The sequence below is a fragment of the Gymnoscopelus microlampas genome (assembly GCF_963454915.1).
Source record: "Gymnoscopelus microlampas genome assembly, chromosome: 10".
Classification (NCBI taxonomy): Eukaryota; Metazoa; Chordata; class Actinopteri; order Myctophiformes; family Myctophidae; genus Gymnoscopelus; species Gymnoscopelus microlampas.
Genome location: NC_139947.1, coordinates 31463706 through 31535794, shown reverse-complemented (window position 1 = coordinate 31535794; position 72089 = coordinate 31463706). Strand labels below are relative to the sequence as shown.

The 72089-nt window shown below is 41.9% G+C and overlaps 1 protein-coding gene across 1 annotated transcript; it reads right to left on the bottom strand.

Annotated features, from left to right (window-relative positions):
* Positions 1-27329: 27329 nt before the first annotated feature.
* On the bottom strand, positions 27330-70565 carry phactr3a (phosphatase and actin regulator 3a; the record flags this gene model as incomplete). Its single annotated transcript, XM_084068518.1, has 12 exons — positions 27330-27395; positions 27879-27955; positions 28382-28522; positions 28796-28857; positions 29631-29686; positions 38355-38508; positions 40088-40335; positions 41444-41672; positions 42030-42245; positions 44457-44624; positions 47484-47648; positions 70454-70565. 12 exons carry the CDS (start codon positions 70563-70565, stop codon positions 27380-27382), a joined length of 1644 nt encoding a protein of 547 aa, XP_083924644.1. The 3' UTR covers positions 27330-27379.
* Positions 70566-72089: the final 1524 nt, after the last annotated feature.

Here is a 72089-nt window from a genome sequence, read left to right as displayed (position 1 = left end):
ATTATATATTATATGGATCATTAGTTGAAGCAAAATGATATAGTCGAGTGCGCATTCCGCTGCCGTTTGCTGTAGGCACGCAGTTTTTATTGTTTTAATTAACATTAAATACAAAATATATACACCAAAATAATATACAGATAACCTTGTGCCCATGCCCTAAGCACCCTGCAGTGCAGTAGTGATGTTTATAATTTCTGAAATGATTTAAGCTGAGCATGTACGTGTTCATGTGTAGCCATAGGCTACCTATGGTGCTAAAAACACCATAGTAGCCGTCTGTCGGTATCGGCTCTCAGGTGCATTCAGAAACTTTTTCTTAACACCTTCCAACTAACACTCCCGACTTCATTCGACTGCCAGTCTGTAGTAGTCTGAAGTAGTCTGTTTGGTGGAGAGCTACCGTAAGACTAATTACCAACATGTTGAAATCAACACACCTGTCTGTGCCAGATTATGACTTGCAGATAGCACTGATAGAGTCACTGTGCAGAATGACTACTCCTGGTCAGAGGAGGGAGCTGGCTGGCCAATGGTTCATCATCGAGTATGTGGCCAGTGCCTTCATCAATATAAAGGATTCAGAGTTTGAGACGGTAAATGGATGCAGTTCAGCCTAGTGGTAGTTTGTATTTTTTAATTCTAAAACAATATCAGGAAAAAAAATCTAGTTAGTTGGTTAGTTTATTTGTTTGTTTGTTTCTTTGTTTTTTCAAATTCAGGACTGCCGCAAGTTTCTGAACCTGGTGAATGGGATGCAGGGAGACAAAGAAAGGTACATACATTGAGGGGATCCCAATGTACTTTGTAGTCATGTGTTAAATATGAATTGTTTTAAGTTGGATTGTCAGAGCACAACATGCTAAAGCAAATTCCTTGCATGTACATACTTTACAACAAAGTCTGTTTCTGATGCATACATATATTTTCCTTTTTTCTTTACATTGTTGTCTTTCGGCCTTCAGAGTCTATTCTTATCCTTGTTTGGAGGCGTTTCTGGGCAAAGATGAGGTAAGTATCAGCTGGGGTTGTCGTGACGATGTTAAAAGTCAGGGTATTTAAAAACTGTTTGTGTTATAGTCTAGGAAATGTGATTTAATTTGACTTGTCAAAGTGTTCAGCAGCCATCTGTATTTAGATGTATTTCATCATGGGTGTAGTTGAAAGGAGTGTGTTTGTTTTGTCAGCTGCTGATACCATCTGATGAGAAGCTGGAGAAGTTCTGGATTGACTTCAACTTGGGCAGTCAGAGCATCTCCTTTTACTACTGTTTAGCTGACATGGAAGCAGAGGTACCTCGTTAGATAAACAGTCAATTGAAGGGATGATAATTTACATCAATTAGAATCAAATACCAGATACTGTTTGTTACTGTATATACTACTGTAGCTGTTATTTTCTGATGAATACTTTTGATTAATTTCTTTGCTTGTGTTCTTCCTTTTCATAAAAGGGTGAATGGGACACAATATGCATCACTGAAAATGAAGTTGAAAGCTACACCATTGCAGGTAAAATAAATAATTAAAATGTTACTTGTACTATATAGTACCTTCCAGACCTCAATGACATTGACCACAATTTAACCACTTAAACCCTATATACATCATTGTACATAAAATAGCGAAAATAGCTCATCTACAAGCTCCCAATACATTGCATTGTGATGCGTTTTGAGCTTGTAGATCTGCTATTTTCACAAAATGTTTGCGAAATGTTCACCTGTGACATGCCCAGAATAGTGACTCTTTGTACATCAGAAAGGCATCAATAAAGAGCCGTTCAATACAGTTCGGTCAGACAACTCTTGAATTTAAATAAATAAATATATTTATTGCGGATACATATTTATTGAGCATAATATCTATAAGCATAAGCACATATATGTTGGCGTCAAGACTGTCTCAATTTATTAATTCTTTGTAAGGATGACCCCCCCTATGGTAATCATAAAGAAACAGAGCCCACAGGTTGCAGGGGTGGTGGTGGGAGCACAACAAAAAAAGTTAAGCACAAGAGTAGCACAGCAGAGTAGCAAGATGATAGAGCGCCATCGCAGAGCAGCAACAAGCAGTATGAGCAGTAAACAGGGAGGTTAAAATAGCCTGAGTCAAGCAGATGAGGTGTGCATGTGACTGATCACCTACTCAGGTGTTGCTGCTTTGAGTTGTCTGCCTGAACTAGCTCTGCAGGCATCGCATCATTAAACTTAGATATAAAGCAATACTTGTATAGACACTAATAACAGTTTTGAGTTGAGATAATCAATGTCTGGGCAACTTATCTCTTATGTCTCAGTCCTCTTACATAGGTATAGATAGGCCTTGAACAGGCAATGCAATTATCTAGTCCATTTCAAGACATTGGGTTGCTCATGGTCAATCACAGGACTACTGCCTGGGCTCCTGATGTGCTCCCTTTGACCCTTTCACCCCTACATATCATCCATCTTGACGGTTGTCTTCACGTCCCCAAAGAGGATTTTGTTCTATTATTCTGTTAACAGGGCACTGGCTCTGATCTTTACTATTCATTCCTTATACTTTTGATGATATAGGAACTGAAGTTTTGAGTCTTTGCTTGCTAAATGCGTAAATTGTAAATTGTCAAGAGGCACAGAATTCTAAGACATTGCTTGGATTTTTATCTCTCACAGAAGCAAGGATGATGAAAACAAAAAATCTGATAGATCATCAACAATATAGCATGCCCTTTTTGGATGTGTGTGAATGTCCTTTGATTAAAAACTATACCAGCCAATCTGAATGTTAGACGTGTGTGTGCAAACATATGAGTGGTTGTGAATGTGTAACTGGACGTGGTAAAATAAAACAACTGACTTGTCAATTCTCAGATCAGGGCAGATCATCTGTCTTGAAGCTTAAGCTTTTGGAGCCGGTGTGCACAGGGGTGTTGGAGGGGACCAGCCTCACCATTCGCTTCAATTCCTTCCTGGACATTTTGAAGGCTGCTTGCAGTGTCTATGGATCCCTCAAGAACAAGGTAGAATTCTGACTTACATGACATGCTATAATTGTCACTATTGCATGCAGTATATTTGTGTTTAGTTTCATTAGTTGTGCAGTTAGTGTTTTTATCTTTATTTGATAGTATGGACAAATAGTTAATGGTAAATGGTAAGTAATGGTAAAGAATGGTTTATTGTCTCACACTGATGCATCATGTGTAAGCTTTGCCGGCTGAAAAATGCAGCATCCTTGCTGCAGTTCCTTGCACTCAAGAGCGTTTTCCTTTGTTTTCATCTAGGTCAGGACATACTGTCTATCTATACTGTGAGATTTTATTGATTTGCATTAACCTAATTCTTTCCTTGTTAGAGCGTTGTTGGCAAAAAAAACAGTGTTGTGAAGACCACAGTCAGAATTATAATGGATGATTCTTGCTCCCAGGTAAACATTTGCCTTGCTCAACCTTTTTGTATTTGCACTCAATACCAAGCCACCAGAAGTGAAAAGGGCCATTGGAGAAACATTTTAAAATAGTTCAAAGAGCCGATCTACAAGCTCACAACGTGTCGATGTAGATCGGCTAGTTGAACTATTTTAAAATGTTTCAAAAATACCGTAGTAAAATGTGGCTAATAAGTTAAGTCATAAGGGGTAAGGCAAGATAGGACCTTTTATGTGTTTAAAATCTTTGCATACCACTCCACCTCCAAGCAACAAACAGTTCCAGAGAGCCAGGCATCTGCTGGAGGTGATAAAGAAACTGAGAGAAACAGCACCGCCTGCTGTTTACCACCTCCACCTCCATCCAAGGTAATAGATCACATAATTAACAAACAAAAAAACTGTACTGTTTACTGTATCGCAACAGCTAATCCTGCCACACTGTCTGCGTGTCAAGGTCAATTGAAATTCTAACAATACTAAGTAGGCTGTACTCTGGACATGCCTAGCCTTATAATAGTGATGCCACATTTATTAACTAGCAAGGGCAGAGCATATTAAACACTCTCTTAATGGTCAAAGACATCCCATTTCTCCTGCCAGAAGACATCTGTCAATAAGAGGGTCTCAGAGTCCAGAACTTTCATCACCAGTAGCAGCAGAGGGAGTGTTTCCAGCGTCAGTCCATTTTCAGCCATTTTGCCAGGAAGTAGGTTCTAAAATACATACATTTAATTTTGTATTTATTTCTCATGTTTGTGTTTTATCACTGCATGCAAATAAAAATAGACCTAATACTTAACTGAACACTTTCCCTCTTTACCCCCACATTTCAGACACTCTAATAAGCAACTTGAAGGTAAAGGGTACTTTGGAAATGAAGCGTTCCAGTGAGAAGCAGGGCCAGTTTAACCCAGGAGTGCTGGGAATGAGGGCTAAGACCTCAGGTCACGGCATGACTCCTAGCAGCACAACCACTGAAAGTGTGAGACAGGAGGTAGGACACAGTACAAGACTGCACATCATACATACTAATGAAGCAAATGACCCAACCGTATTCGGTTCCTGGTGGTGACATTTATAAAAAACATAATACATTAGGTGTCAACCAGATGTTTCCATCACTTGTTTATGTTATATTATTGTGCAGACCAGAATAGACTGCACTTTACTAAATTAAACTAAACTAAACCAAACCCATCAGTAGTACCTCTAACAGTCTCGATTTGACATTCTCTGTCTCAGACTGACACTTCTCTGCATAGCAACGTCTCCAAACCGACACAGAGAAAAAAGGTAGAAAAATGCCAAAGGGTACAGTATAACCAACAAACCATTTTTGTAATTACTTTTAAGTGACCTTGTAAGAGATGATATCACCTACATCCATTGTTGTTATGCTGCAGTATTGTTTAATGCCTCTGTTTATTTTCTTTCTGTGCCTGTCCCACAGCACATTCCAGTTGCGGAAGTAGTGAAGGCCGTGTTGGCTGAGCAGGAGGAAGAACAGGGGCCTCTTGGTACTGACGGGTTTGACTATTGTACCAGTACAATTATGTACTGACACTGCTACGCAATACAATATGCACTGCCAGTTCCTTTTTTTTATTGACTGCCACCTGTGTCTGGGACTCGGGAGTATTGATCAAGTACGTAATGGTTGTATTTGTGAATCAGAGAGCGGCCTGTCTTTTACAAGCATTGTATGTGCAAACCTGCTTACTGTGTCAGGGGCCCCCAGGGGCAACATCGTACAACCCAGCTTACTTCTGCCAGCGGCCCTTGAGGGCCAAATGTTGTTAAGGCTCCAATCCACACCAAACTTGGCACAACCACTGTTCAGGGGTCTGGCATGAGAATAGTCACACCAAATTTGACCATTGCTCTGATCAGTGCAATATAATACCATAGGACTGGATTTACAGGCCGCATAGCAGCCTGGAAATCTGGTCTAATGTGCACCACAGAAAATGGGGTTAGGGAATGTCATCACTTTGTTTCCTTATTAATCTGCCTGTTAATGACCATTTTGTCTTTCCCTATAGATCAGAGCTTTGTGCCCGACTCCCAACCCAACATGAAGCCTGAAAGAAGCATGTAAGTTCTGCAGCAGTATACATAATATATTATATAAATCACCTGCTGCAGTACCATGTTATGATTGGTTCGTTGGTGATTTGTGTGTGTGTGTGTGTGTGTGTGTGTGTGTGTGTGTGTGTGTGTGTACATATGTTAAAGCTTGCCCCACTGGAGCAAACAGTCGGTGTCAGAGATGTTGATGATGCAGACGCAAAGAAACATTTCTCTGCAAGGATTTCGTAAGTAAACGATAATCACTACATCAGAGTTGTTGGTATTACTCTCCAGGTTGCCAGATAACGTTATTAAGTTTATATTTTGTCTCCCCTCCCCCAGAGCCCAGGCCAAGTTTGAAGCAACAGGAGCAGCATCCCTCGTCAGCTCAAAGAACATCTCTTCCAGAGTCTGGTCCGCTCAGCCACAAGCTGCTTCATAAAGAGCTCACCCAGCGCCTGCAGGCCCTCAATGAGATGAGCCAATCAACTGAGCCTCAGGAGTTAGCCAAATCCAAGAGAACAACACCACAGACAAGGGAGAAATCCCTCAGTAAAGATACTGCTGACGAGTGTGGCTACACATGGTGTGCACCTAAAAAGCCACAGCCACAGCAGGGAGAGAAACAGCATTTGACCAAAAGGTCAAATACTAAATGCCAGGAGGCTCTGGTGTCAGATTTTACCCTCACCAAAGCCGTAGTGAAGCCCACCTCAACCAAAGTGCTGCAGGATGTAAAAACACCCAGCACCAAGGTTAAAGATTCTGGGACCATCTCCAGCAAAGAGAAGGTATGAGAAAGTGTTTGCAAGTCCCTTGCAAACACCCAGTGTTTGCAAAGGGAAAAATGACCCAGAAATAGAAGAGAAGGGGCAAAAAATGCCCAATCCCCATTATACATTAACAAATGAAATATGTTTCTGTCTATTCAGGACCAACTCCTGGTACAAAAAGGAATTTAAATACATTTGGAACATGAATTTATACATGAACTAGAACTATAATAAATGGCCTCTAAATATTATATTGACTACATTTTAAACAAGTGACCCGGCAGCATAGTGGGACAGCCCGTAATTGGCTTGTGTGTTGGCTATTGAGAATTGTGATGATGTACTCATTTGGTTGTACTGTATAGGTGTTAAAGAAATAATTGTCTAATGCAGAACGATATGTACACGAAGAGCGACTTCCAGATTTGCTACATTATATAATGAGCTTTCGTGGTGTCTGTGTGAAAGGTTTTGCTCCTGTTATACGAGTATCAGTTGTGCCTCATCTTTTCCCCCACCCAGAGAGCTGCAGAGGTGGCAGACAGCATGGTGAGGGAGATCTCCAGCCATTATGATAAAACCACCTCCTCCACTGTTCCAGCCGCTACAAAAGCCGGCACCCCACACTGGATTCCTAAACCTGTTAAAAAGTAAGTACGGGGATGATGATACATATTGTAATTTGGTAATGACGCTGTATTAAGGGAACAGTGAGAAGCAAGGGTAATGTATATTTTATTCTATAAAAACAGCCAGCACACAATAAATGTCCCTTTCACATAGTTTTCTTTACCTCTCCACAGAACTCAGCGTTTGACAACACATTCTGCTTTGTTGTGCTTTCTCTTCTATAAAAAGTTAACCTAGAGATGTTCATATAGTTGAGCTTTGTACTGCAGCTATGTCTCAAGTTTGTTTTGGCATTTCAGCATCCTCTGGAGAATACAGTTACGGACACAGTGACATACTATAACGTACAGATAGCCTCATTACATTAGTTTTGCACGTTTCTGACACACGATCCGTCGTCCTTGGTTGGAGGGAAGCTCACATCTACTGATGTGCTCGGCTTTCCGCGCGATCCTCTGCATTGCTTTGTAGTTGAGGTCAGTTCAGTTCCCTTACCAAGCAGTGATGCAGTTGTGAGTTGTGCATGGCCATGTGGTCGTGGGTGTACAGGCAGTAGAGCAGGGGGCTCAGGATAATTGGGCGTTTGACGTTTTTCTAAAATAGGGGTTAAAATATTTCATTGGCACTATGTAACTGTCCATTCCAATGTTATGTCCCAATGTAAGCTCTACAAGGCATGGAGCTACACCACTTTATGGGTTATGTTAAATGCATACACTGATGTGACGTCATTGTTGGAAGTATGAATAGCTGGCTAGAATGAGCACCCTGCTACTGTGTAATTCCTCTGCTTATTGTTTTAACAGGTCAATGTTAAATAGCTGGTTGCCAACTGCAAACGTAAGTACTTGTAATTTCACCTAAACCTTAATACACATTACCCATCATCATTCCCTCAGATTTCAGGCAGATCCCAGCGTGTTTTTGTGATGCAGTTCTTTAGACTCTAAACTAAACCATTGCTTCACTGGTGCGTAACTCTAAACTTGAGTGACACCCCTGAACAGCCCTGATAAGGAAAAGTGCCACTTAAGAGTCAAAAGTGCCACTTTAATTGTATTAGCTGCGGCTGTGTTTACCATGTTATGACCACATCTAGAAAAAGGGTCCATAGTCAACACCTGAAATTCCTAGGCATGTGTAGTTGCCTAGTTAGCCGCCCTTAGGGACAGAGATTAGGAAACTGCAGTCCTTAGATTTGACATGCGATCTGACTAAAAGTCATGCTGAGTAATATTAAGCAGGTACATGTATACAACATTGGTTTAATGACAGAATTTGACATTTGAGAAAAATGTATGTGTTTTGTCTTGCTCTGTTGTAGAAAGAAACACCTTGCGCAGTGCTTATGAAATCCTTCAGCAACTCCAGAAAAACCTCTAACACACAAAGGTAATGTAGTTCTACAGATGGATATGAGGTCTATTTTTACTTTCAATGAATTGTTATTACATACCTTTTCTTTGCTCTTGTACAGAGATGATGTTTTTGCATTCCACGGTGATACACCGGTAAGTATTTGGGTAAAATTACAAATGTATTACAGTACTGTTCTGTACCATATAATCCTCCTATAATTCTACAAAGCTCTGTGTGGTGAGCCCAAAATCGTGGTGAGGCCAAAATCTCTTCTGCCCGGTTTTCCTCAGTGGCTGGAGCAATTGCTCTGCATTTGCACACAGACATTGACCATTACCATGTGCACGGAACAGCGAAGCCCATTTTTCGCTTTCCCCAAATGTCAGCTGTTTATTAGCGTTTTTATGTAAAAGAATTTCACCATGGTTACGGCTCCCCAGCTGTGGGATGGCCCCGCGACCTATGGGATGAATGATCAAACTGCGCATGCGTCGAATCCATACCCCCCGACGGGTATGGACTAGTATCTATAACTTTGGCTGTGCCCCCCCCCCCCAAATAATAATTCAATTACACTGGCTGTTATTGGCTGCAGTAGTCATGGCAAAGACCTCATTTCAATAGGAACATATTAATAATAATTTTTACTCTATTGAAACTGCCACAATAATATATGTATTGAATTTTTATTATTTCTTTCTTTCTTTAATTTAAATTATATTTGATGACTATCTATGTATCTATCTATGTATCTATCTATCTGTATCGATTCAGTTAGAATCCCCCCCCCCCACACACACACACACACACACACACACACACACATACGCAGAAAGTCAGAGCCCTAACTGATTGGAATACATTTGTAGTACTAAAGCTCTGTTTTGTGTGCTTTAGGGACCAGGAGCAAAGTTTGCTGAATCCACTGCCAGAGAGTGCAGGTAGGCCTGGAAAGAGCCCATAAGCATTTCACTGAGATGAATGCTAATGTCAGTTTCAGATCTGCATCAACATGCATGTATATATAAAACTGGCACCTCATTTAATAACGATCGTATTGTTCAACAGAGGCTTCCAGAACCCCGTATCACAACCCACAACAACAAAGAAAGAACGTGTGTTAAAGGTATACATTTTCCTTGTTATAGGCTGCTACTATTTGAACCCAGGTATTCAAAGCAACACATGCTATATATATGCACCCAGGTGTACGTACACTGTAGGAACATCACCTGTTTAAACCCCTGTGTACATACTGTAGTAATGTTGACACTAGCCTGCCAGACCCTAACAACCCTTCACAAATACAGACTCCTAGTAGGTGCAAATAACTGCACTTTGCGGGGCAGGCTATTTTATGACTCTTTATTATATTACTGTTCATACTGTCTATATCTACTGTATAACATCTGATTGGAGTCCTGTTGTACTGGTTCTTGAGCTCTCTTTTGTGATCTTTAGGGAACAGGGAAAAAGTCCACTGAGTCCTCTGCCAAAGAGAGCAGGTAGGCCTGAGAGGAGCCCATAAGCTTTCACTGAGATGAATGCTAATGCAAGTTTTACAACTGGGTCTTTATGTGTATGAAAAATCTAACAAAAAACTGTTGATTTCATAATGGTCTCAATGTTCAACAGTGGCTTCCAGGACAGTTACTTCCAGAAGTCCAGCACAACAAAGAAAGGACAGCCTTTAGCAAAGGTATCCATTTATACATTAATCCATTAAGACCAGGAACGCATCTGTGTAATTTTAAGATTTATTTGGCTGTTCAAAAATAGCAGATATACAAGATCATAGCTATGAGCTTGAAGATCTGCTATTTTTGAAAAAGCTTAAAAATTTGAGCAAATCTTTGAATATATATATTTTTGAAGCGAACATTTGTAACTCAAATCTTTGCTTCTGGGGGTCCTTGGAACATAACATTTTGTGATGGGGGTCCGCGGCCAAATCCGTATCTAAAATGTTTTATAAATCCTAACAGTATGTTGCTATATCAGTGGTGCTCCAACTTTTCCATGTCAAAGACCCCCAAAATGATATGTATTTGGCCGCGGACCCCCATCTCAAAACATGTTGTTCCAGGGACTACCAGAAGCACAGATCGGAGTTAAAATTTTTCACTTTAAAACATATATATATATATTCAAAGATTTGCACAAAGTTTCCACGATTAAAAAAAAAATAGCAGATCTACAAGCTCATAGCGCGGCACTCGGTGCTGTGCTATGAGCTTGTATATCTGTTATTTTTGAAAAGCCAAAGCAATCTGAAAATGACACAGATGCTTTCCCGGTCTTAATGGATTAACTAATTATACCCCTCTTTGATATATTTTAACACCATCGACATAAATTGTATTACCGTTTTATTTCATTTCTTTATTTGTTTGTCATATCACATTATCATGTCAATTGAATCAAGTAATTATTTATTCATTCCTCAATATTTTATGCAGAAACGTATCAACCAAAAAAGCCGAAATTGCTCTGAATTGCCCACCATGGGGATTTTTAAGTATAGCCTACCATTGTAACACATACTTGAAAATGTGCCATAAATATCTCTTCCTCCTCCATCATTCTCTCACTCGTGCACCACAGGAGAAGCGGTATGTGAAGAAGCATCTGTTCAGTGACACCGACACTGACGTCATGACGGAGGTCAGCTGGGTAAAGGACTCCCGCAGGAAGCCCAAACCAAAAGTCATCCAATACACCAGGCATCTGCCATCAACAACCACAGCTCCTGCTCCTGACACTACACGTAGGCTTTACACCAGACACTCACTCTGGACAACATTCCCTCACATTGAATCATATGAGGCAAACGGACAGACATAGCTTACACCCATGTCAAAGTATGACTGTCGAATGTATTATCCACTATCTTGATTGTTCTAAATGTGATTATATTGGTGTTTTTGTCACTGTTTGTCATTTGCATGATGTTAAATTTGTCCTCTGCATTTACCCATCGTAATGGCAGCATATGTCATTTTATTTGTTTAACACATTCATGCAGGTGCCACACACTTACAGAAAGAATTTAAAACCCCACTCATCCACATCCATCCAGAGTACAGCATTAATGACGGCTCTCACTGGTCTTTTGCCTCATATCATCGCTGTCAGGTGGAAACCTTGTATGTCCAAAACCGGCCCTTTTTTATTATTATTTTGTAAACAAATTAAAAGAGTAAAAATAGACGATCTACAAGCTCAAAACGCGTCACATCGCAGCACGGTTGTAGATCTGCTATGTTCACTACTTTTTTGCAACACTCTTATAAAAACGACGAAGGGCATTGATTAAAAAAACATTTGAAAAAAGATAGGAGGTTTCTGCCAGACACTGACGATATGATTCAGCATTAATGACTCCTAATGTCACTCCTGTACATACTGTATATCCATGTACTTTTTCAGTGTGATTCACTGATCATTTACTGTAATTCAATTGTAACAGTTATGTATATTTGGCTTGACAAGAAAGGAATTTATGCTCCTTTATTCTGATCTCAGGATGATTACAGTGTATATACGGAAATGAATGTTTCTTCACAAATTTGCTGTCAAACTTTACAGATGAGTCCCCAGATTTTCCTCCTCCATCTCCCAAACCTGTGAGAGAGAAGTTTAAACAGAATGAGGTATTGTGTATTAATTCATATATCTTATGTGTATAAATTGGAATTGGAATCCTGAAAAGTATTTTTTTTATTTAATTTAAAATGCAAAGTAAATTTTATGAACTTAAATACAAATACATTGGACATAAAAAAGACAATATAATTTTAATACTAATCATTAAGCTACTAATGTAGACTGAAGTAATTAAAGCGGGTCATGTTTGCATGTTTGGAATTGTAACAGCTGAAATCAATAATATATCAGCGTTCCGATATTAACCTGCAGGCTGCATTAAGTGAAGGTGGGGGCCGCATGTGGCCCCCGGGCCGCCAGTTGCCCATGTATGCACTAGATAGAATCTAAGCTACACTTAGTCCTCAGTTAACATTTTAATCAGTGAATCAAATGTATTTCGTAATAAACAGCCTCACCCAGTCAGGTTAATCTCAGTGCACTCAAACTTCAGGATCTTGTGTAGAGCCTGTGACAGTTGGAAGCACACAATGGAATCATTCTGATCTCATAATTACAGTGCAAGTCAGTTGTAATAGCAATCAGCCACAAGGTGTCACTGTTATGTTGTTACTAGAAGAGACCTTCGATGAAGGGGACTGCAGACCATCTGATGGAGAAGCAAGCAGTGACATCCCATAGGCCCCAGAGAGCTGTAGCCACCAACCGCAAGAGCTACAGAGAGCTGGACACTGATGAAAGCCAATCAGATTCAGAGCAGGTAAAAGCCTTTCCCTCCATTTAAGTCACCTAAAACTACCTTTTAACTGAAATGTGACTCCATGTTATCATGAAGTGAAATCTTCATACCGCTACATCCCTAGTGTCCCTAACCCTCCCAGCTCAGTGGCCTTGTGGTTCAATCCCAGAGTCATACCAAAGACTATAAACAATATAGTGCCCAATGCATCCCTGTTTGGCACTACCCTCGATGCACTCAGCATCAACAGTTGGATTGGGTCCCTCTGACATTATACCGTCATGTCCAGAGGTGTACTTGTACACTGCCTCATGCTAAGGAAACAGCAGATACTAGGCTCCTGCTATTTGGGCCACAGGGCTCAGGAACCGTTGGCTTTCTCAATCACAAGAGACTAAGAGAGAGTTGAAGTGTTCTAGACTAACTGCAGATTGGTGCATAGTAAATGTGAAGTTGTAACGATTGTTAGAACAATATTAAATACAGATGTTATAAAACTCTTGAAGGATTAATATTGATGTAGTCTGATATAACAACCGAGTCTGATTAATATCACGCTGATATGGGCTAGATCAGTTATGATTAAGATGGGAGGGTAAGTGGATATGGATGAATTAATTTATATACTCACAACGTATCTGTGTGAGTAAGAATGCAATGTGTATATTGCATTGACAGCGAAACATGCTAAGTTATGAAAGTAAAGTCCACTTTTGAGTCGCGGAAGAAAAGTGAATTGAAAACCTAAAATTTGTCATTGAAATGTCATGGACATTTTAATTTAGTTTTGAGTGAGAACTCTTTGTTTAATAATGATTATAGCCAAAAGGTGCAACCTTTTGGCTATAATCATTATTAAACAAAGAGTGAACTCCTATTCCTTCTTCACTTCTCCTCCAATAGAAATGTGTCAGAGAGAAGACTTATGAAGAGGCTGCTGAAGCCAAGATGAGAAATAGCCCAGACATCAACAAACCCAACAAGACTTACTGGGAGCGGGACCAGGGCGGCCAGGCACGATCAGAACAGCCAGCTGCTGAAACGAAGAGTAGAAAGAGCACAGCCGGCAACAAACCCACCAAAACTTACTGTGAGCGGGACCAGGACGGCCAGGCACAATCAGAACAGCCAGCTGCTGAAGCTAAGATGAGAAAGAGCACAGCCAGCAACAAACCCAACAAGAATTACTGTGAGCGGGACCAGGACGGCCAGGCACAATCAGAACAGCCAGCTGCTGAAACGAAGAGGAGAAATAGCACAGCCGTCAACAAACCCACCAAAACTTACTGGGAGCAGGACCAGGACAGCCAGTCCGAATCAGAACAGCCACACAGGCCCAAGGTCCTACTCCTTTCTCAAGACCTCTATATTAACCCAGTTTGAGCCAACTGATTAAATTATGTTACATCATACTGCAGTCTGTATTGTTATGATTATGAACATAATGAATTAATGAGTTCATAGCCTGCTATTGAAAGCCTTGTTCCATTTTTGTTGTTGATGTCGCTTTGGGCCAGCAGGAGAAGAGCGAGAAGACTTGGAGGGAAGCTGCAGAGGTGAAGAAGAGGACTAACTCTGCCCCCAGCAAACAATTCAGCACCACTTACAGGGAGTCAGTCACTGACAGACGATCAGATCAGGCGCACACTACAAACGTAGGAGCCCACCTTCTTCTTATGTCTTCCTGTACTTCATTTTACATTCAAAGGATTAGGTTGTGTTAACCTTCTGTTATACAACTTTATCAGATCATTTCACAACATACTTCTTTTGATAATGTGGGGAGTTTATGCCATATCATGTTCAATGGAATGTGGTCAGGCGTTTGCACTATTTTGTGGGCTGAAAGCATTGTTGTGTAATGAGTGAGCTGTTGTATTTTACTCTATGCTTTCTGCTGTCATGCATATGTCTGGGAAGGCTAGCTTCCACATCATCATTTTAATAATAACAGTAGTTATACTCTGTAAACTCTCATTACTTCTTCACTTGCCCTCCAATAGAAATGTGTCATGGAGAAGAGTAAGAAGATGGGTGAAGAGGCTGAAGCAAAGATGAGAAAGAGTGCAGCCACCAAGAAACCCACCAAAAGTTACGGGAAATCAGACCATGACAGCCAGTCAGAATCTGAACAGTTACCGTGTCCCAAGGTGTCTAATTCTCTCTATATTAAATAGTAATGAAACAGAATGTCTGGGTAGAGCAGGGGTAAAGTAATTGCGAACCACTGTGTGAAGACCGGGGTTTGTTTCTTACGTCTGACAGTGTTTTCGGGTGGGAAATGAGGCAGGGGACGTGGAGATGAGAGCGATAAGAGTTCCTCTGCACATGTTACGCCCTCTCTGTAAAACGCCTCACTGTCAGGTGAAAATAAGCGTCTGGCGACTCTACATCGGAGGAGGCATGTGATTGTCTACACATTCCCCAGGCCGTTAGTGTGGGTTATCTGCAACAGGAAGCGTGCAGTGCACTGTTCATAGGGAATTGGCAGAATTATTTGAAAATAATAGTAATGTAACACTCAATGTCAGCTGCCTACTTCACACATTTGAAGAACAAACATAGTGGAGTGGAGGGAGTGGGAGCTATTTGGGAGTGTAACTTTGTGATAGGTTGGCCAGAGGGAGCTTAGTAGCCCCAGTATAGCCAACACTATGGAGACTGACATAAATAAAAGTCATGTTTTAGGCGGGCTGGAGGGTGCACCAGGTTGCAACTTCCACCCTGTAGATGGCAGCACTGACAACACTTCACCATGCTTGTATTTTCGTTTTTGTCTTTCGGCCTGGCGAGAGAGTATGTTTTCCACCCCGTCCGTCCGTCCGTGTGTCCGTGTGTGTGTGTGTCCGTCCGTCTGTGACCAGCTAATCTCCGGCACCGTTGTCTTGATCGCAGCGAAACTGTGCACACACACTCCCTGGATGCCAATTCAGAACCTTTGCCCCAATTTTTTCTCATGGGCCTTTTATAGCGCCACCAGGAGGCCGATTTGTGCAAAACATATTTTTTGACAGCACTCCTACAGATTTTGTCCAAAAATCACGCAAATCGGTACACAGTATCTCTGTAGTCATTAAACGAAACGGGTCTTTCAGATTTCTCATATTCCATCCTGATTGGCTAAAAATATCTTCCAAAGTTTGCAGGAGTACTCCGTTTTGAACAAAATGCCTCAAATCATGAACACAGCATGCAATTTCCGTGAAATTTTGCACGCTCATTCCCATTAGGCCGAGGAAAAACTACCATTTCAAAATTTTCAAATTCAGCCTCATGGTGGCGCTATAACAGGCCGGTTCGTGTTTTTACCTATAATTGCACCGATTTGTGTAAAACTTTGTATGCACACTCCCTAGAGGTCAAGGAAAAACCTTTGCCCTGCATTTTTCACATCTGCCTTTTATAGCGCCACCAGGAGGCCGACTTATGTAAAACATTATTTTATACTACTCCTTCCAATTTTATCCAAATTTCACGCAAATCGGTACACATGATCTCTATAGTCATGTGATCACGACGGATGTGTTTGATTTTTCATATGCCATACTGATTGGCTAAGATTGACATCTAAAGTTTGCATTATTGGCTTGTTTTGAACAAAATTCCGCAAATCATGAACGCACCGTCCAATTGTTCTCAAACTTTGCACGCACATTCACACTAAGTTGAGGAACAAATGCCACCCTTTTAACATTGGCCTGTTATAGCGCCACCAACAGGTCTAATTTAGCTAAACATGTTTTTAACAAAATGCCTCAAATCATGAATGCAGTCAGTGTCCGATTGTCGTGCAAGGGCTAAGAAGAAATGGCAACCTTTTCACGTTGGCCTATTATAGCGCCACCAGGAGGCCACAATAGCCTACCTGACCTGGCGGAGACCTGTGCTCCGAGGAGCACTTTTTCTAGTTCTGATCTTCTTTCTTCTTGGGAAAATAATACATTTCTAAATAATGACTAGAATTGACAAGTTTTCAAAACATGATTTAGTGTTTAATTTCTCTTTAAGTGTTTGCTTTTTTATTACAATAACATGAAACTCATTGTCTCCCCTATACATAGTAATACAGTCAAGCCCCTAGCAGGGACCCCCCTGAGTCTATGCATTTATGGAAGGATGATTGTTATTGCTTAAACATTTTGTGGGACATAATATGTTTAAGCGATATGTAATGTCCGGGACGAAACAGCTAACTCCATTTTCATCTTTTTTTTTTTGTTTTCATAAATCCACGCTATTGAACACCCTTCACATCTGTGTAAAAAATGCACTGACGCTAATGTTATGAAAACAAGTAATTATATTTCTAAAATCTATCTAAAATCTAATCTATGTGTTTGAAGGACGACTTCACCACTTTTCAACCGATCTTCATATAATAGGTCCTCACTAATGCTCATGATAAAATGGTACAATTTTTTTCTAATCAGTCTGTGTCTCAGAGGAGGGCTGTACACAGTTCAGAAACCCGTCTACCAGTGACATCATCGATGGGGAATCCAAGCTAATAGAAACTGCAGGCTTTGTATTCCTGGAAAGTTGCAATGCAATAATAGATCCCATTGTTCTCGCCTTAATAAAAATCTGAATAAAAAAATGGTAATCTTTTTGGAAAAAAATATCCTGCTTAACGATGATGTCACTGGTCGACGGGTTTCTGGACTGTCCACAGCCCTCCTATGAGACACAGACCAAGTCGATTTTTTTAAAATCATTTTATCATGAGCATTAGTGAGGACCTATTATATGAAGATAGGTTGAAAAGTGGTGAAGTCGTAGGAGAGCATTGTGATAAGAAGAAAGACGTTCATAGCATTTCTGTCGCGCTAGTGTTCTACTACCTCTTAGCAGAAGTTATTGTAATATTTAAAGTCCTGTTTATTGTTGTAGGCCTATATAATAAGTGTCATGAAGCATCAGGGCATTAATTCACACGTTGTTGTGATGCATTGTGAGCTTGGAGATCCATTGTTAGCTTTTGGGAATCTGTACCCTTTTGAAACCTCTCAGCAGCGAGTGGAGCTACTGTTGTTTGGACACCTAACTCCATTTCAGCTTGATTTCTGCTCGTCTGAAACTTCTAACTCCACTCGCGCTGGGTAAAGTGTTGATTTACCCGCGATTTGGGTAAAGTGTTGATAATATAATGACACATGCAAGTATCTCACAATATATACAGTCACTATACCAACTTTGATGAGGTAGTATTGCTTTGTTTTAAAATGATAAGGTTTTCTTCATTTTCTGAAAAACGTATGTTTTGTTTTTTCGTTTCCTGAACAATGAGCGTTTTGGAGTTAGCAGTTTCGCGCTGGACAGCAGAGATATAGTTGTTAAAAAGTTACACCTCATTGTCTTTACCTCTGCACCTACTGTAGAAACACGCCATCATGCAGAAGAAAACTGAGAAGACTTCTGAGTTAAAGAAGAAAAGGATCCCATCCACCAAAGAACTACTGACCTCTTTCACATGTAATGCTTACCAGAAGATGAGAAGTAAGGCCTGCTGTGGAAAAACACACCTTTAGTTAGATAATTGTGACCCCGTTGGCTGTGGCCAATTTGCTGTATCTTATGGATGTTACATGGTTTACATCACAGTGGCCACAGATCAGAGGATTTTAAAGGTCAGAATGCCCGGTCAGAATGCTTACAGCATGATTACAGTTTACCGAACATTTGTAATAGAAAATGGCCATAGTCATTTTCAATGCATGTCATGAACGACACTATAGTGTAACTTGCGTTCTAGTGCTAAATAACTAATTTGAGCTTGAAATTATATCGCCTAAAATTAACACATTAACTATATTATTAGCATAGTATTAGCATTTTAGCTTATTAGAATTCCTTCACTCGACTTTGTACAGAAAAAATACAAATTATGAGAAGAAAAACAGAAAACGGTTATATCAATTATCTGACGTCTCACTGGCCTCTGTACTGTAAATGGATATGAAGAAATGACATGTACAGTACATATTGACCTCTACTCCATCTCTCCACCTCCTGGGGCTCGCTGTGCTGAACATCTGTGTTTTATTTTGGCTGCTCACAGATGCCGAGGGGTCAACCCCAACCCAGGCCCTGCTTCCTCTCCTCAGCCCTCTGGGTTCCCCTCTCCCTGCCATCGCTACCACTCCCTGCAAGTACTCCCCCTCCCCTCCCCTGAGGTGCTCCCCAGTCAGTAGTAAGGAACACTTCCAACCCTCATCCATCTACTGTACAGGGAAGAAGACTAACACTTCCAAGGCTGCAGCCTACCACTCTCTCCCCTATCGTCCTTCCCTCGCCCCTAAAGGTCAAGCCCCTGCAGCCCGTTCCACCACGAGACTGTATCTTACCGAGGTAAAACAGCGTACTTTTAGTTCAAATCCAGCCTTGTTCAGGATACAGGGGAGACGTTAATTAACACTGCTAAGGCTTAAAGATCAGGGGGGGTTGTAACTGAAGAACCATAGAGGATAAATAGCTTACTCTCCCTCTTTATTTCGCCAGACTGTAATATGATTATGTATATGATGCTAGAAAATAATTGACAAATTATTTTAGGAAAGTTTTAGTGGCTTGATTGAAGTGACCTATTTAATAGCTGAGGGAGCAGAAAATAGTATCCAAACTGTCCAACTCTCCCTCTTAATGTCCGACTATCTTCATAATTTAACAATCACTAATTAGCGACAGGCATATATCCTCACTAATCGCTCACCACATTTTCTCTTTGTGCGTCATTCTTCCTCCTCTGTTCTCTTTCTCTGTCCTCAGTTGAGCCCAATTCAGCCGACCCTCTCCCCAGCTCCCATGTCTCCTTTCTCCCAGGACTCCCAGCCCCCCTTGGCCTCCACAGCCCTGGACTTGGAAGTCATCATGCCTTCCCCTCCCCAGGTGGAGCTCTCTCAGAGCCTCCAGGGTGGCCTCTATTACAGCTCCGGTATGGAGTCTGTGTCCCAGGTGTCACTGAGCCAGTCTTCTTTCTCCTCCCACAAAACTTCGGTTCCCATCGGCAGATTGGAAATCAAATCAGTGACTGCTGCCATGACTCTGCCTAAGAAAATGGAGGTAGAGATGACCTACTTGACTGTGCTTTTCACTTTAGTGAGGACTGCAAGCGAGACACCAGGATTAGTAATTTGAATAAAGATTAGTGACCAGGCACTTGACGTGTAGATAAAATAGACTTATTTAGAAGACTTAGATTAGTTGGTGTGAAAATTACTAAGAGACCCATGCGTTGCCCACACAGGCCCACACACACACACACACAACAACGAACAAAGGGGGGACTAATACTAGTTAGGCTGGATTAATCTTTTAACACAATATCCACAACAAATGTGTGGTGCCAATTAAGCCCACAGTGTCAATTTCATGATTGGTCAGCTGCTGTCATTAAGGGCTGGGTAGCGTAGAGTTAATCTGTCACCAGATGTGTTCATGGAACATTTATTTCTGAAAAACTAGTCATTGGTAACTTGAGTAACTCTAAAGCAGTTCAACCCAAATGACTGTCTGATCACTGTGTGTCCTGACAGGAAACACCTTCCTCAGACAAGGAGAACAGAACTGACCAGCAGCAGTATCACATGTCAGGTGAAAGTCAATTTCTGTTCAGATCAATCTACAATCTATAAGGCCAGTTAATAGAAAGGCAGATATGTCCAGACAGGACAGGACAACAAGTGACGTTTTATAATTGGTTATGAAGTGATATTATTGATTCTTGCGGTAGGACCTAGCCGCAAGCGCCAAACAGCGCCACTTGTATCCAGTAGCTCAGAGGAAGAGGAGAAGGAAGAGGGGAGGAAGGTCAAGACTCGAGGACAGCGTTCAGCCAGGATGAAGCCCAAGAAGCTGTTCAAGTCCAGTAATAACTTTTGTTAACAGTATTTATAACTCATGGAATGACATCTGTCAACAACTGTTTAGTACCACCCATTCAGGATGCACCTGTTAACCTGATAAATTCTGTTTTAAACATGGCTGGTAATTTTAATTACTCAGGCCTAATAACTAAACCACTTGTTAGTTGTTTGCTATTATAATCATAAACTGGTGTAACTGTCATAAATACTTTAGCATTTTTTTGTGCAAAACACCATAAATTACCTGGTCACAGTAGGGTTAGTTGAATCAGTGCAAGCAAACAAACAATTCAAATCTCTTTCACCAATTTCAGAACTGACTTCAGACCTGCCATATAAGTCTCCAGTAAATTGTCTTAATACAGTACAAGTAATAATTTAAATCAGCAGTTGTTAGAATGACTTGCTAAGTAGCTATGTAGCATAATGTGCATACTCCCATTATTTTGGCAACCATGCCCTACGCTCAAGCCCAGATGTGGGCCAGTCAAAGTACTTTTAATGAATAGGAGTTTTGGAGGGTGTTCTCCTATCCATTGTAAAGTATACATTATAATTAAAATTGAATTTTTAGCACCACAAATATTACAGTACAAAATGTTTTTTCTACAGTAGTACTTAAATTCTGAACTCTTGATTAAAATGTTGCATTCTATTCAAGTATATTTGACTACATTCATCACCATCCCATGCCTCACATCTACTACCCCATTCCCATTCTTACCCCACCTAGACATCAATGAGTCTCCAGAGGGTGAGGTAAGCCAGGAGGTGTCCCACATGGTGAGCTCCAGGCGCTGGGAGACACAGCTGGAAGATGATGACGATGACATTGACATGGATGCAGAGATGCCAGACATCAACCCCAGTGACATGGGAACAATGTGCAGAGAGTTCAGCTCTAACCTAAAGATGAAGTACCAGGTTAGACATGCCACACACACATACTGTACACTGATGGTCATACACACAGACAGTCTGTCAGTGTGTATAAGTACAACCCGCCCGTAGGCACATTAACCCATTTAGACCTGAGGCCGATTCTAAAAACGCTTTCTAAATCCTGACCTAAGCTTTCTGAAAAACTTCACATTTGCATACATTTTATTATATTGTATTCATGTTTCTATATACTGTATATAGCAACAACTACACACAAAGGGGTTCCCAGATTGAAAGGTATAACAACGTTCCAGGTCTATATGGGTTAAGTGACAAGCACACAGACAATAATTCAGACTCATACTGGCAAACAGTATGTCAGTCACACACAGAAAATGAATAAACAAACACAACTCAAACAACATTAGTAGTACATACAGGAAACATTGCGGCCTAATGTCCGCCGCCGGTGCTAGGCCCTAAAACTGTTATTAGCGCCTTGCGCCAGCGCTATGATATCTTTCCCACGCGCAATTGCTTTGTGCTCTAGGTTGTGTAGATATCACAGCGGCGTGTGCCAAGTTTGTGTGTGGAGGCGTGTTGATCTTAAGGTCAGGCATGGTATGGGTGCATATTTTGCTGTAATCAGCAAAGTGTGGGTGTTAATTCGGTGTATAAAATATGAATTCCTCACCTGCCAAATCAAATGCTATTGCTTGGAATATAAGGGTCGGACCTTTCCACACGCACTGTGCCCATTGCACTGCAGAGAAAGAGAGAGAGATAGAGAGACAGACAGAGAGAGAAGCACTTTCCTTCATTTTATTTATAATTTTTTCAAACAGCTTACCTGCCTCTTGTCATGTACAGTAAGAATCCATCCTCCTGGTATTCCTTATCGTGCACGGCACAGAGCATACTCCCAATACCTCTTGCTTGCATGTGAATATTAAACTGATATCTTTAGGATATCACAGATGTCTGTTGGACATTAGACAATTAGGATACAGTAATGGCCATGCACTTGTGTTTGAATTTCTCCTGTTTCAATGTTTATGTTTCGGTGAGCAGAGACCTTTTATTTCACCCGCATCTCCTGACTTCATTATATCACATCATTAGATTTTAAACTTCCATGCTTCACTTCATCCAGGACATTGGTATTTGTTGCTAGGAAATCATGCCAATACTGAACTTGAATTGTGCTATATGGTATGTGTTTATATTTAGAACCGTTCCAGGCGGATACAGTCATACGCCAAGCAGGCTCTGAAGATGACCCAGCAGCACATGTCTTCCCTCACCATGCAAACCAGTGAATACAGGTCAGTTAACATGCCTTATAAGCAGAGTTGGAAATCTTTCAGTATTTTAGCAGCCAGATAGGGTTTTCTTTTCAAGAATCAAATGAAACCTCTAATTAATGGTTGGTATAGTAGTAGTTGGACATAAAAAAAGACTAAGGGTGCGGTCACACCTAACCTTAATTCTGTCTATGAGGGCGGATTCTGCCAATGCTTTTCAATGGGAACGGAGAGTTTTTTTTGCAGAAATCCACAAATGGCAACAAACCGCTCCGTTCCCATTGAAAAGCCCTTATGCCTAATCGTATTAGGCATTTAAATTTATTTTGGAAAATAATTAAAATCTACATCTATGCGTTGTGAGCTTGTAGATCGGCTATTTTTACTATTTTGTGAGACATCTTGTGCGCAAGTAGACATTTTGGCATAAATGTGGTGCTAGAGGAAAGCCACGGGGCCATGGGGCCACCAAAAACTTGTATTATAACTAGTATTCATCCTCCTGGTAGTATGTGCTCAGCAAATTCCATGTAAATCAGAACAGTAGTTTTTGAGATGTCTTCCTGGGACCAAAGTGTTGGATGGACCGATGGTTGGACAGAGGGACAAACTGGCTTTCATTGCCATTGATATAGCCCCAACGCTAAAACAAATTACAAGCATTTTCCTGGTGGCTGCTAACACATTTTACGGTTTTATAAGATCTTTTATCTTTCCTTATCCCTTTATTTTGACTATCTGTTGATCTATCTATCCACCTGTACAGGACTCGGAGGCTGCAGAATGTGCAGCAGGTTCTCGTTGAGGAGATAAACAACTTGGAGCAGGATGACGTTAAACTGAAGAACATGGAGAAAGAATTCACTGTAGGGCTGTAGTCTAATAATGTACTGTAGGGCCGGTTGATGATTATTAAAAAATGTTGCCTTGATTTTTGATTACGATTAATGAATGATTATTTTAATGAAAATTACAAGTACTACTGTATGCCACTGTTATACAACGAAGTATATTACAGGGTTAAGTGGTTAATCAGAATAATAGATTTAGTCGATTATAAAAAGTCTTAATTTTTAAGAATTATTTTGTGTTGATTCATTGATTTATAAGAATAAGAAATACATATATTTAAAAAACTTCTTCTCGATTAATTGATTAAGCTATATGATTAAGTTGGTTATTGGTATCTAAATATCGATTTCTTATTCTAATCTTATTTTCTCTCCCTCTTCTCTCTCTCTCTCTCACACACACACACACACACGCACACACGCACGCACGCACACACACACAAAACATAATTCAATCGCAGCTCGAGTGAATGTGGACAGCAACATCATTTAAAACACATTAGTTACTTAAAAATAGAATGAATTAGTCACTCACCATTTTGGCCTAGATTGTGGTTTTACTTTAATCAGCATCTTAATCTTTACTTCAACAGACGTTCTGGAAAAAACATTCCACGGCTCTCCATACTTACCATGAAAGCTCAACTCAGAGGTAAGATATAGGACTCAGTGGTCTCTAGTTTACGGATGTTAAACTGGCACACTTGGGCGATAACTATTGCATGTACAGTAGGACTTCCACGCAGGTGCTGACAAAATATCCCATCAGCACAGAGATTCCCAAGTATTGTGAGCTTAACCATTGCTGTGGATTTAGCGTTCCTTATGTGGATGTGTTAGCAATAGTTTGTCTAATGACTAGTTTGACTAACTGGAAAACTAATACGTTCCTCTTCCCCTTTATTTGGAGAACCATGTAGCCTGGATATGGCAGACAGATGGAAAATAAAATGCTAGTGTTTTTGTGGTGGCTATTCATTAGGCCCTGCTTTTTAGTCCATTCGTGCTGGTTGTACCAATTCAAACTGGAGGCCTGTGTTTGTCTGTGCTTGTATACTTGTATGCCGTTTTGCCATGAAACCTTGCTTTTCCCTATCGCTGCTATCGCCTGCAGCCCATACCCAAATACTGTCTTACTAGATTGTTTTTTTTTTAATGTACTGAATCTTGCCTATTTAAATCCACCAGGTCACACAGACTTATATTCTCTTATTGTCCTTTAGCGTTTATTCACTGATTACATTGCTCTTGTATTTCATTCTAACTAGTAGTACCGTTAAACGCACTGACTCATTCATGATGTCATGGGGAATATCCCTGTGATCAGTTTGTGGTTGATTTTAAAGCAAAAATCATGTGCAAACAGCAGCAATGGTACATTTTCTTATTTTCTTTTCCCTTACCTGTTCCCATCTCTGACACCCATTCTTCTAGGCTTACGACCCTGAAGACCACACTCCAGAGCGATGTGTGTCACAGTGTGGAATACGAGAAGACGACATTCACCACCCAGGTCTGAATGCTCTCCACTCTGTCAATTAGGGTTATGTCTGTCCATTAACAGTTCAGATCGGTTTCTGGGTGAAAGATTGCAGGGCTGCACAATATATCTTATATTATTGTAAATCCTGGTATTAGTTTCCACAATAAATTCATATTCAATTTGCCAAATATTTGAAAGTTCAATTTCATTTACAACAGCCTGGTGTGGTTATCAATGCACTTTCAGTGAGGCTAATCACTGCAGTTCTCCCATGGGGACAATATGCATAGAGCAAACTGCTGGTTTATACCAATAATCTATACCAATAATTGAGTTCACAATCTGCAAATAATACATTTTCCTAAAATATGCTTGTGGCCCCAAGCAATCCATCCACTCTTGTTGTGCAGTCCTGAAAGACTGTTAAATGGAGAGTATGCTTGTGTGTGTTTTTTTAATGAGCATCCTTCATTTGACTCACAGGTAACCATAATATTTTATCATGTGCCTGATGTCTTAAGTGAAGTTGTGTAATAGTTTAGGAGGGAGATAAGCACTGAACGTACAGTATTAAGTTTATGATATGATGATGATGTCCACATCAAGCCATGAAAATCACCATGTAAGCACGGCTCAATGCTGAACTCATCTCCTTTTTTAAATAGTGCTGTTCTCCGCTGCCTATCAACCTGTCTGTCCCATCTCTTTGTTTTGAGTGGCCTTCATGACATTATCTATCTACTGTCTCTTGTGTCAACTCTCCCCTCCTGGTTGTCCCGGACTGTCATCTTCTGTATCCCAACCTTCAAAACCTCACCACGTCTCCCTGATATTTTCAGATGTGCCTGATGAGGAAAGACATGAAGTCGGTCCAGGACAAGCTTTTGAAGGATATGGTGAGTTGATGTCACGTCAGTGTCACACACCAAAATAGACGATTTACAAGCTCACGACGTGTGACGCATCGTGAGCTTGTATATCTGATATTGTTGGTGCGCAACACCACTCACAACCAAGTAAAATCAGGCATTAGGCCAGCCTCATTTACTGAGAGCTAAAGAAAAGGCCCTACATAGAGTACAGTATTTAATAGAGTGTATGGTCCTACGAGTTTATTGAATGTTCTCTTATGTGCCATTTTAGCATGAAGAGGAGCTCCAAAGTGTTAAAAGAGGACTGCAAGCCCTGTTCCTGCCTGGTGGAGCCATGTTCTGAGAAGAGCAAAAATAGCACCTTGAAAATCAGTATTTCACTGATGTGTTCATGTTTTCAAGTTCACATGAATATAATGGTTAATTTTTATGTTAAAGCTGTTTTGGCAAAGCTGTTACATACCCTTCTGTTACCTGAATCATATCACTCATAAACTTCCCACTGCGCTCTGTGTAAACATGTCTTAGATCTCTGCTGGAAGACGCGTTTAATGTAGACTGGCAGAGTTTATCCAGCCAGCTCTTGAGACACAGAATGCACTGTCACATTTCCACATGTCCTCCTTACAGTCCAACAATAGGATTCAGGTAAAAAAAAATGGCTGAGATGAACTTTAATTTCCTCCAAATTTGATGGAGTAGATTATATATGTTTTGGTGCTAATCATTTATTTATATTTGTTCCATATATCTTTTCTGTCTTAACTGTCTTTTTTACGTGAATGAATGATTTATTTAGATGGATTTTATTCATGTGAAGTTATAAATAATAAAAGACAAGACATTACGTTGTTTTGTTTGTTTTCTTAAGAAAAAACTTGTATTTTGAAGACAAGTAGTGCTTACAAAGGTATTTTTTCTCTTTTCCGTGACACCATTGACTGTCCCATTCAGACTGACTCACTGTATATACAGTTAATATCAAATTCATCCCCAATTCATTGCCCTGTCCCCAGACTGCAATGGTCCCACAGAGTCCAAGTGACACATTATTCATCAAATAAGAAAAGGTGAAAAGCTGGTCACATGCACAACTTCCTCCCACTATACGGATTCACGCTGCCTCATCAAAGGAGTCCATGAAATAATAATAATAGTAATAAAAAACAACACTGACTGAATGACAAGACTGTCGTTTTCCCCCGCTCTCTCATCCTGAGAGTCAGAGGTTTCCTCTACAGTCCTCTTGGTCCAGGCAGCTCCTATAGGGAGACAGTACTGTACAGCAGCGGTCTCCAGGACAACACTGCCCACAAACACTACGGTCCATCCTCTCGCTCTTCCCCACACACACCGCTGTCCCCATTGTGATGAAGGCCAGGGTTGCTGGAAAAGAATGCCTAATCGACACCCTGAAGACAAAGGAAGGCTCCAGGCTCTCTTTGAAACAATCACCATCCACACAGCTTCTAGCAGCTCGTGGGAAAAGAAAAAGTCTGCGCTCAGCATTTCTTCACAGAAGAAACTCCCTGCTTTCACGGCCGGTGGAACCTGTAGAGAGAGAGAGTCGAGGAGAGGTTGGGATTAGAAGAAGCACAAGTCGTGCGAGCAGAAGGTGCCTTTTTCATCACACCCACAGTTATATGGCTGCAGCTATTAATCAATCCAGTGGAGCTATTTTTAGCATGGCCATTAAACGGGAGTGTACTGTATAGTTCCCTCCCTCCCTCTGGGTCACTGTTACAATGTGCGGCGAGGGGCCCGTTTCTCCAAACAAGCTTAGCCAAGGACGGCACAGCATTTATCATATGTTCTACCTTGCGATACTGGCTCTGGAGGACATGGTCCTCCCTTCCCCCTCTCACCCCATTTAACACACCCATCTATCTTTAGCTTCTTGGTCCTTACTGAGAGAGCTAAAAATAGAATGCCGCAGCCCAGAATAGAAAATCCTACTACATACATTCCCAAGCACACCAGGACACTATTGTGGATGCGCGTGCACTATTGCCTTTGTCACTACAGAATACTGACCTCGTTAGGTGCTTGCTGGAGGCGTGCACTTCCATCTCAGTGCTTTTGAACTCGTTCAGCTCCTTACGGATTGCCGCCTGCAGAGTCAGAATATAAACAGGCATTAAAGCATCACTTAAGTACATTCACACCCAGCAGTCACCTCAACCTTTGGACTGGCAAGAGATAGCTACAGGAGGAGGAAAACAAGTAAACAGGGCAACATCCCAAACATCAAGAGATAATATATAGATTTGAGGAAGTAGCTGATAACGGTGATATCTTGGGCTGATATACTATTGATGGGCAGAAGTTCTGAGAATGTGTAGAATTCCGTACACCGCATAGTCTAAATAAACAGCCTGTATTTGATTAGCCTAGTTATTTGGTAATAATTCCTATTTTGTGGAGAATGACCTGCCCTGAATGATAAGAAATGTTCTGTCAGCAGATGTGTGTTATCTTGAACAATATTGGAAAATACATGATACCACACAGGTCGTCTCACAAAAACAAAAGCACACCTTGTCTGCTGCCGAGAGCCGGGTCCAGGGCTTGTCTGCTCTCCGGTCATAGTCCTGAGCTTTGGCCACTTCCACATAGTCACTGAAGCGGATCAGAATCTTTCTGTCACGCAGTTCGTCTACCGTGGGTCGCTGGTTCAGCTGAATAATAAAGATAAAAACCGAGATATGAGTTGAAATTGCACCATTTCATGGGTCTGGATGACCTAGAATTCTATGCTCACATGCATGTTGTGAGCATGTGTAGATTGTGTGTCAGAAATAAAACAGGGTTCCCTAAGAAACAATAAAGATGATTCTGAAAATATGTTGAATTCACAATCTTTCAAGTTATGAGCAGCATTATATAAAAAGTATCAAACTTGTATCAAAAATATCAATTAAGATAAAACACAACATAACATTAAGTGGTACCTTTCTATTTAGCCGCTGTTTAATCTCCCTCCTCTCCTCTTGTTCCGTCTGGTCATTCCTCTCTGAAACAAGAAGAAATAAATATTAGGTAAGTGAAAAATACAAAGTCAATTCTTGTAGACCATTTGGTTGCCACAGTGGTTGTTAAGTTGAAGGCGTTAAATATGCTTACATTATTAATTAAATATATTTGAAAGTCATTTACCCCACTTTTTATACTATCAGTTAATATGAATAATTAGAAAAGGATTCAATGACAATGCTTTCTTTTTATAATAAGGTAAATGCAGTGTAAATGCAGTCCCACCAAGGTTTACTGAGAAAACAATAAATGTGCAATCATGCATTCTCTTGCTTCAAAATTTAGCATGAATATTTCTGGCAATCTGTGTTGTTGTTGTTGTTGTTGTTGTTGTTGTTGTTTTGGGGGGGGGGGGCGAGGGTTCCGTTTCTTTTTCTATTGGAAATAGTTATCCGTTCAGGTCAGGGCCGTCAGGGGGTGTTATGTAGCCTAAATCATTGGTTCTCAAAGTCCCCCCTTGGGGGGTGCCAGGGGGTCACCAGTAAAATTAGTTAATTAGTCACAATTATTGCAACCATGTTTTATACTTTGGCTATTCAAAAATAGCAGATATACAAGCAGCACTCGGTGCCGCGCTATGAGCTTATAGATCTGCTATTTTGGGGGAAATCCCTGGCACAAAATATTTTTGAGACGGGAGATCCGCAGCCAAATACATTTCATTTTGGGGGTCCTTACTCCTTACCGTCCTTGACATTAAAAAGTTTGAGAACCACTGACCACAAATCAGACAGAAAAGTATCTTCAACTCACGTTTTAAGATATTCCGACTCTCCAACTCCTCCACATTCGGTCTCTGGCTCAGTCTCCTGCGAAAGAACACCAACACCACGTTTTGAACCATGATTGTCTGTCTTCAAAGTCCCCAATCCGCCTCTTGTATTAAACCGGTTGCACTTTTTTCACTACACTCGTTCTTGAGAGAAAGCCACCGCTATGTCTCCATCTGGCATCCAAACCCCGACTTCTGTGATGTTTTGGCAGAGGCGCTGATCCCCACATCTGGATTGCTAGAGAATGATCGCACCTTTAAATGGTCTGTTTGCTTCTCCTCTGACAACTCTCTCCCTGCACACTATAAACACACCACTTCTTCCACGTCGTAGAGATAACGATGATAAAAGGCTGCCTCCCTGCTGCTGATTCCTATGGGCGTCCAGCTCTTCTCTTCTCTGCTCTACACACACTGCACTGCAAACGCTTTAAGAAGAAGCGGGTCGTGATGAATTATACGCTGCCTGGGAAGTGTTGCCAGATCGTGCGAGAGAAACAAGCAAACAGGTCTATGAAAACAAGCCCAAAAGAGGCAACAATAGGCTTAGGCTAGATGAGCATTTTATATATAATTACTTTATTTTATCTTATTATAATACATATAATCGTAATAAAATGTGCATACATCGGCCATAGTCGATCTACAAGCTCACAACGTGTCACGATGCGACACATTGTGAACTTGTAGATTTTCTGCAATTTTCAAAAAGGAAAAAGTGAAAAATTTGAAATATTTTTGAAACATTCTAACACAAATTTGGTATGGGAGTCCCTGGCACAAAACATTTTCAGATGGGGTTTAGGGACAAAATAAATACATTCATTAATTTGGGGGTCCTGGACATGAAAATATTTGAGAACCACTGGTTTAAATACCTTTTTTTCTCCTTTTTTGGAAACAAGCCCAAATAAGCAACTAAACTTTAGAGACAACCCCAAAAAACAGAAACCCACAATTAACCAATATTTACAAGCAACTTCACAGAAAAACAAGACCAAACTCGCTTATAGTAAGCGGACATGGCAACGCTGCTCTCCTCTCCCCGGCTACTGCATGCATAATGTATGAGGAGGCGGCGCATAAGGGGCTCCCACTCACGCACGGTATCCCCATCCAGACCCCCTCCCTGCTCCCTCCCTTATCTGACTGCACTACTAGGCTACTGGCACAGTGAAAAACATTATAAGAATACCCACATTGACATTGCACCAATCCATTTGATTTCCACTGGCATTTAGACATGTTACACACACCCTTCCCAGCAATTAAAGGCAATTTCCATCATGTTTCCATCACCATTATGTGGTTTTGTATCATTTGTGTCATTGCTTGTCAACAGTCACAGTGCACAGAGCAAAGAAGCACACACACAAATGTGCATGTGCTCTGTATGCATGAACACACTATACTCAAATATAGACAAAATATAGACCATGAACACAAAATATTTGTGGTGTATATGTGTGGACAGCTGTGTGCACACACATACATATGACACACACACACACACACACACACACACACACACACACACACACACACACACACACACACACACACACACACACACACACACACACACACACACACACACACACACACACACACACACACACACACACACACACACACACACACACACACACACACAGAATTAGCCTAAATAACATAGCTGAACTCTTGGCATGCCATGTTTTATGATCCATGAAATGTGAATACATTAAGCTCACTCTCAAATGTAATGTGGCCATTATTATGGCCATAACGCTTATATTACATGTATTACACACATTTCCATTTAGATATAATGTGATATAATTATGTCCCCTCACTCAAAATTAAAAAAAGGTCTCCACCTGTGCATGTGAGTTGTTCAAAGCCTTATATTATCAATAAAATATCAGCTGCACAACCAGGTTCACACCCCACTGTACAGTACACCTCCAGATTTGGAAAGGCCAGAGACTGCAGCATGCAGCTTCACAGCATGGCTTCTTTTATCCACTTCACTCTCTTCTACACATCCTAGTACTGGGCACTTTATAGTTGTGAGCTGCAAAGACCAACGTTTAGGTCATACTGTACAGAGCCAGATACCTACCCGTGGACAGTCATGGGGGGCCTAATGTGTGTGTGTGTGTGTGTGTGTGTGTGTGTGTGTGTGTGTGTGTGTGTGTGTGTGTGTGTGTGTGTGTGTGTGTGTGTGTGTGTGTGTGTGTGTGTGTGTGTGCATGTGCGCGTGTGCGCGTGCACATGCGGTGCGTGTGCGCGCATGCCACTGGACTGTTTGCCAGTATTCACCTTATGACAAACTGTACAAATAACACCTCCATTTAGTCAATTCATTCTTGAAATTACTATTTACAAACTCAACAGCAAACATTGTTATCTTAATGGAAGGCATCATGCGTATTATGTAACAAACGAGCACTATAAAAGTTAGGGGGAATGAACCACTGATTACAGAAGTAACAGGGTCCCGTGAAGCTTATCTTTATCTGGATCATATTTGTAAGTGTAATTTCTGGGCTTGCCAGAGACCCTATAGGAGTATAATGTATTGTCTAATGAAGACAGTCAAGTAATCAGTCTTTGTAATTTACCACATCGGTAAATATGAGTTGTGTGTGGAATAGCTGATTACATTAGCATCCCCAGTAGAACTCTCTCATGAGAAATGCAATTCCACACAGAAAAGAAGGGGGGGGGGTTATACATGGTTCCTACTGTATGTGTATTATCAGTGACAGTATTCTCACCTGATGAAACCTTGAAATTCACCTCTTGTCCAATGTGATGTTTAGCTGTATTTTTAAAATGCATTTATATTTTTTCTCTCTGCCTTCATTTATGATTTTACCAATTTGATTAACTCTAGACTAGATTGTCTCCCATAAGCTACTGTGCTAACCTTGCTATCCCTAAATCCCATCAATAATTGACCAACCCAACTCTCTTCTTTTCTCAGCAACTCCCAGGCACAATTGCAAATGAAAGTGCTCAGACGGCAGTGACTATTAAAATTTCAACAGTTGAAATGGAGAGTCACTCCCAAAGCCCCAATGGACACGACATCCAGCACATTATTGACCCGGTCGCAGAGTTGCCTAGCAACAACAGTTTCTCCTGGAAATCTTGTAGACAACAGTCTCTTCCCTCTGAAGCGCCCCACTTCTCCCTAGCAACCGACTAGTGGGGTTTTCATTAGCTGTACCAGAGAGCTATGCTTCAGAAAAGTCAGTGCTATTTTTAGCAACAAATACCTTTTTTCTTTCAGCGAACCAAAGGAATCAGGAATCATTAAATATTGAATTTCTACAATATAGTGTATCTACTATTACGGTATAGAAGACATTGATGTTTTATTTGAAGCGCAGAGAAATGCTGCATAACGTTTTCAGCTAAACTGATTCCCAATAACCTGGTTAATAATGTGCGATTCACTGCAAACATGAGGACTAAAACGATACTTCTCAGTGCACCACAATGACGCAGAAACTCAGTTGGCATAAGAGGTTCCCTTTGCTACTCACGATGCACTTAAATCTGATTTGCTTGAACATAAACTCCAGACAATGTGAGCCAAGGGCGGAATGAGAAAACTTTGAGTGGGTGGAAGGATCGCTATTTAGAGACAATATATTATAAATCTGCCACACTGCAAAGCTCTCGTCCCCCGCCAACTACAGTAATGTATGCACTCCTGGTCCCTCCCCCAATGCCAACAACACAGATGTGTTGGTGGGTGGTGGGAGGAGAGAGCACGTCGTGAGAGGTGGAGCGCACGGAAGATGTATTATTCAACAGTCTCAGAGGCTATTAATAGCAACACTGAAGCACCATTGCAGCACAAAATGCTATAGATAGAAAAAGGTCATCTCACTGTTGATATAATGGATACACAACTTAGGTGTCATCATCTACCATGAGCCTCCATGGCACATTCTGCTTGCACTGCAGCAATGGCAGCAGTACAGTTCCCCTCCTTTGTGATGAGGGGGAGAGGATAAAGAATACAGGAGATTGAATCTAAAGCTGGGAGTCATCCGGGGAGATCCAGAGGCGTGTGATGGACTGTTTTGTCATTCAGCACCAGTACCCAGGGGAAATAGGCTTTACTCCTCCGCTAAGCTCTCCCTCCTCTTCACCGTCTTCAGCGCGTCTATATTTAGCCATGGATTTCCCTTGCCCAAAACAGTGCAGTGTGCCTCCAAAACACAGCGTGGCAAGCTGGAGTACACACTATTATTTCTGGCATTTATGTCACAGAGTGCAAGATAGGATGAAACTGGATGACCGATGAAACTGGATGACCTGACATGCACGGTCTAGAGCGTGGTTCTCAAAGTGGGGTCCGGGGACCCCCAGGGGTCCTTGAGGGAGTTCCAGGGGGTCCTCAGCTAAATGATAGATATCAAGGAACCAAATGGACCCTTATGGGTCTGTAACTCAGAGAGTGTACAAATGGAACCACTGGCTTTTCTGAGTTAAATTAACATTGATTTTGAATGAATGAATTGGGGTCCCAGAGATCCTTAAATAGGCGTCTGTAGCCTAATGGATGTCAAACTTGGGCTCCTTGAAATTAAAATGGTTGAGAATCACTGCTATAGCCGTAAAAATCGTTTCTTATGAGATCCCTGGCAGCATATCTTTTCAAATGGGGGTCCGTGGGCTAATAAGTGTAAATGTGGGGGTCCTTGACATGAAAACGTTTGAGAATCACTGGTCTAGAGCAGTCATTCTCTTTTTGTGACCTTTTGAATTTCTAGCACAGACAGATTGTTCTATCTCTGGGATCCCAATCTACACTGTAAAATCCTTAATTTAACTATGAGAGTGTAAATGCTGACCATTTGTACACTCTCAGAGTTACAAAACCGTAAGGGTCGGTTTGGACCCCTGGTGGTCCCCAGATCTGACGTTGAGAACCAGTGATTTTTGACTGATTGATTGAATACTTTATTATTAGTGAGAAATGTAAAACAGCACGTGGTGCAGTAAGACATTAGAGCTAAAAGGTCCTGGGGACTTGTTTCCATGGTGGTCTTGTGTATTCAATTAATCAACATAGCATACAAAATTCACACAATAATTCATGTCATCAACAAATACAAACACTATTATGTACAATAGAGATGGGAAAATGACATTTACCTCCCTTTTTGGTCTCCTGATAGATGTTTTTTCAGGCCAATTTGGAAAGAAACCAGTGTTACACATCCTTTAAGGGATGGTGTCAGGCTCAGGGCAGTCCACATTCCGGTGGCAGAGCAGCAGAATGAGAACTTTCCCTGGTCTAGAGGTAAATCTAATTAAATCTATGACGAATTCATACTGTATTTGGAGGCTGCAGTGACAGTGCAGGGCCGAAAAAACAATGACAACGTATGGGAAAAGGACACCTTTCACGGTGACTCTGTTTGCTGCTGTGCCCTCACACATACACACCATCAGCACAATCTCCACATACCCTTGGCCACTGTGAAGGTTTTAGTGTTTCACACCATGATCTCCCCAAATGGGAATCATTTGGGACAGAAAGAGTCCTTATGATTTGATTCAATGCCCAGCATTATGGGGTTACTGTGTTTTATTTTATTGTTTTAAATGTATTCAGTACAACTGCAATGAACAGAGTACAACTAACAATTACCTGTATAGTGAAAAATGAAATAATAAAAAAGCATTTTTGGGAGGCAAAACATTTCACGGTTTTCACATTTCCTCTTTTTTGTTTACCTGTGAACTAATGCCCAGCAACTGTACTTAGCCTTCCAGAGTGTGCTTTTGAGGACTTTACAGCACACAGGCTAACCTTTCCACAGCTGTGGGTCTCACCACTGTGCTTGGAGAGGAACCCCTCTGTGTTCTGAGCACAGACACTCTGACCCTGAACACTCTTGACTTATGCAATCCAGAGTTATGGCACACAGTCTCGCTTTTACATAAGCTGTTTGTTTGCATCTTGCCGTGAATGTCCACTTGTTCCGATTCACAATATTGCATCTTGTGACGTGTTCTCTTCGCAGGCCTGACCGATCTAGGAATAGCCCTCAAAGGCAAAGCGTTGTTTCAGAGACAGATGATAGAATCTCTTTCCCGGTACGGTAGGTGCGATCCTCACTTGTCTGTGCTTTATTGCACGGCTAGTTGCATAACACTGGGGTGTGCCCTGGTTTGACACTGGTGTGATGAAGACATCTAGGTCTGGTGATGGTACTGTACATCTGCACGCACTGGGTGATCTAAGTCAGGCTGCAGGCGTGGTTCAAAATGTGTCCCTCGGTTATGTTTGCAAGGCACAAAAATGTTCCCAGAATGTACGGGCAGGGGGGGACATTACATAAATCAATAGAATTCTTGTACAGGCAAGTCTTCCCCAAAGCAAGGTTGATACTGTGTGTACCCAATTGGCCATTGATACAGTAGTTTGCTGTTGTTATAGTATTCAGGAATGCACACAGGTACTGGAAGAAAAACATTTGGGATTCAACTACAATTTCACCAGTGTGATGATCAGTCATCACAAACCTCCACCCTTCGTTGTGGACAAAGTCAGTGAACAACTTGAGCTAAATCAGCTGGTTAAGCCCACAAGGCTGAAATCACATTCCTCCCAAAACACGATACACAGCAGGATCAGGACTGGCCTGGACCCAAATCTTCAAAACAATGTCAGATTATCTAGCATAACTCAAGTTGATGCGAAACAAGGAGATAATCCTTTTAGATCGGATTCTCCTTCTCAATGGCACTCTAAATCCACCGTCTACAGTAGGCTACTAGGCTAGGTGTTGTGTACAGTATGAAGGCCATTAAGCTTAGAGTAGCTTCAACATGCTCATGATCTGATCAGACCCATGTTCTCTGCTGCCCATGCTCATAAATCAACCAAGTATCATTATTAAAATGCACATATGCAAACATAGGTCATTGCAACTGGAGAGATGAATTTGCAGGGACCAGGCAAAGGGTTATTAATAATTATGATACTGACTGTACATATTTCATATTGCCATTATCAACCAACTTGATATGAGGAAACAAAAAACCTGACATTAATTAATGTCTGTTACTTCAGAACAGAAACCAAGAACAGAAGAGGCTTATTTTGATAATCCACCAGTACAAAATGTCAGTTCAGAAATGTTTTCTTAATTTTGAGTGGTCAAGACTAAGGGCACAATTACTGTGATAAGAGAAAAAAAAATAACTTGTTTTCACAGTCCACAAATTGTTTGTCCAATGCAAGGACACACATTTTAAAGTTGAGGAGCGTATAAAAACGCATGAATATCAAATCATCAAATTTAGATTATAATATGTTTTAGAGTAAATACAATGATTGGATCAACCCGTGCCCCAATACAGTGGTTCTCAACCTTTTCAGGCCGTGACCCCCTAAAATAATCATATTTGAACTGGGGACCCCCCACCCTGATAACCACTTGAAATGTAGGAGTTGAGGCATTACATTTAGTTTGACTCGGTTCCACAGATAAAAAAAAATTAAATAGCCGATTGCAACCTTTTTTTCCCCTCTTTCTTATATTATTTGACAATTATTTGACATGTTTGAACAGTTTTTATAGTATAGTTTGTTGATTACTTTGCAGTAATGGTCTTTTACTTTTCTGCATTTCTTCCTTTTCTTAAGGTATTAAAAATGTTAACAAGTGCTTAAATTGTCACTTCACTGTCAGCTGGGGACCCCCTCAAAATGATGTGGGGACCCCCTGGGAACCCCGACCCACAGGTTGAGAATCACTGCCCTAATAGACACTAAAATGGGACATTGCAAGCACACACTACACAGCTGCTCCCAATGATTGATTGTCATAAAGCTGGCTTGGAGGTGGGTCTGCTCAGCAGCAATTCTTATGTTCTTATCTGTAATATATAACATTTTTGGGGGAATTAATTGACGCATGTAAATGCATTTCGAGTTTGTTTAGAAAACAGGTAATTGTGTAAATAGCCTTGTTTGAGTTGATGGATGCCAATTACTAATCATTGGTTCTCACCTGGTATATAATGGAGGCTGGAAGTAATGAGTGGGACAATGTTTGGCTTTGGGGGCTAACAAGTAAACAACACCAGGAGTGAGCTGTCAGGGCCTTGGGGAAAAAAAGCAATTGCCTGCTACAGTTCTTGAGTCCCTGTTTTTTTTTTTTTCTTATTTTGTCTGTCAAGTATTTTTCCTTTTCTATTTTTGAAACTTTATTTTTGTCCAGTCTTATTATTTGCTATTGGAGTATTATTTTTTGCCTTCGTCTACACTGTATAAAGTCTTGCATGGGACTTGCTGTTTTTCGGAGGAAAACAAATTATAACACCTACTTTCTTGGACATTGTCAAGCCTTTGGAGCCTAACCATCAACTGTTAAAATTACTTTTGTGGGCTTGAAATACTATTGGTCCATTGAAATGAAAAAAAGGAATGTTGCTGCATGAGGCCCAATGTCTACCATTGTTTTATAGCACAACGTTTAAATAGATTATGAAGGTATATAGGTATGATTTGAAGGACAGGGGGCATAAATTCAAAGAATGAGTTAAAAACCGTTCACACGTTTACAGAGTGGATACTCAATATATTAATTATAATAAAAGATTGATATCAAATCATATTTTCTCAAAATAGATACAAGCCCTTGGAGTGGAACTATGACACTCTGAGGCTCACTGACATCACTTACTTGGCAAGTTTCATCTCAATCTGCTGGCGTATTTCCTGGCGCTCCTGTTCGCTCCTTGCTGGGAAGATATTCTTGTCCTCCAGGTCCTGCTTACTGGGCCGGTTCCGTAGTTTGACAGCCAAGAGCTCCTTCCTTAGCCTGCGAGGAAGTGTGCCTGCAGCACAACATGGGGACAAAGATAGACACATATGCACAAAAATAAATATGGGTCATGAGGGGTCCCCTTAAGATAACTATATTCAGATGGACTAAGGACCTTAAACTTACAACCACTCTAGTTAAAGGATGTGTGACACAAACATAAGATCCCGTTGTAGGAGGTCTGCACTCGAAATGTGCTTGATGATTCCTTCTTTATTAGATGTTTAGCACAGCAAGTCAGAGAGGCCAGACTGAGATGGTTTGGACATGTACAGAGGAGGAATAGTGAGTATTTATCGTTAGAAGGATGCTGAGGTTGGAACTGCCAGGCAGGAGGCCTAGAGGAAGACCTAAGAGGAGATTTATGTATGTAGTGAAAGAGGACACAAAGTTAGTTGGTGTGAGAGAAGAGGAGGCAGAGGACAGGGTGAGATGGAGGCAGATGATTCGCTGTGGCGACCCCTGAAGGGAACAGCCGAAAGGAAAAGAAGAAGGAAAAATGACTGTGTGTGAGATCATGAAGCAGACTCTTTCCCATAACAGAGGCATATTCGATACCCTACAAATATATTGTAATCATGTGCAGCCTGCCTTCTTTACTTGGGTATGTTATTATAGGCGGGAGACTTTTTATATTATTGTTTCACGAATAAAAGAATAACGAAAATAGCAGATCTATAATCTCACAACGCATCACATTTCTACGTGTTGTAAGCTAGTAGGTCGGTGATTTTTGCTATGAATACAGGTAGGCCATGACATTTGGTCATCACAAGTTTGAAAACCACTGCCCTGTGGATTATACCAGTGACAGTTACCTTACGGTATGTGGACTATGCGGTCAAACCTGACACGTGCCTTGCACTTTAATTCCATGTACAACGCACTGATATTTATTATCCTTGACCCCTTAACTGACGTCCATATCATGTACAGTATATATACAGTAGGTACAGTACTTACCGCACCGGATAGATACTGTGTGTAATATGTAGATACATTGTTTATTGATCTTTCTCCCTCTTCCCTTTGCTCCCTCTTAGGGTGACCACCTTCAAACAGGTCCATTGAGGGACAGATGAACCCGTTTTGCGGTTCTGGGCGGATTGGGTTCGTTTTTTTCCAGTTTTTGTTTTCTTTATTTCGGTTTTAGGGTTAGGTTAGGGTTATGTTATTTAATTCTTATTTTTGCCTGATTTTACCGATTTATTATTAAAAAAAAAGTTTTTTTTTTTTTTTTTTTTTTATATCTTTGATTTTCGGGACATTGCTCTGCTTGTGCAGGACGCGGGACAGAGGGTCCAATTTCGGGACTGTCCCGCGAATTTCGGGACGGGTGGTCACCCTACTCCCTCTGCCCGCCCTCTTCTTCTTCCCTTTCTCTTTTTATGGAAATAAAAAAAACTATGGAGCTTGTCCAAAAAACGACTCATTGTTTTTACACCTGTAAACCTGTGACGTGACAACAAAGGTGATTCTGATTCTGCCATATGTCACATGACTCATAAAGCCAGGTGAGCAGGGCCACCTGGCTTATAGTCATTGGATAGTCGGTGTCATCATGACTCATGTGCCATTTTGTTGGTTCTCACCGGAGATGACGGAGTCGTTCCAGCCGTCCAGGTCAGCGGGAAGGCCCGAGCTGTTGGAGAAGCACAGGTCCAGCCTGACGTTCTCCTTGTTCTCCTCGGCCTCCTTCCTGGGCCAGTCGGCCGGGCCTCCGCAGCCCACCGACAACAGGCCGGACGGCTGCTGGTTCTCGGAGCTGCAGGAGCGAGAGAGCCACCCGTCGGAGCACCACGTCCGCGGGGAGGAGCCCTGCTCACACCCCTCGTGCACGCTGAGGGGAAGAAGAAGAGGAGGGCAGGTGGGCAATTAAACGCATTAATAACCCATTAAGACCTAAGGCCGATTCTACACAATGCCTTCTAAATCAGTAGTTCTCAAACTTTTCGGTGCCAAGGTTCCCCAAATTGCTATATATTTGGCTGCTGCTTTCCTGGTTTTAACGGGTTAAAGAAGTGGTCGATGTACAGTAAGTGTTGAGGGGGTTTATTACAAAGTGAAATATCAACTGTGTGGAGATCTGGAGAACATTACACTTAGTCATTCAAAATGAATCATAACACAAACATTCAAACAGAGGTATGTGCATTTAGGTGAATACAGATGTAGCCATTGTATAAATACTACTTTTTACAGCATGCTAGCTATGCTACAACTGTGCTTTTGTGCCATCCTTAAGAAAAGGAATATTTTGTTATTTTCCTCCTCTGTCAGAAGGTCTCATAACGAGGCCTGTCACAATTAGTCAGTTTACAAAGTCTAAAAGACAAACATTTATATGTTCCAATGTTCAATGCCCGAAACACAATTCAATCGTTAATCGCAATTATTTGTATGACAATTAATCGTCATATAAAATGTCATGATCGTGACAGCCGTACTATAACTGTCTGGTTCTGTACAGTACAGAAGTCCTGACGTCACTCGCTCATCCCCAGGTTCGTAAAGTAATTTCGCTATGGAGAATAACATTGGGTCATCATAGAATCGTCTCATATAAGAATTGTGGTCCAAAAATAAACAAACTGTCTCGGCGATATTGTCAGGGAGGAGGTTCTGTATCGTTTATGATAGTCAGTCATTTATATTTGATACAGTATGTTTCTGGTGAAAATTTAACTAATTCGGCGGAAGTAACATTATCGTTTTCTCACCGTCAGTTGATGCTTCATATCCATAAGAGTAAAACCGCCGGGGTCATTTGTTTATTTTTGGAACACAGTTCTTATTTGACGCGATATTAAATACGTCTATGGGATTCAGAATGGGGGTGGAAAACCGCGAACCAGGTAGACAAACCAAGGATGTGTAAATTACGTCAGACTTCGGTGCTCTATTGTAATTATCACTGTAGATAGATGAGTCAGGATTGCATTGCTCACCTCTCTTGCCTGTTCTTGGAAGCGAAGGCTCGCTGCAGTTCCTCCATGATGCAGCTAGGGGGCATAGGAGGATGTATCATATTGCCTAGGTGGGGGGACCCTGAGGGGTTGGAGTGGGGGCCCCGGAGTGGCAGGACCATTGGGGCCAGGCTTTCTGGCGGCCTTGGAGGAGGCTCCTTGGGGAGGTAGGAGTTGGGCAGGTGCGTGGGGAGTGATGATGGGCCTGAATCTAAGACAGAAATGAGCAGAGAAACACACATTGTAATGAACAAAGAATCTGTGCAGGTGAATAGAATGAGAATCAATTAACATGGCACAAAACAACTGTGGGCACAGTTGCAGTACTTGTTTCATCTTTAACTGCTTTTTATGAGTCTCATCAGGTTTGATTTAATCTCTCAAGACAGACTCTGCTGCACCAATGCCCTAAACATGTAGTGTAGTTGTTAGTAGTAATAAACACAGAAGCACCCGGGAGGAAGTGGACTAAAAAAGGGGAGGAGCCAAACCGAGTTGCTGTTTCCACACAAAAAAAGGTGGTGGTGCCCCCCCAGGGGCCACTGTACAACAGCACACCCGCACTCACCCTCACCAGCGCTCAGCGGGGGTTGCGGTCTTGGAGGTACTTGTGGCGGGGATGTTCCTGGAGGTACGCCGTCCTCCGCTCTCTCTTCTATCAACTCTCCCGCCTCCTGCAGACCCTCGGGGAGCTCCCCTCCAGGGGGAGCCTCCTCCTCTCTCTCGTCCTCTGACTTCTGCATGCTGTCCTCCAGCCGCTCACAGTCCTGGGGAGGGGCAGCGGCTGGGGAAAAGATGTGTGTCAATTGTGAATGTGGGTTAAAAAATGTCTTGTGTACGACACAAACATTTACCTAAGGTTTAGTGTTGACATTGGCCACTTAAACCCTAAATACTCCATTGACCGCCCACATTTAGAACAAACAGCTACTCTGCCACCAAAATGTGGAAGGCCCTGACACATCCATTAAAGGAGTGGTTTTCAACCCTTTTCATATCAAGGTCCATTATTTATTGGGCATTTGAGGCACGGACCATCATTTGATGACATTTTAGACTCTCAGACTCTCAGAATCTCTAATTGTGTAGATTTCTTGTAAATTAAGTTATGCAGATGTTTAACATTTGGTTTTATTTTACGCTCTCAAGAGTTAAAGATCTCTAAGGGTCCATTTGGTTACCAACTCTCCATCATTTAGCTGGGGACCACCTGGAACCCCCTCAAGGACCACTGGTGGTCCCCGGACCACTGGTTGAGAACCACTGCGAAAGGATCTACATCTATCAGGAGACCACAAGCGGAGGTAAATGTACTTTTCGGTGGCACTTGCTATGCATTCCATGTGTGTAACGCATTATAAACATACTTATAAGTCATTATAATCTGCTCATAACCCTGGATAATCGGAGTTATAAGAGCTCATAAATACTCATAATGCTTTTAACCATAATTATAAAGCATTTTATAAAGACTTATAAGCATCAAGTGTTATAATACTTCAAGATTTGTTACCAATTTGTTTTTGTACATATAGTGTTTGTATTTATTGATGACAGGTATTATTGTGTAAATTGTTTATGCTATGTTGATGAACTGAATACATAAGATCACAATTGAAACAAGTCCCCAGGCCTTTTTTGTATTATTCTTTTAGCCTTAATGTCTTACTGTACCATGTGCTGTTTACATTTCTGACTAATAAGCTCACAGTGTTTCACAACGTGACACAAATGTGTAGATTGTTGTAGATCAATTATTTTAACTATCATTGTTTTGTTTTGTTTTTTGGGGAAATCTTTGAATGTTTCGGGGAATTTGTCTACATGTTATACATTAACAATGCACTGGTATTAAAAATGTACTTTGTAATTTGGACCTTTGAATACTTATTTTTAAAAGCCAGGAGTACTTTGTCCAGCACCACTTGTGTGGTGGACTGTGTCATTGAGATGACTCTTGTGCCCTCTAGTGGTACATACTTAGAACATATGATTCTCAACCTTTCTCCATTTCAAGGACTCCATTATGCATTAGTCCAAGGACACCCGTTTGATACAATTCATTTTTTTAAATCTCTGGGACCTCAATCTACACTGTAAAATCCAAACTCTGTTTGCACACTCTCCGAGTTACAGACCCCTGGGGGTCCCCAGACCCCACGTTGAGAACCAGTGGCCTACATAGAACATGTGATTCAAACACTACTAACTTCTCTGTACTGTATAATTGTATCTACCAAAGCAACAGCTTCTTGTGTAGATTGCTTGTATTACTATTGACTGACAAATGGTTACATGGATTCATACCTTTACATTATGCAGTAAATAGACGCTGTATTGCCTATACACTAGTGGTTCTCAAAGTGGGGTCCGGGGAGCCCCAGGGGTCTTTGAGGTGGTTCCAGAGGGTCTGCTATTTTCAAAAAATAGCAGATAAACAAGCTCACAGCTCGTCACAATGTTTGAATGTTTTTATTTGTATATATTTTTTAAGATTTATTTGGGGGATTTTATGCCTTTATTGATAGGACAGTAGGCTGACAGGAAATGGGGAGAAAGAGATGGGGAGTGACATGCAGCACAGACCGTCGGGATCGTGACCCGAACCCGCGACGCCAGGCTACATCGGTCCGGGCCATGTTGAATCATTTTGATAATCTTTTAACACTGGGGGTCCCTGACACAAAACATTTTCAGATGGGGGGGGGGGGGGGTCTGTGGCCAAATATATATACATTTGGGGGTCCTTGATATGAAAAGGTTTGAGAACCACTGGCCTACGCTATATGCGCAACTCTGCATCACACATCAGTATAACTGTATATCGTTTTGTCGCTGTTATAGTTGACCCTGCCATCCACTTGACTTCAGTTTTTCGAAATGATATATCTTTATAGTTATACGGTAGTTATAGTTATATACATACTGTATATTAGGTATAGTGCTAAGTGTGAACGGCCCTTTATAGCTATATGAGAATGTTGGGATGTCCTACCTTGAGGGGGGTGGTCCTCATCAGGGCCCAGGTATTCCACACTGGTGACCTGTCGGACGGGAGTCAGTGGTCCCCCGAACCCCCCCAGTAGGACCGTACCATCTGAACAGCAGCCGTGGGAGGGAGAGCCGTGGTCGTGGCACAGGAGACCACTGGACAATGCTACATCTGTGGGGGTGGAGGGGAGGAATACATAGTGGGTTTAATCGCTGCATACAGTGCAAAAAGAAAAGTCACTCATCATAACTAAGTACATTTACTTGAGTGTTTCAATTTTTTGATGCTTCAAACTTTGAGTCATCTACTATTTTACAATTTAGGCATTTAGTAGACGCTCTTTATGCAGAGCGATTTACAGTAAGCAATCTAAACACATATTGTACATCAAATGCGTAGAGACAGTGTAGTGCCTCAGTAATCTAGGATCACAGGTAAACCAAGAACCTAGCATTAGTCATCATCTAGTTTAGTTACAAGTTACTTGGCAGATTTTGATTATTAATACAAAACATATGCATTAACCGCTTAAGCCCCGTTTTATACTTTGGCTATTTGAAAATACCAGATTTACAAGCAATGCATGCAACACGATTGTAGATCTGCTACAGTATTTTTTTTTTTATATTTGATTTTGAGTTTGACACATTTTATTACTTATTTTGATGCCACTACTTTTAATCAAGGAACATTTTAATATGGGCCTTTTACTTGTAGCAGATCCTTTTTATATTGTGGTATTGCTACTTTTACTCAAGTAAAACCATGTACTTGTTCCACCCCACTGCTCATGAGGCCCAAATCAAAAGTCCGTACTATAGAATGTACAGGCATAAAACACTATACAATTTAATATGCAAATGGAGCAATCCAATTGCGGTATAAGGATAAATGCAACCATTATCTTTTATGCCGTCTAAAGAGACCTCCAGAGGCCATCACCTCAAACTGCAATTCCACCACTATGCTAATATATACCTGCATATGTAATGCAAAAACAGCATTAAATGGCACTCATACAACTCATCTCCACAATCACCTTTACAGTTCGAGTTAGATGGGTCTCCAGCTATTTTCCTGTACAGTGAAGTAGGTGACCAATTCCCTAAGGTGTTATGTCCTCATGCACCGGGTCATTGGACTTTTTTTTAAGTCACCTCGACTGACTCAGTGGCAATTACTGTAAAAAGGTTCTCATTTATCCTACAGCGTTCTTCCCATGGAGATCTAGCTGTCTGTTAAGCCATTAGATCCAGGAATGCATCTCTGTCATTTTAGATTTCTTTGGCTATTCAAAAGTAACAGATATGCAAGCTCGTATAGCTATTAGCTTGCAGATCTGCCATTTTCGTGAAAATCTTTGAATACATATTTTTTTAAAGCGAACATTTGTAAAATATTTTCTTCCAGAGACCTCCAGAAGCAAAGATTTGAGTTACAAAAGTTTGCTTTAAAATATATATATTCAAAGATTTGCACACATTTTCAAGTTTTTTCCAAAAATAGCAGATCTACAAGCTCATAGCGCGGCACTCTGTGCGGTGCTATGAGCTTGTATATCTGCTATTTTTGAATAGCCAAAGAAATCTTAAAATGACAGATGCGTTCCCGGTCTTAATGGGTTAAAGGCTAGGAAATAGCCTGAATGTTGGCAACAGCTCACCAGGGTCATAATAAATTGATGGGAACGAACATAATTCAAAGACTGGGAGCATGAGCAGCCATTTATTTTTGATCATAACCACTGATTATACCTGACCTGAATTGTGAAAGGGAATACATGTACTGTATTTGAGAGTGTGTATGCACATTCTTGCACGTGCACTTTGTACTGTATTTGCATGCTGACGAGTTGAAGGAGTAGTTCACCCAAAAAATTACTTATTTCCTATCAATTACACACCCCATGAAGTATTGAAGTCATGGCGATTTTTTTGTTTTTGTCGCATTCCTGAGCCAATAATTTGATGGTAATAATAAGACCCTAATGTATCCGTTAGGATACACAAAGAGTCTCCTACCAGATACATTAGGGTCTTATTATTCTATTGGCTTAGGAATGCGACAAAAACTAAAAAATCTTCATGAATTCAATACTTCATGGGGTGTGTAATTGATAGGAAATAAGTAATTTTTTGGGTGAACTACTCCTTTAAGTGGACAGCCATCCATACCCGCATGAGGAAGTTTGTAGGGCTGCAACTATCAATTATTTCTTAGTGATTATTCTATCAATAACTTTTCAAATTAATCGAATAATTGACGTTTTTTGATCATTTGTTTTATTTTGTATACATCAACGAATCAACGCAAAGCAATTCAAATCGATCTTTTATAATTGACTATAACTAACTAGGTGTATTTAATGCTTCGTCGTACATTAGTGTTGCTAATCTACAAGCTCACAACATGTCCTGTCGCAAAACGCTGTGAGTTTGTAGATCTGTTAATTTCCCAAATTCCGTTATTTTAAGGAAAAAAACGAAAGTTCAGTTACTTTTGTGAGGACTCTTGAAAACCAGGTAAGGATCCAATATGCAGAATAACAGGACTCAGGAAACGAGGAATAAACTTAGTGGTACTTTACTGAAGAACTTAGGTTCACCTTACAACAAGGGAAGTGTCATTCGGACACATTAAGCAAACTTATAATACAGCAACCAAACAGGCAAACACAGGGTCTATATATAGACTAAGCACTGAATGGGGAATGGGAACAGGTGAGGAGAATACACAGGTGAAACCAAGTAGTCATCAGGGCACTGGGCGAATGGGCGTGTTGGCACAGACTAAGCAGAGGCAGAGGATGTGACAACTTTCACCAGAAATCGATAATTTTTACTACAATCAATTACTGATCATTTTTTTTGTAATTGAAGTCTGCAACTTGCCTCCACATCCACAGGCACTCATGATGACCACACGCACCTAGCAGCTTTCTGAAGGTATGCGCCCCCCCCCCCCCCCCCCCCCCACCACCACCACCACCACCACCATGCCTACCCATCCCAGTACAGTCTCCCACAGTACCTGTGGCACTCTGCTTGAGTTTCTCATTTTTCTTTTTCCTCCATTTCCAGGGCTTGAAGAGACGCCCCAGGGTGGACAGCTTGCTGTTGCGTCGGATGGGTGGAGTGTGGACCCCCGACACCAGGCAACCCGTCCTCAGCACCCTCTGCTGGTCCATCGCCTCCACTGCAACCAGGAGACAGATGGAGGAGAGAGCCAGACACAGGGGTAGGATTGGGTGGAGAGAGAGAGAGAGAGGAGGGTGTTGAGGAAGGGGAAAATGGAGGAAATGAAAGAAAGGAGAGGTGTCAGATTAAGATGGAGCAGGGGGAGGGGGGAGGCAGAGGGGGTCGGGGTAAAAAGAAAAAAAGGAGTACGATGGGAATGAGGGTGGGGGTAGAAAGAGGGTTGGGGGTTACGATAGGTTGAAAGCAGAGAATCAGGGGAAAAGGGGAGAGGATGTGGAGATGAGCGAAAGTATAGGTGAGAGAAAGAGAGAAAAAAGAACATCATTACAAAGTCCACCTCACTGAATAAACCATGATGGAATCTGTGCACACTGATTCAATTACAAAGATGTGATTGAATCATGGCGGACTCCCTTGAGAATGTTATGTCCCTATGCATCCTATTAGCTATGCAACCATGCTGTATGCGACACACCAAAACAAACACTGCTGGTATAACGTCCCGATTTATGCGTCCTGTAAGAATACACAGAGCCTTGTAAAGTACAAAAGCCCACCTTTCCCATGTGGCCAACAGGCAGTGGTGGAAAAAGTACTCAAATGTTTTACTTAAGTAAAAGTAGCAATACCACAATATAAAAATTCTCTGTTACAAGTAAAAGGCCTGTGTTCAAAATGTTACTTAGTACAAAAGTATTGGCATCAAAATACACTTCTAAAGTACCAAAAGTAAAAGTACTAAAATGTTTGAAAATAGCAGATCTACAAGCTCGTAAATCGTCTATTTTCAAATGGCCTATGTATAAAATAGGGCTAACGTGGTTAATGTATATTTTATAATATAATAATGTATATCTGCAAAGTAACTAGTAACTAACTAAAATAATTGTAGTGGCGTGTAACAGAGAGGACCTCTGTTACTAATGTTGCACATGTATTTTAAACCCTGAGTTGATTTAATTGCACAAAGTATTAGCACTTTAGTAATTTGCACAGCATATTTTGCACAGTCATTATTTTATTGTTGAATACATTCGATTTGTTTCCTGTTTGACTGAGATGGCCACTCAGCCAACAAGTTCCACCTGGGGAGACTAAAGTGTGACAATCATGATGGGCAGGTGTAATGTGTGTAATAAGTGCAATAGAGACTAGGTGCAATATGGTTGAGGTGCAATATAAGTTTTATTGTTAAGGTCTGATTGAATGCCTAACAATTGCCTGTGTGTTTTTTTTTTTTTTTTTTTTTTTTGTTCTTTATTTACCCAGGGTAGTAGCTGAGCACAAGTGCTCATTTTCAGCAACGCCCTGCACATAGAAACACACAGACAGACAGACAGACAGACACATTAAAACCTGGGAGCTGACTAGTACAACCACAGTCTTATACTGTTGGCCACTACGCAGCTCCACTGGAGCAGTTGGGGTTCAGTGCCTTGCTCAAGGGCACTTCAGTGGTGTTGGGGAAGTGGTGAACATTCACTTCCCCACCCAGATTTTTCCTGCCGGTCCGGGGATTCGAACCGGAAACCTTCCGGCAACGAGGGCGCTCGTCTAACCTTTAGGCCACCACTGCCCAAAGTCAGCATGATTGGGCTGGACCATATTAGGATAGCTGGGGGGGTTATGATGTGCTGGTGTGAGTGGGAAATGATGTTGTAGTGTGAAGAAGGAATTATTGAATAACCTGTGTAGTTAATGAGACTTGTAATACTTGTGTGTTTTAAGGCTATTTATATTCATGTATTTACTGTATGTTTAGTTAGGTATTTATGTTTTAGAAACACCCCGTCAATGGTGTAGTCAAATGGTTTAAATCCATGCTCATTAGTGCCAGCTGGATATAAAATGCTGCTGCCATTTCACTAGAGGAGAGCTTAGGGTGAGAAGCTAGATCCTACCATGCTTTGGTGTTTGTCCTATGTCTTTGTCATGTTTTTGTGAATAAATACACCTTCGGGTTAAACCCTACTACAAGTGCCTCTGTACTGTTCCAACCGCTAACACGGTCCTCATCACATGGAGTAAAAGTACAATATTTGCCTCTGCGATGTAGTGGAGTAGAAGTAAAAGTATTGAATATTGGAAATACTCCAGTAAAGTAAAAACAATACCTCAAAATTGTACTTAAGTACAGTACTCGAGTAAATGTACTTAGTTACTTGACACCACTGCCAACAGGTGTGCCAATCTCTCTGCGTCCCCCAGTAAGAAGTGTAACAGGCAGCCTGGTGACATGAAGGCCGCTCTGATCATTTCATTGTCGTGTCCACTTCACTTCTCGCCACACCTCAGCGAGGTGCAAGTACGTCCTTTGACCCCAGCACTTAACCACTTATTGTACAATGAATGGCAAAAAATAGCCGGTCCTCACACAACTCACAACACATCACGTTGTGAGCACCTTTTGAACATTTTCGTCTGATAATGAAATGCCCAAAATAGGGATGTCAATCATGTTGAAAGTGGTTAAGTCATTAAACCTGGATGGGAACAGCAAACAAGCCTAGTAAACAAAGGGGTTGGATTTGGGTTTGAAAAGTGACTTGAGACAGAATAGTTCTGCAGTCAGTGGTACTGCAACAAGTATCATAATGCTATAATAAGCAATATAATAATAATAAGTTACACAGTAAAATCCAGAGCGTTAATTTGTCTCTGAGAGTATAAAGATTGACCCGCAAGGAGCCCATTTTAAATCAAGTTAAATTAACACTCTGGATATTGCTGTGTACGGTTGCACGTCAATCATGTTCCTTTGTTCAATCCCCAGTCAACGATGGTGGTGGTTGTTATGATGTGGTTGAGTCTGTCTGACAGGCTTTTTCTCTCGTCTCGTGTTTGTGCACGTGTTTCTCGACGTTCTGGCCCGAGAGAGAGAGCGAGTAAACAAAGGAAAGGCTCTGTACACAATCTATGCAATGCTTAGGAGCACCGTGCATGTTATTTCAACTGGCTGAGATATCTGCAAACCCTTACCACTTAATCACAAGAAGACAACACTCTTCTCCCTGCAAAAGGAACCTGGGGTTTCGGTGGATGATGAAGGCTGTGTGACTCATAATGTAGCAGACAGGCGAGAGTGTGGGCCTATGTACAGCTCAATCAACGTGCATAACTGGCCCCTGTGCGGCCGCGTCTAATCAAGAAGGACACGTACGATAAATAGACAGTGTTTAAGAGCTGCATACGTCAGTGTGAGACGTCAAGTGCCTCCACGGCGCTGGAAATCTTTGTTCACAAATTGAGCTGAGGAGGAGGAGGAGGCGAGCTGGTTTTCTAGAGGAGAGGGAAGGGGCTGGGGAGGGATGTGCAGTCTGGTTCCGGGTGTGTTGCTGAGTGCAGTGAGGGAGGAGAGAGGGTGGGGTTCAGACTACTCCTTTTCATGTAGGGGTGCATCGGACTTAATCGGACTAATCAATTTAATCGATTTCTTTATTCTCCTTTTTTTTCAAAAATAGTGAATATAGCCAAAGCATTGAGGGCTTGTAGATCGGCTATTTTTGCACAACTCCGGTGTACTGTACGACAAATTATAAAATAGGGCTTAAGCTGTTGATCAGAATAATTTTGTCAATTATAAAAAATCTATTAAAATGTCTTGTTGATCTGTTGATAAAAAAAACACGTTTTATTCTGTCAATAATTGACAGTTGCAGGCCTATTTTCATGCACGTGTCTTCCCACTTCTCTTCTTCTTCTTCTTCTTCTTCTTCTTCTTCATCTTCTTCCTCTTCTTCTTCTTCCCCCAAGCACATAGGCAGACAGCAGTAAGAGGCAGATGGAAGGGATGAAAGAGGGAGAGAAATATAGTGTGATGAGACCATGAAAGCATTGGGTAGATAAGGGAGGATGCTCGGCTCTGTTTTGTTTAGTTTTTTGACCCTAAAACTGCCTGGAAACGGGTCAGTTGACCGCATGGCAGTCTACCTGAGTCTCAACCTGCACACACACACACACACACACACACACACACACACACACACACACACACACACACACACACACACAGAGAGAGCATGGTGGACGTACAGTAGAGCACTAGAATCCAGGTCAAGCCTTAAGGAAACCGGCCCAGTCACAGAGAAATACATAGCGGAGGGGAAAGAAGAAAAAAGCTTAAGAGAGACTATGGCATGGAGGATGGGTGGAGGGGAGTGTGTGTGTGTGCGTGTGCGTGCGCGTGCGTGTGTGTGTGTGTGTGTGTGTGTGTGTGTGTGTGTGTGTGTGTGTGTGTGTGTGTGTGTGTGTGTGTGTGTGTGTGTGTGTGTGTGTGGTAGTGTGTGCATATGGAGGGAGAGCAAGAGGGAAGAGAGGAGGGGTCAGGCCCACCACTGTTGCTATGGCGACTACATCCAGATGCTGCGGCAGCAGTGAGAGCCAGCAGGAGCAGAGAGGCAGTGTGTGTGCAGCTAAAGCCTCATTTATGCCTCGTCGCACGGCGGTGTGGCACGCTGAACACGGCCGATCTACAAGCGCACACGTTGTGGGCTTGTACATCGGCTATGTTCACGCGCGCGACACCGTCGTACCACGAAGCATACATCTGGCATGAGAGGAGAGAGGAAGCAGAGAAGCCCCCTTCACGGCCACCACACCAGCCCCGGTGCATTGTGGGTAGGGGTGAGGCAGCAAGGAGGACGTGGACTGTCTGCGATTTGAAAGAGGGGAGAGGGAGGGGAGAGAGGGAAAAAAAGGGGGGATTCCGGGGAGAAGAGGAAGAGGGGGAGGAGGAGGAGGAGAAGAGATGTGGGAGGGGGCTGTTGCTATACGGAAGAGCTTGCCGGAGAACCTGTGCTTGTCCAATCAGGGCGCAGCTATTTATAATGTATATCAAATAACTCTCCATTTTTCAAAGAAGGGGAGGTGGTTCAGAGAAAATGACAGGAGTCTGGGTGAGGGACGCGATTTGGGTGAAGCACATGGTGATGTTTTTTGTAACCACAAAATGAGGGCGTAGTGAAATGTGTGTCAGATAACCATGAATGGAAACCATGCGGCGGTGCTGTGCTATTCTAATTAATATGCTAATACAAATTGGATTTATTAAATCCATGTGTCATGTTGATGCAGAGCACCATTAGTCTGTTTGCTGTAATGCCCTCAGTCCCCACCAACACAAGTTTACGCGCACTGTACTGTAATGCTGTAAGCTTTTTGATGTATTTAAAGGCTTCATGCGAGATTAAAGCTGATATTCCCAGCAGAAAAAGAACTGAGGTATTTAATGTACCTTGTGCATGAATGCATGAACGAACGTATACATGTAAATACGCTCTACAAAGAGCAAACAAGTTAATTGCACTCTGTAGAGTAAAGCATGGCTTGGTGGGGAAAACTGTGTACTGTGGTAATGTTATTCAGTAAGTATGTAGGCTACTGTTGCCTCCAACTGAGCTCTGTAGCATGTCTGTGTGTCACCAGGGACCCCACCCCGTTTAACCACGCTGTCAGCACATTCGACAACAGAATACCGTCGCTCGCATGTACTGTACAGTATACTGTGAACAAAGGTCTGCTATTTTGACACTCTTTCTAGCTACCTGAGCTGCGCTCAGCTGAGCTTATCGATGGGAAATTACTGTCATCATAAGAAACATTGATTTAAGTTAAAATGTATAACTTGCATTTAATTATCTTCCAGGAGACTTCTTGAACTAATGAATGAGACAAAAATGAAATGCAAAAACAACGTGCTTTACAAACGGCAGGGAGTTATATTTTGAGATAATCTTTAGCCATGCACAAGTAGAACTACAGCATAAAGGCCACACTTTGACAACAATGAAAATCACATAGAATTGGTGTATAATCTGACTTATATCATTATGCGACCTATTCAGATCATGCCATGAATGCAGGGTGGCACAAATGCAATAGTTTTGTGAGTTTAACTGGGTAATCATTTTTTTAAATGTCGATCTCAATAGTTCAAACTCAAACTCAAATGTATTGTCACATCATTAGTGGTGTTGACAAAGTCGACAATATTTAACAAACAAACACGCACGCACGCACGCGCGCACACACACACACACACACACACACACACACACACACACACACACAGAACAAAATCAATACAATATATTTAATTCCTCACTGCGAAGTAGAAACATATCTGAGCATAGTCTGCCAAAAAAGCAATTGTCAAAAAAAAAAAAAAATCTTTCACATATTATTTGACCTTCACCATTTAAACTTTAACAATACAGTCTATTGGGTAGCACTTTATTTGACAAGACTTGAATAGACTATATGCAGCCAAGCCTCTGGCATACAGTGGGCACACTCTCTGTAAGTAAGTAGGAACTTTGTATGCTTAAATAAGCCAAATGCTCCTACCCCCTCCAACAGGTACACAATTGTGACAAAAACATGAAAGAAAACTAAAAAAGCAGTAAAAGTAAGCTAAACATAGTTATATGCCATCATGAATGCTTTTACTGCTTTGTACCATTTATACTATGAATAAGCTAAAATTGGATATGAATTTAAAACAAAGTAGGGGTAGTACTTCAATGCCTACCTGTCACTCGGCTGAAATTTCACTTAGCTGCACTTAGAATAACATGTAGCAATTTATGATGGATTCAGCAGGCCCCGTTTAAAAACAATAACTTAATTTTTTTTTTTTTTTTAGCAGCACTTACATGTAATGGTCATTACAGCAGTTTTCATAAGGCTAATATGTTTGCACAATGCCACTTAGAGCCCCAAAATAGCCAGGACCGCCACTGTCTGTCTCTTCACTCTAAGTGCCGCATGTCATCATGCCTTCAAAAAAATCAACCATCGCAGCAAAACAGCATTGCTGTCATTGCTGTTTTAACAAACATATCTCCACTAGCATTATATGTGTGTCCCAATGGCCTCATCATCATCATAGCTATAAATAACACCAGAACAGCCCTCCCTCTTTCTACATCCCACAGAGCCTAAAGTTCAGCGCGCCGCTCGCCCCACTGTCCACCGCATGAGAGAAGAAGAGGGCGTCTGACAACATGCCCTTGAACGAGACACCTTCTCTTACCCGCTGCCTTGCCAGCTAACCTCCTCTCTTTACCCCCCTGGCACTGCAACTGCGCTGCCATCTGTGCAAGAGCCACTGCCTGAGGGGGGCCCTCTCCCTTCCACAGTCAGGACACACGACTAACTAGCAAGAGAGAAGAGAAGAACAAAGTGGAATGAGAAGCAGAAGGGACAGGCCCAGAAGGCGAGAGAAGGGGGAGGCAGAAGAAGATGGCGAGATAAAGTGTGTAAAAGAGTAAGATACTACACCAGCAATGAATGGGAACTAAACTGGCAGAAGAGCGCTAATGAGAAACTTGTTCCTTCAGTGTCCAGTAGTGAAGAGCCACAGAGTGAAACTTGGACTATAAGGATTGAGAGGAAACGGAAGCCTTATTCAGACTTTGTCGTACTACCATGTCACTCGATGAAAAGAACAACAAGTATATATTTGGTTTAAGGGCTATCTGTACCTTCTTCTGGTGAAGAAGAGGCCAGATGATTGGAAGTCTTCACAGTCAACTTGTCTCTGAACAACTTGTCTAGTTTGTCTTATACTGTTGAGATCAGATGCACACATTCACATTTTTCTTGAGTCTGAACATTATTTTGTCCTTAGGCATGGTTTTGATATGATATGATAACTGCTGATCAATATAGCTTGATTATATGATTATAAAGACGTTGTCGTACATTTTCATTCAGTTAATTTCATTGCCATCAGTTCACAATACCATTTTTTAAGTTGCGGAGCTGTACGTTAAATAGTTTGGTACAAAAGTACCCTTTTTAACAAAAGGTTAAAAAGTTAAAGCTTACTAGCTTAGGGCTGTTGGTTAGGGTGCATACCATAATACAGTAGGCTCTGATAGCTGACAGCGAGTCTCCGCTTTGACTCCTGTGCCGGACAGACCATTTTCTGCATGTCACTCCCCTAATCTATCTCCTTGTTTCCGTTCTTTTCACTGTACTATAAATAAAAGCAGTAAAGCCTGAAAAAAAAGAAAGAAAAAAAGTTGAAGCTCTATTTTGCACCAAGAATTTCAATCATATGGAGTCTTGTCATAAAGATTGCTCCACCAACATATAACACCAAAACAACCACTGATAAAACATCTTGCTTATCCTTAGGGCCATTCAATGCTTTTCAGGAAAGTCAAGAGTACTGTGGTGTAAAGCTGCAAGGCAATAAAAAGGTCAAGCCACAAAGTCATCAGAGTGATTACAGACAACTGTTAAGAACTAATGTGGGGGCTACTGGCACCAAGAGAGTGAAATGATGTCAGCGAGGCCAGCAGCCAATCGGAAACACCCGAGGGCCTTGTTTGTTACCATATGTTGGTGTTGAGAATGAGGACTAGTGGGTGGCTTCCCAGATAGACCACCAAAGCCACACTAGTTTAAATAGGGAGACTGTCACGTGTAATCCCTTCCCAGCAATTAAAGGCAATTTCCATCATGTTTCCATCACCATTATGTGGTTTTGTATCTATCCACAATAGTCCATTATCATTGCTTGTCGATAGTCACAGTGCACAGAGCAAAGAAGCACACACACACATGCATGTGCACATACTGTATGCATGAACACACAAACGTAGTGTATACTCAAATATAGACATACCCGTGAACAGAACATTTTTGTGGTGTATATGTGTGGACAGCTGCACACGCACGCACGCACGCACACACGCACGCACCTTCTACACACGCACACACACACACACACACACACACACACACACACACACACACACACACACACACACACACACACACACACACACCCTCTACACATTTCACCCTCAAATCAGTCATTGTCTCCACCAAGCCGAGACTATGTTTTCGCCCCTATCCATCCGCGTGTCCGTCTGTGGAGCTAATCTCAGGCAATGTTGGACCGATCGGTGCGAAACTGTGCACGCACACTCCTTGGAGGCCAAGTAAAAACCTCTGCCCCAAATTTCTCACATCGGCCTGTTATAGCGGCACCAGGAGAGAACAAAAAAAAAATCTGTTGGACCGATCGGTGTAAAACTGTGCATGCATACCCTTTGGAGGCCAAAGTAAAAATCTCTGTCCCAAAATTCTCACATCGGCCTACCACCAGGTTGCCGATTTTTGTGTACAATTTTGTCCAAACATCACATAAATCGATTATCTGTATAGTCATGTGATCAAGACGGATCTGTCCGATTTTTCATATTCCATCCTGATTGGCTAAGATTGGCTTCTTAAGTTTGCAGGAGTGGCCCGTTTTGAACAAAATGCCTCAAATCATCATTGCCGTGAAACTTGGCACGCACATTCCCACTAGACCAAGTTCAAATCGGCCCCATGGTGGCGCTATAATAGGCCGATTCACGTTTCGGCCATAGGTCATCGTACAATCAAAATAATTGTTATCCTTGGATCACTACGCAACTCCTTAAATAGGCCACGCCCATTTCCACCTGACAATTTTAACGCCATTTTGCTACTACTCCTACCAATTTTGTCCAAACCAAATTGGTACACCTTATCTCTGTAGTCATGTGATCAAGATCTGTCACATTTTTCGGAATCTATTCCGGTTGACTACGATTGGCTTTCAAAGTTTGCTGGAAGCACCGCTGCACACACACTCCCAGTAGCCCAAGGAAGAATCTCCACCCAATAGGCTCTATGCACAGCCGCCATATTGGGAATGAATTGGGCCCCTGCCTTACTTCCTTCACAGGTGTTACCAATGATACTAATTAAGGCTCTGTTCCATTTAGTGTGGCATAGTGGTTGTCTTATTTTGAAGGACCCCCATAACTCTGAGAGTGTACAAATGGAACCAAATGGACCCACAATAACCTACCTGGCCTTTCTGTGAACCTGCTGGAGACATCAGATCACAATCACATTATCAATAAAATCTTTGTGTTTTGGCAATTATTTTGGGATCCACTAGCTATATCTTCACGGCCCACTAGTGGGCCCCGGCCCACAGGTTGAGAATCATTGTTTCAGACAAAGTGCTAAGTTCCTGCCGTATAAAGTCAGGCTAGAAAAGCTCTCTAATCAAGTAATGGAAGTCTTGCTTTGCCCTGTCTGTCGCATGTGTTTTTCTTTTTTTGCAATCCATCACATTAGTCTTACAATTGGCAGCTTCAGCTTCTTACTGACAAATGCTGCTATAAAAGCGATTCAATCCTACTAGCTTTAACCTCTTAAGCACTATTTTCAAAGTTTTCAAGATTACATTTTAAAAACCAGATGCTTGCCACCTGAGTAGGACACATACTGGTTGACATTAACAAGTAGCCCTGCTTGAAGATCCTAAACCCAATATCTCCTCTGGTCAAGGGCTCACCTCTTGGATGTACTGTATTTATTTGGTTTCCGATGCGGGAGAACAGGGTTCAAATCCTAGTTGTTACACTTGCACAACTTGTGGATTGTAGCTTAAACAGTCATGCGTTGTGGAACCATTTGAACCATTTACAAATTGAACCATTTTGTCCATTTGTAGCCTACCCTCTCAGAATTATGGAGGTCACTGAAATTAAGACGTTTGAGAACCACCGGTATTGTAATTGTATAGCATATGTGAAGTCCACATCCCTGACAGTGTGATAAAGTGGTTCCAGAAACGGTTCTAAATGTGATGAAAACCGATTCCTCAAAGTTGTATCCGGTTCCTCCGGTTCCGGATCCCAACCCTAGTTTTCAGTTTCTGACTCCATCAGCTACTATAGGATCAGGTGTAGGGTGTGGGGTGTAATTTATTCCTGTTATTTCCACTGATTTAGGTCAATGGCTGACAGCCTTATACGAAACATACTTACTGTGTGCATGGCCGAGAGAGTGTTAGACAGAGAAAGAGAAGGAGAGTATGAGACAGTGCACCCACCATGTGTGCACCTATGATGTGTATTTGTATGTGCATGTGTGTAAGTTTGTGGTGACCATGCATGTGTATGTATGTGCATGTATGTGCGCGCGTGTGCATGCATGCGCGCGTGTGCGTGTGCGTGTGCGTGTGCGTGTGTGTGTGTGTGTGTGCGCGCGTGTGTGTGTGTGTGTGTGTGTACATGTTAGTGAATGTCTACACTGGATTGCAGGCAATTCCCTTTCATTGGGTCCCTCTCCACTCTACTGGGAGGAGAGAGCATGCTGGTCTCTAGGCAGGAACGATAGAGGGAGGTGCACAGGGGGAAAAAGTACTAATCACTGTACTGTTGGCACACTACACGAGTGGTCAAGGACCCCCTGATTAATATGTATTTGGCTGCGGATCATATCCATGTGGGCTGGGAGTGACTGTAGTTGAAGCTTAGTCCCCAGAAACACTGTCTGCAATGAGCTGTGCGTCAACACGCAAGCACCACCTCTGACTGGAGTCCTTCTGTCCACAGACTTCCATGCAGGCAGCAGCTTTGTGCCGCTGGGACTTTGAGGTAATGAAAACGATACTGTCTAATGGTAGAGTTACAGGTCTGAGCAAAGTAGTAGTAGGAGAAGAATAGTAGGATAAGCGCTGCTGAAGAAGAAGATGTTTGCTGCACATCATCATAAACCATGTACCACTGGCTATGGCGGCTGGAGCCTGCGCTGTCCAATCGGGGCACAAAGGGGTCAAACTGCAATAGCATTTTTAATGGAGCTTGTGGATTTCATGAACATGCAGTTTGGGCAGCTGTATCTGAAGGTGCTGCTTTCCTGACAAAACACTGTGCTATCTCTCAGGGTAAAAAAAGGAAAAGAACAAAAGCCTAACATCATCGCTGACTGGTCAAAACCCCAGCTGAGCCAAGGCATTTGTAGTCCAGGCAAGACTTATCTGTACCCGACACACTGCTGCCTTTGAGTTCAGCAGGCTCACTGCATTGTGAGCAAGGGCGCTGTCCACGGTGCTGAAATCAGTTCCGCTCACTCTCTACACCTTCACAGACACTCCTAGATGCTCTGCTCTCTACCCTCCCTCTCGGTTTCTCTTCCTCTCACTATAAAAAGAGAAGTACAAACAGGTGCTCCGACTCCCACACCGCCGTCCAGCGAGACAATGAATAGGCCTGATTCATTTCCTTTTCACTATACTGTATTCCTTCTTGTCCTGTCATACGATCTATGTATTTAATTTACCCATCTCTGGAGAGGGCCTCGTGGATACGTTCAATAAAGTGTAAGTGCCCATCAGCCAGGCAGTCACTCCAAGGAGGGCCTCCTCTCACCACTCTCTCACTCTCACTGCAGTGATTCAATGTTGGCAACCAACTCTGGAGTGGTGTGTGCACGCAGGCTACCTCCGGCACATTGCTGTTTTCCCTGCCTCCCCTTCCCCAACTCTGTCACCCTCTGACCCTGCTCTAAAGTGTTCTTTTCTCTATTCCCTTATGTTCATTCCAAACCAGGCGTAAGCATTTAGAGGGGATGGGGCCCAGAAGGCTACCCTCTGCCTGCTGCATCTATCACTGACAGAATCTCACAGGTCAGCTGAGAGGGAGGGACAATGGCCTTGTATAGAGCAGGTGTGGTGCGTGCGTGCGTGCGTGCGTGCGTGCGTGCGTGCGTGCGTGCGTGCGTGCGTGCGTGCGTGCGTGCGTGCGTGCGTGCGTGCGTGCGTGCGTGCGTATGTGTGCATGTTCAGCTTTGTGTGTGCATGCTTATTTACCTTCCAGCAGCCTAATTTCTAATCTGCTAATAGAAAAGGGACGAAATCAGTGAAATGACTGAAGAGAACATTGATGGAAATACAGCCATCTTTGTTAAATTGCATCCTTTTGAACTCCTGTAACAGAATCAACAGGAAATGTAGGTGAATTTTGCTGCTGATTCATAGGCTGTCCAAAGCACAGGCCACACTTCACTGTTAATGGTCTGCCACCACGACAATCCATCATCTTACCACGGCCAGTTATAGGAATTAGGACAACTTCTTGGCTAACAAAACATGCCACCTCCTCTCCTTCTCTATCTGCTCTGCTTACTGTGCCTTTCCTCCTTCTACTCTCAACTTCAATCTCCTCTCCTTTCATCTTCTTTCTCCTAGTACCTACGCTATCCTCTTTCTTTTCTCTTTTTCCTACACAGGTCTTCTGTATTTTTCCAGTTTCAATGCCCCAAGGAGCACGCAGCATGTGAGTTCCTGAGCTCCATTTAACCTGAACTAAAGGCTAAATAGCTCCATTACCTGGTGCCTTAATGCTGAAGCATCTGACAGGTGTTCAAAATTGCTCGGGTCCTAGTTCTCTGGTCTCCAAGGGCTGTCTGCTCAACTTGTGCAGACGTACATGTAGGCTACTGGTTCTGTAGCATGTCCATACACATACAAACCAAAGGTGCATGAGTGCATATGCACACCGACAGGTACTGTACAGGGCAGGGCACACTTGTGCACACAGACACTCGCACCAGCGCAAACACATGCACCGGCACAAACACACGCACGCACGCACGCACGCACGCACGCACGCACGCACGCACGCACGCACGCACGCACACACACACGCACACACACACACACACACACACACACACACACACACACACACACACACACACACACACACACACACACACACACACGGCTTACAGGCTGTCAAATGCCTAATCTGCTCTAACATGCACCAGGGACCAGAGATGATGTAGGCCTCTAGATGTTGCTGTCACCGTTGTGTTTTTTTGTGCATTTTTTTCATGGCCAGCTGAACAACCCACAGGGTTCCCTAGCCTGGCGTAGACAGACTATATCACTGCGTGGATATGAGTCTGGTGCTTCTGTGAGGACGTTTTTTTTCCAAGGCGGCTCGACGCAATTGGTTAGACCTACAAACCAACTACCAATTACTGTCTCCCATATTCGAATACTGGGCCCTGATTGGTTACCCCCGTCTTCTGGAGCAGGAAATGGATTCTCTATGGAGCGGTGCCAGACCCAAATCACAGAGTGCCATTTTTTTTTGCACTCGCAGATTCGTCTGGTCCCAGGCTAAGGGTTCCCACAGTGAACTAGGTTCGGTGAACCATCCAGATGCAGATAATCTTCTTATATTCATATTCATATAGCATTTCCAGGATTCCATTTGTGTCTGTTAGGATCAAATCAGAGAAAGTCGTGGGAGGAACAGATATGGTGAGTCAGTGAGTGTACTGTATATGAAGACTTTTTATTGCCCACTTTGAAGAAAAGCACTTAATGTACAAAATGATTGCTTTTTACCTCTGCTAATGAGGTAAATGACTTTGCCCGTCTGTCTGTCTGCATGTCTGTCTGTCTGTCTGTCTGTCTGTCTGTCTGGGGCAAGGCCAAACAGATTACAGTTAATTCAAAGTCTTTTGCACACCTTGATAGAATCGCTGCGATAGGTGTGTTGTTGGAGCATATACGCATACAAACCAAAGAATAAAAAACACCTGCACTGTCTTCACTTACTCACACGCTACATTTCGGTCCAAGACCTTCTTCAGGCATCAGAGCCATGCAGCCTTTGTTCAAATTTGAACAACCTAACGAGAAAGAGAGGAATTGAACCCCCATGTGCTGATTTCAAGCCAGCCACATAACCATCGTAGTAAAGCCATTACTCTGCCTTGCCAAGGCAGTCATGGGTTAGACTTCCACGTTTCTTAAACCTAACAAATAACGGTTGGCGGTTGCTCCTCCCAACTAGGATTCCAAGACTCAGCTTCACCCATTATAGAAGAACTCCTCTAGTTCCACGACCATGCCTTGATGGTTGCTATCCTTATCAGCAACCTTGATTATTATTGTAGCAATATTTACCACCAAAATCATGAAGAGGAGTATCTGCCTCGAAACATTACATGTGATTAAACATTAAATGACAGTGTGCTGTGTGCAGAACAGATTATAGTAAAGGCAGAATACTTATGCAAAAAAAGGTTAAGTATGGGCCTAGGAACAACTGATTAACCGATTAGCCCTGTATCACAAAGCATTTCCTAAAGGGCTGTACAAAACAAAACAAAAGTAACATGAGCAAAATACATACAAATGCACAAAAGCTAATAAACCGCATATAAAAATACATATATAAAAGTGAGGTAAAAAGCAAGATGCCCATGTACCTGTACACATGATAGTAAATTGATTAATACAAAAAAAAGAAATAAGAAAAATCATTCATACTGTTGACAGCAAGGTATGTTATTATAAAACCAAGATACCTTTTCCAGGGAAGTGTGCTTGCCTTGCCATATTTGTTCAGGACTAAAGGAGGAAATGAAGCCCTCCTGTAGCCACTGCTAACAGGTGGCCCTGCCGACTCTCATTGGTCCTTCAGACTGGCCATGACAGATGGGTCATGATCTGACAGAGGTATGAATCACAACAGAGAGGTAAAGGTGTTAAACCTTTACCACTTAAACCCTGTTCAAAAATGTTTAAAAAAAAACAGCCAATCTACAAGCTCACATAAGTTGTGAACTTGAACATGTCTGTTTATTTATTTTGCCTATAATGACATGCCCAAATTAGGAATGCCAGGTTGAAAGTGGTACATTTAGACAAGGGCTGAGTGATTGCAGCCAGGCCACTAGACAAGAGTGAAGCTCATATCCATTGATATCCTGCTTATGCACCCTTTACAATGTGATTCTTGTAAATCTCAATCAAATCCAAGTTTCTAGCAACCTTCAAGTATTCATCCATCCAAATGTCCATGTATCCATCCCATTCATCATCCTTACTCCTCCAGATTATTTGTACAGTATAAATGTTACTGCCCACATAAAACACATCACCTTACAGTAAACAGGTAGAAAGAGCTAGGGGTTTCAAGCAGCACTGGCTCTTTCCCTCCCTCTGTTCAGCGCCCATGCTCTTTTCATTTAGCCAAGCTAGTGATGAGTCACATCCGGCCCGTGGCTCATCAATTACCCTGCCATGGCATACAGTGCCAGTGTGGTGCGGGTCGCCCCTCCTGAGTTAGCTGCTGCCGTTGTGAGAGGCACAGCAGAGCCAGGGAGACACGCTGAGATCACAAAGGGAGGTTGAAGGAACCCATGAGAGTGGGAACGGGCCACTGGGAAAATGAATGCATAACAGATAAACCAGTGATGATGGAGAGGTGGTACATGATACGTGAAGGACCTAGATTAGAGGCTGAATGAGTGTGAGTGTGTGTGTGTGTGTGTGTGTGTGTGTGTGTGTGTGTGTGTGTGTGTGTGTGTGTGTGTGTGTGTGTGTGTGTGTGTGTGTGTGTGTGTGTGTGCGCGTGCGCGTGTGTGTGTGTGCGTGCGTGCGTGTGTATAGATAGATAGATAGATAGATAGATAGATAGATAGATAGATAGATACTGTAGTAGATAGATAGATAGATACGTAGATAGATAGATAGATAGATAGATAGATAGATAGATCCTACATGATGGAGACACACATTAGATCAGTGCAACTGTCAACTCAGTGGGCCACAGGGAAGGTGTGACTTCACGTCAGCAGGCAGGGATATATTTGAGTTTATTAACAGCAGTGACCGTGCAGCTTATTTGGCAGCCAGCTGGAGTGTGAAAGAGACAGAGTACAGTGAATGCATTTCCCTCACTGGATATCAACACTGCTTGCAAGTAAGATCCGCAAAGCCACAGGTTCTCTTTCATGAAATTGTAATGAGATTCTAGTCAGATCGCGTACTCTAGTAATGTGCACATCAACCATCTCTTCACATCATTGGACGCGTGTTATCCCAAGGGGGATAATTTTGACGCTTGATATACAGTATCAATGTGTATGAAGATTTTGGAAAATGATCACGTGTTTACACAAGGAGGGGGACAATACATGCATAATACAAGATAGGGATGCAAATCCTCTATTAAATCCCTAATCGATAGTTGATTCACCTTATCGATCGATCATCTATTAACTGATAAGCAGTGATTTTCCTGAGAACCTGAATTTACGGTACTATAGTACAAGTAGCACCTGAGAGAGACAATGCTGAAACATTTTGTCCTGAAAATACTGGTGTTTAAATTACCCTTACACAATTCGACTTATTGTCCCTATAAACAAAATGATACGTGAATAAAATAATGTATATTCCATGACAACACAGTGGAAAGCGGTAGCGGTTAAACAATTAGTGGATAAGAACATTTTGAGCTGCTCAGATAATATGTAGCCTTTGTTTGCGATAATGAATGCTGGGAAATCAGAACCGTGGAATGTTCAATTAATTGTTTAATTGATTCATTTGAGTAAATTCTTAACAGTTGATTAATATATAGTTGGTTTGTAACATCCCTAATACAAGATCATCTGCACATACATCCATTTGTTTTTATGTAGAGCCACAGTAGGCTCTCTTAAAACAGAGATCAAATGTGGTGTGCACGTCAGCTCCATATGCATTTATTTTATTTTATTTAATGACGTTTATTCAAGATCTTGAAGAAGATATTCAAATAAAGAGAAAAATGCATATGGAGCAGGAGCGCCCAACATGTTTTTTGTTTGTTTTATAATTGTATTTTCTGTGATCGGCACCTAATGAAAGTGTCTGGTGTGTGTTACGTTGTTATTGGATTGGAATAAGCTTCTTATCATCTTGATTTGCCTTCGTCACAGAAATGAACAAGGGGACAGCCTGAAATATTCCGTTCAGCTGGCTACCCCTACATCTAGATTTACGACCAAAGGTGATTGGGCCTATGCTGAACCCTTGAGCAGCTTATGGCTCATTTATACTTGGCTTAACGACCGTGTAACAAAAACAGTGTTAGCCTACCTACAGTATCATGTGTCTTAAAACACATCATAGCTTTTATGGTGTTCTTTTTTTTAAACCAGATATTGTTAAAGCCTTTTATGACTCAGACCTTGTTTATTTAGTTTTAATGATAGCGACTCCTACAGGTTAGTAAGTCAGAGCACCTGTTCAGTGAAGAGCTGAACTGGAAGAATAGTATGCGCCACTGTGACTGCACTCATTACTTCCTTCTGGAGAAGCTTCTCAAAGTCAGGTGAAAACAAGTTGCTGGCAACTTCATGTGTATCAGAGGTGGCACGAGCTCGTCTACACCCTACTTAATGAACCAACCAGAAGGGGTCTGCAGACAGCACAGCAGTGACTATGGTACAAGGAGAAGTGGGAATTGGCAGAAAGACTACATCAGGAGAAAGTTCAAAAGAAATGGGCGGAAAAGATTGACAGGAAGCACGTAATACAAGACAGACACTGAGTCAGATTTACACCACTTTATTCATCAATGACTCAGAAGAAGGGGAAAGGCATTGCCCAGAATACTTTATTCTGGTAAGGCTGAGTCATCATCAAGGGCCCATGGGACGGTTTATAGAATTTGATAACTCCTTTTTCATTAGGGAGCTCCACTGATATCTGCACAGTAAAATCCTGTGTGCTCTTCTCAGAGCATGTGTTCTGTGCTGACGGTGCTGGTGTCAGATCTGAGAGGATTATAAGCTATCATCAAGATGGGTGGAGGGAGGATGACAATGAAACCTTAAGAGATGATGCTGAGCGAGTAAAATAACAGATTTTGAACTGCAACACTTCATTGTTTGTTATTGTTGTTTTCATCTATGGTGGTTAGTAATTAGCCTTGGGAACCAGCGGTTCCTGAGCCATGTGGCCCAGAGGTCAGGAGACTATCTATTTGTTTCTGTAGCATGAGGCAGCTAGATACAAGTACACCCCCTGGACATGACGCTATAACATGTCACAGGAACTTACCCCCAATCCAATATTTGATGCTGATTGCCAAGCAGGGAGGCATTGTGTACCATTGTTATAGTCTTTGGTATGACTCGGCTGGGGATTGAACCCCGGACATACTTTTTTTAAAAAAGAAAAAAAGAAAGAAGCTAAAAGATTGTTCTACAAGCAATCTACAAGCTGTAAGTTACTAGAGGTTTGGGCCGCTGCGTGGCCCTTCCATCTAGCCACTGCGCGGGGCTCCCGTCTAGTAGCATGGGTCGCACATCGGAGACAGAGACAGCAGAGCGTGTTGACGTTCATTGCAACACGGGTGTTTGTGTCGACACGCAAATCGAAAGCGAAAGCAAACTGCAACATGCAAACCGAAAGTTAAGCGAGACCTAACACACAAACAGCTTGAAGACGCAGACAGCCACGGATGCACAGACCTAACTTGTTGGAGACGCAGACACACAATCAGGCTGGCGAGGCAGACAGCCACGCATGCGCGCCACTCTCTATTGTATATTAGGATAGATCGGCTATTTAAACGAGTGTGGACAACGATCTGGAAATGCGATCCTTTCCTACTTTTCCCAAATTTAAAGTGGATATTGGTTTGCAGAGTTTGCAATGAAATAACCATTCACCCCAACAACATACACTTATATCACACACAAACACCAGTTGCTGAGGCCAGCACAACACTATTGCTCATCACAGTTGCAAAATATTAAAGTATTTATACAGGCCTAAATCTTTAATTTAATGTAATTATATAATTAAAACATATTGGCACAGATCATAATTGAATTAACCTTGTGTGTTCAGCACATCAGTGATACATCATTTTAGTTCAACAGCATGCAACCATTTCCAACTCTATATAAACACCAGTTTCTCCTGAGCGGTGTACAAAGGCTGTGGTGATACTAAAGATACAGGAATCTCTCTGGAATAAAGCCACAGGAACAGCCCCGCCTGGGCACTGACTCTGTCCCCTAGGTTTCAAGGTGTCCTCGCCGCACCATTACCTTACTCGACACTTTGTGTTGACTAACGGCCACTTTGAGCTCAAGTGACGTTTTATTAGCAGGAGTATCTAAGAAGGCCCCTTGCCTGAACAAACCTATCAAACAGTGGGGAGCTTTAATACCGTATTTACTGCTGTCAGACTTAGATTTATCACATAATTTACCAATAATCACACACACTGTTCTACTGAACGTAAACAGCGCTATTCAAGACAAATCCTTTGAACGACAAATGCTCAACCTTTAACGTCAACAAGATAAAATGCCGGCCAGATACACAGCAATAGTTCCCACTGCTGTGTCTTTGTGTTCCTATTGACTCCTCTCACACCAGTGTTGAGTAAGTGGATGAATACAGTGTCAGCCACTGCAGCTGCAAAAGGCCACTGTGCTGAAGGGAGGGAAAAAAGGCTTAGTAATCCTTTGGCAAAGACTAGCACCCCACACACAAGCACAGTGATGATCCATACAGAAGGGGGTGGACAATGTGTACTTTGGGTCACCAGACACTGACACTGTCCTTGTCAATGACAACTGTATTTACCGTATCTGTCATTATAAAGCCATAGTGGTATTTTGCATGTGTGGTAGATGGCATATTGATGGTCCTAGGTGCTGATACCGGGCACAATCAAGAGTGTGAGTCGCGACATGTTGCTTTTCGATGGTCGTACCTCCCGTATGGGTTCAGCGTCCATTGACGGGGACGTGTGGTCAGTCCTGTCAGGGTTACTGTGCTGTTTAATCAGGTGCGACAGCGGCCCGGCGTGACATTATCACATCCAGTGCACGTGTGAATTAAATCAGCCATAGGAGGCTTAAGAACAGCAAGGGCCCAACATTAGGAATGTGCTATGGACAGTTGATGAGTGCAGAGTGCAGACAGGTGTTATTTCAAAGACGGGGAGAACACGACAGGCTCATTAGAGAACGATAGAGCAATGAATACCATTTTTTCTGTTTCTGAATCATTCACTCAAGCGCCCTTCATGTGTGTACAACTTTTCAAGTGTAGGTGTAAAGCAGTGAATGGTGCTAAAACCCACACAGTTTGAGTATAAATAGCCCTAAAGTACAGTACTACAGGGCAGACATAGTGCTTATTATTATCAACACAATAACTACCTATCATAATGGACAGTAATTTGGGTCAGAAACATTTATCATGTATATTAGACTGAAACGTGTAAGATGAATTCATTATGTCTTAATGCATAATATGGATGACAAGTAGACCAGTGAGACATTACATGCTACTGTAAACAAGGGCTTGTGTTGGTCCAGCACACCTGCATGTTCCACCATGCCTCCATGCTATGCTGAATCGATTCCCTGGTATGTGTGCGTGGCTGCATGGAATTGGAGGTCTTTGCACCTATACATCACGTGGAAGGCAGGGACATTGATCATGGCACTGTGTGCTCTCTCTTCGGCATGGCATTGGAGACAGCTAAATGCTGTCAATGCGCAGTGACCATGCAAGGCATTAGGCCTATAGCAGTGGTTCCCAAACTTTTTAGTCCGAGACCCAAAAGATAAATTTGATTTCTCCCTGTGACCCAAACTAGTGAAAATAGCATATCTACAAGCTCACAATACCACATGTTGTGGCTATTTTCACTACTTTTAAAACATTTGTTTTTGAATTTATGGAATTTCTTCGATTTTTGGCATTTATTCATGAAATTATTTTTGAAAAATGTCTGAATTTGTTTTAAATTCATTAACGTTTTAGATAAAAAAAAAAAAAGAAAAAATTTTTTTAGGAAACAAATAAAATAAAGGGGATATTTTCTCGCGCCCCCATAAAAATGGACCGGCAACCCACAAATGGGTCTCGACCCACTGTTTGGGAACCACTGGGCTATAGGATGCTGAGATACGCGAGGGCAAGAGTAAAAAGCCCTAAAAACCGAAATCACGGTGGCTCCTGAGTCCTGAATGATGAAGGCTGGCGGTGCACAGTGTGCAGCCTGTGCGTGTAGTAGTGTAAAGTGCACGGTGAATGTTCTGATCCGATAACAGAGCAGATACACTGGTACGTCTAGACATTCACCCTGAGAATGATGGACCACGCCACATGGTCAAATAATAAGGGGGAATCGCACAATCCGGTGTTATATGCATTAATAATGATAATTATAACGGCCTAAATGCTGATTGAAAAACTGCACTTGCAGCCATAACAACCCAATGGGGTTGTTATGGCTGCAAGTGCAGTTTTGCTTGCAGGCTATATAGCCTACACAGGCGTCTTATTTAACGCTGAATTCTGGAGGGGCATGCATTCATTCATGGAAACAGATGCTATAACACAATACTTTTCAATTTGCGTCTCAGTATTCCAATCTCCCATGCAAGGCAAGCTAGCCTATTTTCCTTCAAACGGTGTGAAGCATATGCGCTGATTATCCATTGGTGTCCATCCCATTTGGTAGCGAAGAAGGGTGCCTTTTGGTAACCCGTAGCCATGGATCACGCGACGGTCGTCTGTCATGACAGTGATGGACAAACTTCAACCTGGTGTTTGCACCTTTTCCCTTTTTGGCCCGTACACCTACATAAACGTTCAAATTTCAAATATAAAGTGCTTACCCCATGGCCACGGATGTTACAATTATATACCGGCCCATAGAAGTACCGGTATATTCCGTAATGTTCAATAAAAAGCATTTTAATCCGAACGGTGGCCATTTTCTCATATAATTATAACGTATCACAGTGCAGTACACCTCCCAACCAATAGGGTCGCGTAGTTGAAAGCACATGGAGAAAATACGAAGAAAATGGCCACCAATCGGATTAAAATGTTTTTTTTTATTGAACAATACGAAGATAAGGGTACTTTTTAAGGCCCGTAAATAATTGAAACATCCGTGGTCATGGTGAAAGCACTTTATATTTGAAATCTGAACGTTTATGTAGATGTACAGGCTAAAAAAGAAAAAGGTGCAAACACCAGGTTGAAGTTCATCCATGCCATGTTTCAGAGCAGCGAAGGATGCCTTTTGGTAACCGCTGCATCCATCACCAAACGAGCGACAATGGTGAAACATTGCATGATATAGCATCCCAAAAAAATATCGGGAAGATAAATATTTATCTTACCTGTGGTGTGGACCAAATCGATGCCAGCCTCGGTGAGTATGTTCGGGTCACTTTGAGATCTGCCTCGTTGCAGAGTACAGCAGCCATCTAGTCCATCTGATGATGTAGCCATGGGGATGGATGGATGGATGAGGAGCACAGGAATTCTCCTGGATCAAATATTGAAAACCCTTAGCAGAGGCAAACAGGGTCAGAAGGAAGCTGATTTAATTCGACCTGACAACAGCCGCTTGGAGGAGCATCTACCAGGGAGCCATGGTCGAAGCTGAGATTCCTAGTATGTTTCGGTGCGTGTGTGTGTGTGTGTGTGTGTGTGTGTGTGTGTGTGTGTGTGTGTGTGTGTGCGCGCGCGCGCGCGCTGAATGTGTGGATGGATGCGGGAGGGAGGGGCAGTGGTGAAAAGTAACTAAGTACATTTACTCAAGTACTGTACAATTTTGAGGTATTTTTACGTTACTGGATTATTTCCAATTTCCAGTACTTTTACTTCTACTCCACTACATCTCAGAGGCAAATATTATACTTTTACTCCACTACAATTATTTGAAATATTTAGTTTATACTAGTTACTTTATATAAATGATTATATTGTAAAACATACATTAACCACTTTTATTATGTTTTATTATACATAGGCTATTTGAAAATAGCCGATCTACAAGCTCACAACACGTTGCATCGCGATGCATTGTGAGCTTGTAGATCTACTATTTTCAAACATTTTAGTACTTTTACTTTTGATACTTTAAGTACATTTTGATGCCAATACTTTTGTACTTTTACTCAAGTAACATTTTGAACACAGGCCTTTTACTTGTAAAATAGTATTTTTATATTGTGGTATTGCTACTTTTACTGAAGTAAAATATGGGAGTACTTCTTCCACCACTGGGGAGGGGTGATGTGTGCCCCTGATGATGCCCGTGTGTGTCCGTCCAACAACGTGCCCACAACAACCACTCATACACAAACTAATTTTGTCTCAAAATTATTTGTGAATCCAATACCGTAATGCACAAATATTCCATGAGTTACTAATGTGTTTCCATGATTTACAAATGTATTTTGCAATCTGCAAACACAATTCATTTATTTGTGACCATTGTAAAAATGCATTTGTAAATCTAAATTTGTAATTTACAAAACAATATTTTGTGGGTCCATGTATCATAAAATATCATTTGTAAATCATCAATTCTGCGTGTGAATTGTTGAATCTGCATTTGTGAGTAGACCAACACACCCAGTCAAAGAACCAGCGTCACTCCAATATTGCACAGAGCTACTATAAATTGACTGTCTGACTGCATCATCTATCATGTCGTCAAATTGACAGGCTTGAATCCATAGGGGAAGGTAGGTAGTAGGTCTATGAAATGCCAGATTGAAATGATTATCACGACACGATTGTGATAAATGAATCGAGAAATTATTATAGCCTAATTGGTTAATTTAGTAATGCATGCTATGCATCATTAGGGCCAACAGGCGAGTCTATCTCATATACCGTGTCTAGCCTATTCAGCGAGGTGTGTGTGTGTGTGTGTGTGTGTGTGTGTGTGTGTGTGTGTGTGTGTGTGTGTGTGTGTGTGTGTGTGTGTGTGTGTGCGCGTGTGTGTGTGTGTGTGTGTGTGTG